Source organism: Chenopodium album, chromosome 6, assembly GCF_948465745.1.
Source record: "Chenopodium album chromosome 6, dcCheAlbu1.1, whole genome shotgun sequence".
Classification (NCBI taxonomy): Eukaryota; Viridiplantae; Streptophyta; class Magnoliopsida; order Caryophyllales; family Amaranthaceae; genus Chenopodium; species Chenopodium album.
The window spans coordinates 71,988,610-72,060,180 of record NC_137839.1 but is presented as its reverse complement, the minus strand read 5'-3'; the positions used below and the strand labels follow the sequence as shown (position 1 = coordinate 72,060,180).

Here is a 71,571-nt window from a genome sequence, read left to right as displayed (position 1 = left end):
AAAGAAGAACGACAATCCTTCTTCTTCCAAAACCGCCCACTCAAACAACGTTAGCACTTTTAATTTAGGAGAAGTCCTTGCTATGAACAATCAAGGACAGAAGAAACCATTTAGGAGGAACTTCACCCCTATTGGTATGAGTTATGACACCGCATTTGATCGATTAAATGTAAAAGGTCTTATAACTCCTATTGGACCATTTGGGGACCCACCAGTTGAGAAGAGGTCGGCTAATTGGAACCCCAATGCACACTGCAAGTATCACCAAGGTAGGGGCCATCTCACTAAAAACTGTTGGAAGCTTAAAGAAGCCATCCAAGACTTGATCGACAACAACAAGCTGTCGTTGCCCCCTGCCTGTAAGAAGCCAAGCATTGACAATGCACCTCTCGCTCATACCCTAGCTATCTCTGATGAGGAAAACGAGGTTGACCCCTCATCTCTCATTAGACCTGTCAAAGAAATCCGTGCCATAGAAAAGGAAGAGGAAATCTTTTTCGATGTCAAGGATGATCTTCCAGAACCGGCAAGTAAGGAAGATATACAATTTCTCACACTGTCTATGAGGGAGGTATCGCAACTACTACGTGAAGCTCTCAAAGCTATGAACAAACTCCATAAGAAATATGACGAGGTTCCATATCCGAAAGATAAACCTAAAAGAGAATTCACACCCATAGGAATGACCTATGATGCTATTTTTTATCGTCTCTATGATTAAGGACTAATCAAACCTATTGGTCCAACAGAGGATCCAATACCAGAAAAGCTATCTCCAAGGTGGGATCCCAAATCCTACTGCAAATACCATCGAGGAAACGGTCATACCACTGATGAATGCTACAGGTTTCAAAACCTCATTCAAGATCTTGTGAAAACTAATAATATCTCATTACCTCTAGTTAGCAAGGGAACGAATTATGAGGCAAAGCACTTTCCCTTAAAAGTCACTTAAAAACCCAAGAAGAGCAATAGAATTTACACTTCAATTGGGATCCCATACGCCCAAATGTTCGAAATGCTCTCTGAGAGTGGTGAGATCAAACCTCTCGGACCGAGACCATTCGAATCATTGAAAAGGACAGATAAATATTACTGTCAGTATCATCAATCAGGGGGTCACACTGTAGAAAACTGTTTCAAATTCAAGGATTTGGTTCAGAAAATGATTGATGAAAAGAAACTAGTCCAAGTTCAACAAGAAGAGGATGCAACCATTAACGGAGTTTGGGACAGTGATGAAGATGTCTATCTAAAGGACATAGTAGGACCTTCACCTTCTGTGTCATACACCACAGATGACATTTGGGCTGAAGAAGACTCATCGATAGACGTCCTCACAAGATCCGGGAGAATGCAACCTCCCGTTTCAACACAACCTATGCCAACCACACAACAAGTTCCCATACCTATCATTGAAGACAATGATATTGTTAAGCACTTTAAGAAGACAAAAGTTAAGATGAATGTATGGAAACTTTTGGCAACATCTCGAGAACATAGATTGGCTGTAATGAATGCCTTGGACAAAATTGGGATAGATTCTGACACTACTCCTGAGGGATTAGCCAACTTCCTCACAAGTGACCTTCCCAGTCCGATTAATTTGATCACTTTTTCTGACAAAGATTTACCCCCAGAAGGTGACAAACATTACAAGGCATTAAACCTCACAGTAGTTTGCAAGAGGATGAATGTTCCTATGACTCTTGTAGACAATGGATCGACGATCAACGTCTGTCCACTTAGAACTGCGAGGATGCTCGGCATAAAGGACAAAGATTTAACTCCGTCTACACAAGGAATAAGGGCCTACGACAACACTCGTCGTCAAGCTCTTGGCAAGATTACCCTAAATGTAACGGCAGGAGCAATAGAACATGCTACTACTTTCCAAGTAGTAGACATTAAAGCTTCGTTCAACTTGTTGTTGGGACGCCCTTGGCTTCATGATCTAAAGGTCCTCCCTTCATCTCTCCACTAACAAGTAAAAGCTATAGTTGGGGGAATTCCAATCACCATCGATGCTTAGCCCATGAGGATCAAATCTATAGAGAATCCAATTATTAATGTGGAGCACGATGAGGACGATGAAGATTTATGGGGCTGTAGGCGTCGCTCGAAGTGCGCCTACGTTAAAAGCATGTGGTGAATATGCTTGGCACTCTTAGGAAGTAGGAATTGACATATACGATTAGGGACAACGATCAGGGACAAATAAAGTAAGGAGCCGCCAACAAGTTTTTAAGGAACTTGTAAACCGTTCACGGATCATAAAAGGCAACCACGATAAAGCGACAACGATAGGCAACAACGATTGACCCGTGAAGGTTACACTCCATTCATAATACATGAGATTACTAACTCCGTATGGTTCGGAACCACGAAAGGAGGATCGGGGATGATGGTACGAAGTGAGTCATGGAGTCACATTCGCCCGTATTGGCCTCTACTCGATTCTTATAGTGAAAAGTGATTCCTGCGATCTCAAAGGTATACAAATAAAATATTCAATTCGCTCCAAACTATTATTAGGCTAAATTGGTTGAATATTAATGCAACATATAATTCTAAAATATAGTGATCACTTGAATTAATAACAAGATTAAAAAGGAACCTAAACCGGTTGTCCAAATTATCTTATTAGGCGTGATTTTCAATTACATATTCCCTTTAAACATGCAATATAGTGATCATAAAATAATAATAGAATAAACATTAATATTGGAAGCAATTTAACAATAATAGCGTTAGTCAAATCAAATAATAAATAAACCTAATCATGATACTAACAATATAAAATAAAATAAGAGTAATTAAATTAATTAATTACTCACATTCTGCGCATTCCTTTAAATTGCTACATCATGAATAAACTGTTAGTAACTTCAATAAAAAAAATATAAAGTAAATGGAAATTAAATTAAATAAAAAGTAGAGTTGATTTGGTCCAAACCCTCAGTTATTTGTACCTTTCACGCCTTGGTTTAAGGACGGAACCTCGGGTTAAGTATAGACTCCTTGGAGTGCTTAGGGGAATTATTATGGAATAAGGAGGCTAGAAAAGAGGGAGAAGAAAATGATTTTTGGTGTAAGGTGAGAGAGAATGATTATTGGTGCCCCGAACTACAGAAACGGGGGTCCTATTTATAGGGAAAATGAGTAGAGGGAACACGAGGAACCCTAAAAAGATAAAAACCCTAAAAAATAATACCGTGTCACGGCAAAGAGCACCGTGACACGGTGAAAAGCACCGTCAGACGGGGGAAGATTCCGTGACACGGGGAAAATTTGAGTGACGCGGGAAATAATTAGGTTACGGGAAGTGAAAACGCGTTTAGGGATTACGCGGAGAAAACACGGAGCAACCCCGTGGCACGGGATGTGTACCGTGACACGGGAAGAAATGCCGTGACACAGCATTGTCCACCGTGGCACAGTGCAGTATGCCGTGTCACGGTGTAAAAAGTACGCGGAAATTACATGGAATATCCCCGTGTCACGGAATGGGCACCGTGACACGGGAAATTGCACCATGACACGGTGCAAAATCCCGTGACACGGGAGAAAATTGTGCAAAATTACAAAAATGGGCACCGTGTCACGGGAATAAGCCCCGTGACACATCAGCTTTTGCCGCGTCGCGACATTTTTGCTGTTGCGCGGTAATTTCAGTTTTTTACCCATTTTTAAAATAATCATAACTTTTGATCCGTAATTCGGAATAAGGCATATAATATATCATTGGAAAGCTTATCAAGTCTTCTTTCCAAACCAATTAGAATCAAGTAAAAATAATAAGTAAATTTTAAGATATGGCCGTTTTAGTGGAAGGGTGTCGGTTTTAGGCCGAGTTTAGTGTTTTGCTCATATCTTTTTTGTTATAGCTCGGAATTGGGCTTATGATATATAGTTGGAAAGATTATTTAAAGGCCTATCCAAAAAAATAATAATTGGATCAAAGTTGTATAGCCATAAAATCAGTTTCTCTCAGTTTTGCGATGTGGACACAAAAAGTGGAAAATAGGTTATGGTTTAGGGAAATGAGCTAGAAATTGGATTGGTGCATGAAATATATTGGGTAGAACATGTATTTAAGCACTCCAAAGATTAAATACTCAAATTGACCAATAATGGCGGTGAAAGGTGTTCATCAACGGGTTTGGTTTTGGGGAGACATTTTTAGGTGTCTACAGGGGCTTTAACGAAGAAGTCTCCTTAATCCAGGAGGATGAAAGGACCCCTCTTTTCCATGACCCCCATTCCAACATGATTGTCAATTCCATGCTGAAGAAACAAGAACATTTTCCTGGGATGACCCTAGGAAAGAAGAAAAGAATGGCAAAACCGCTGGAGTCACCTGGCCTCCCTAAGTTAGACACTTTCGGACTTGGTTTCGAACCGACTCGGAAAGATCTCAAGCGAGCCCAGGAAAAGTCAAAAGCACGTAGGGAAGCTCGCATTCAAAAGAAAGCAATCCCAATGGATCAGTAACCTCTTACGCTTAATGGTCAATTTATAAAAGAAGGAGAGGACTATCCATGCCATGAATTTCCCGAGCCATTTGTTGTAAACGGCATAAGACAACCGGGATTCGAGATTTTCTTGGATTGCTATTTCACTGATGAAATCCCAACTCCTGTCTACAAGGAGAAAGCACCCCCATGTTTTGACTTTAACGTCATGGGATTACTGTTTGGGCGAGAAAAGAATGAGCCAACTTGTAAAGAGGATAACTCCTCGCTCATTCAAACAGTCCTACAAAGTGAAAGCTTCGATCCCTCGAAGCTAATAACTCTAGCTGAAGGATCACTACAAGGGTGGCGCAAGACTATCAAAGTGACTACTCCAAGCGGAAGGAAGATATCCATCACGACAGGGCAAGGACCGATGTTTGAAGAGTCGTCTGAGTCTGAGTCTGAGTCTGAGTCTTTCCCCCTAGAGTCTTCTAAGTCTTTAATAGTAACACCTCCCCTTCCTATTACCCCTCCTAGGATAGTAAGTGATCCAGTCCCTGAGGACATATCACTCTTTGATGTAATGATCTCAGAGTATAATAATATTTCTCATTCTCCTTACTTCTCGTGTTCTTCTCTAACCCAAGATGACGAGCATTGCTTAACTAACAATGAAAAAGACAAAGAAATTATTAAAGCAATGGAAACACTCGAAAAGAAAACACCGGTAATTAAAGAAACTGAAACAGTTGATATCTCAAATGATTCAACTCATAAAAGAGAAGTTAAAATCGGATTAACACTGAATAAACAAGAAAGAACCGATTTAATTAACTTACTTAAAAAATTCATCGATGTAATTGCTTGGTCATATGAAGATATGCCAGGCATTAATAGAGAAATAGCTCAACACACTATACCACTAATTCCAGGAATGAAACCTGTAAAACAAAAGTTGCGTCGAATGAAACTTGACGTAGCTCTTAAAATAAAAGAAGAAGTTCAAAAACAAATAACTGCAGGTTTCATCAAGGTATCCAAATACCCCGAATGGGTCGCCAACGTTGTCCCAGTTTCGAAGAAAGACGGAAGGGTAAGAATGTGAGTCGACTATCGAGATCTAAATAAGGCAAGTCCAAAGGACGACTTCCCTTTTCCACACATCGATATTCTGGTAGATAACACGACAAATCACGCGCTTCTCTCGTTCATGGATGGGTACGCAGGTTACAACCAGATTCTCATGGCAGAAGAAGACATGGAGAAAACAACTTTTATAACACCATGGGGCACTTACTGCTACACGGTAATGCCATTCGGGTTGAAAAACGCGGGTGCTACTTACCAACGTGCAGCAACTGCCTTACTGTATGACATGATGCACAAAGAAGTCGAAGTATATGTCGACGACATGATTGTAAAGTCAAAAGACCGTCCAGGCCGTCAAGTAGCCTTAAGGAAATTTTTCGAAAGGCTAAGAAAATATAATATGAGGTTGAATCCATCAAGTGTGCTTTTGGAGTCACCTCAGGCAAGCTTTTGGGTTACGTCATAAGCTCTAGAGGAATAGAGGTAGACCCAACCAAGATCAAAGCAATCATGTCAATGCCACCGCCCAAGACCGAGAAACAGATTCGAGGATTTATTGGCCGGTTACAATACATAAGTAGGTTCATATCAAAACTGACGACAATATGTGAACCAATCTTCAAGAAGCTAAAGAAGAATGTACCAGTAATATGGGATGACGAGTGTCAAAAAGCCTTTGAAAAGATCCAAACCTATCTCGCAAATCCTCCCGTATTAGCACCATCACTCCCCGGAATACCTCTTAGGTTATATTTGACAGTTACCAAAGAAACAATGGGAGCTATGCTAGCACAAGAAGTAGAAGGCAAAGAGAACGCAATCTACTACCTAAGCAAGAAGATGCTCGAATACGAAGCACGCTATACACCGCTCGAGAAGTTGTGCCTCGCCTTGGTATGGGCCACAACTAAGTTAAGACATTACATGCTGGTGCATACCGTCTTCGTAGTCTCCCGATTAGATCCACTCAAGTATCTATTTGAGAAATCTACACTCAATGGACGCATATCAATATGGATAGTCAATCTAGCCCAATTTGATGTAAGGTTCATGCCACAAAAAGCTATCAAAGGATCCGTGGTGTCAGACTTTCTAGCAGATTTTCCAATAGAAGACTCGACGCCAATACAAGACAATGAATTTCCAGATGAAGACTTAATGGTCACTGAAGATGATACTTGGACCTTATACTTCGACGGAGCCTCAAACCAAAAGGGATGTGGCGTTGGAGTGTTACTAGTATCACCTAAGGAATAACATGTTCCAATCTCCATAAAGCTTGATTTCGACGTTACCAACAATGCTGCTGAATATAAAGCATGTGTGGTAGGCCTTGAAACAGCTTTGGCATTGGGAGTAAAAAAGTTAAGGATATTCGGAGACTCTTCTTTGATCATCAATCAGATATCTAAAAGGTGGAAAGTAAGGAGCGAAAGCCTAGCCCCTTACCAAACCTATCTGGAAACTCTTACCGATCAGTTAGAGAAGGTAGAATACACATATCTACCTAGGGAAGAAAACCAATTTGCTGATGCCTTGGCAAGACTAGCCTCAGTGGTTAGGATTCTCACGGAAATCGAGAAAATGCCTCTAACTATAGAAAAAAGGCACAAACCAGCATACATCCAGGCTATAGAAGATGAAGTAGTCCAAGGCGAAGAAGAAGAAGCAGAAGAAGAACCATGGTACACGGACATACTCAATTATGTCACCAAAGGAGAATACCCTCCTCATGCTGACAAAAGAGCAAAACGAGCGTTAAGGCTTTTGGCTTCCCAATATGTACTCAAAGACAACGAGCTACATAAAAGGGTACCAAAGGGTCGAGCTCTCCTATGTGTAGGAAAGAAAGATGCACAAAGAGCAATGAGAATAGTCCACGAAGGAATCTGTGGAACTCATATAAATGGCAAAATGTTAGTCCAGAAAAAAATGCGAGAAGGATATTATTGGACTACGATGAATAGGGATTGCCATCAATACGTAAAAAGATGCCTTAAGTGCCAAATTTATGCCAATTTACAACATGTTCCTCCATCTTTGCTCTACACCTACACATCTCCATGGCCATTCTCTACATGGGGAATTGACATCATTGGCAAAATCACTTCTCCAGGAACAGGAGGCCCCGAATATATCCTAGTAGCAATTGATTACTTCACTAAGTGGCTCGAAGCGCAATCATACGCTAAACTCACTGCAAAACATGTAGCACTCTTTGACGAGAAAAATATTATTTGTCGATACGGAGTCCCACATGAAATGATAAGTGACAATGGAACTCACTTTCAAGCCGAATGTGAAGAATTGCTACAAAAATACAACATTCAACATCATCATTCTTCCCCTTATAGACCTCAAACAAATGGAGCAGTCGAGACAGCTAATAAAAACCTAAAGACTATCATCGAGAAAATGACGGAAAATTATAAAGATTGGCCTGACAAACTTCACTTCGCATTGTGGGGTTACCGCACGTCAATCCGGACATCAACAGGAAATACGCCATTTTCCTTGGTATATGGAATGGATGACGTACAACCTGTCGAACTAGAAATACCATCACTGCGCATTGCATTAGAGAGTAAACTCGATGAAGTTGAATGGACTAGGGCAAGATATGAAGAATTAATTCTACTCGATGAGAAACGACTAGAAGCTCTACATCACACTCAGTGTTACCAGACTCGTATGGATAGGCATTTTAATAAGAAGGTCAAGACAAGAAATATCAAAGTAGGAGACTTGGTGTTAAAAGCACTAAGGAAAAATGTTTTAGATCCAAGGGGTAAATTTAGACCTAATTGGTCTGGACCCTACATTGTCAAAACAATCCTATCAGGAGGTGCAGCAAAACTAACTGATATGGATGGCAATGAATTCTCGAACATGACAAATCTTGACCAACTTAAGAAATACTGCCCATAATTACTTGAGTAGGATACTCAAGAGAGCTACGTTCGGCCTAATTCCTTAAGAAAGGATACGTAGGCAACCCTTTACGGGTGCGGCCACTTTATTTTTCGACATCTCTGTGTTCCAGAATTAATTAAAAATTCAACAGAAGATCGGCGTATTATCGGCGTCGCAGAGAAGAACCTGGCGCCAGCCAAAAACCATCAGCGCCAGCCGATGAAATTGGCGCCTGGTGCCAGACTTCAATGACAAGCGCCAATTGCACATAAGTGGCGCCAATTTCAAAATAAATTCTGGGCGAATTTCGGTGTTTTTCGGAAAATTTTCGACTTCCGTACTCGAAGAATTTTTGGAAAATTAATTTTTCGATTTTCATTGCTTTAATAAAATAAATTTAAAGTAAATAATTTAATTAAAAGCTGAAATTTCATTACTAGAATAAAATTACATTATTTATGGAATTTAAATAAAGCTGAAATAAATTAACTTTAAATGAAAAATAAACTAAGTCTAATAAATTGAAAGTTAAGCAATGCTCCTAATCTTTCTTTTCTTTTCTAGCCCTTTTCCAGTTTTTGTCTGCCTCCTCCTCCTCATCCATAACTTTAGCTAGTAGGCATCCTTTAGAGGATCTACATTCAATCTTAGAATAGATAGTCTCCCCTTCAGCTAGTACTCCATGTTTCTTTTCCACCCAAGTCTTTTTATCTGTGGTGTCAGCTTTCCTTTTCCCTTTATCTTTGGTAGCACTTTTCTTCCTAGGTATTGCAGGTGTTTTGAATTCGATTCTTGCACCTAGGCGTTCCTTGGCAGGAATCACCCTATCACCCAAACGACTCTTCACATCAGTTTTACCCTGATCTTTCTTCGAATCCTTCGAAGGTTTCTTCAACAACCACTTCTTTACATCATTGGGCAAAGAAGGAGGAACCTTTTGGGTAATCACTTCCCATAAAGGTCTAGCACTCCAGTAAGCATCAAATTTGTCTACTTCTTGAGAAATAGGGTACTCATAGGGAGGACGAAGATCCCCGGAAGGAATATTCTGAAGCAAGCCGTATTGTCTTTTTACCCTGCAGGGGTAATAATAAGTCACACGAGACAAGCTTGGAAGGCGGCAAAAAGGTTGCTTGTTGACACCAACCATCCTTTCTATTTTCCACCATGGGACGACCCACTTGATAGCAAAATTGCGAGATTTAAAGACCTTTCTCCACCCATGGCGCCCAATTTTAGGGAAACGTTTCTTCCTTCTCACGAAGCAATTGGGAGTATACTTCTCAATATCGTCCGGAGGGCTAATTAATTCTAGCTTTTCCATTAGCCACATCTGTAAAAAATTGCAATGCAATTAAATTATTATTACAATACAAAAATATATTTTTTGATTTCTGTAATTAAAAATATTATTTTTCTACCTGTAATAAAATTGGAGAACCGCAAAAAGGTGATTTTGGGTCTCTTTTCAATTCATCAAGACTAATCATAGTCTCTCCAACTATCAATGGCATTGGATTCCTCCCTGATTCAATTTGTTCTAGTACGGTGGTTATAATTGATTGGCCTTCATTATTTTTACCACTACTAAGAAAAAATTGATTAAGCATGCAAAATAAGAACGCCCTTCTTCTATATGTATGAAAAGATTCAGAAAGAGCTTTATTAAAATAATGGCGCGCAAATTCTTTTAAATTAACTATGTTGCCATCTACTATTTTTGATAAATCCCTTTCTTTTAAATTAAAGAAGCGCTCAAAATCCTTATAATAATATGCATCTACTCTAGGGATTACTATGAGGTCTATTGCAGGGAAGCCTAAAATAGCACCAAATTCTTCTGGCAAAGGGCTACTCTCATCATACCCTATTCTAAAACAATGAGTATCAACATTCCAAAATTCTAGAGCGGTATGTATGAAATCTAAGTCAAGATCTACCCCTTTGATGCCATAAATTCCCCCCAAGTGGAACAAATCTAATTCTTTTCTTTCTCTAGCATTAAGAGATCGACACCATTCATGAGTATATTGGGTGAAGGTTTTGGTGACTAAAGACATGGTTATTATTTTTTCTAAAGCAAAGAATTATTTTATTTGCTGGAATTATGAAAGAATCGGCTGGGCAGGGGGCTATTTATACACGAATCGCGAGAATTTTTAATCAGAATGAAATACGGAATCAGCGCCAATTGGCGTCAATCAGCCGTAATTGGCGCCAGTCGCCAGCTCTTGGCGCCACACGCCAAGTATAGCGCCTGGCGCTACGCGCCATTGCGTGGCGCCAGCTGGCGCCAAGTTGCCACGTCAGACGCGCCTGCTTAAATCGCGTTTTTATCTTAAACTCCAGTCGGCTAATGACTTTACGGCTCCGTTTATATTTTCTAAACATCTTTTTTATCTTTTTTTAAAAATAGCTATTATATTAATTATATTATTCTCTTTTTGGATTTTATTTAGATTAATTTTCCAAATTTTATACACACAAGCTTTTAGTTGATTTTTCCTTTTTTTATTTTTTCTTTTTGGGGGAGAGAGTCGGATACCCTCCATCAATAATAAAAATGACGGAATTTTTGCGCAAAATTGTTTGTCACATTTCTCTTGCACACACAAACATACACATAATAATAGCAAATAAAATAAACTCATAATAGCAGAAAAATACAAAATTTGTCTAAAAGTAGTGAGTTTAAGGCAAAGTTCTATAAAAAAGTCAAAATAAAATATACACAGGAACAAACTATGGCGCCGGAGGACGTATACCCATCATATCGTAAAATTGCGCCGTACGAGGAGTCACCTCTCCACCAGCTCCAGCTCCAGCTCCAGTTTCCGCAGGAGGAGGAAAGCTCAATGTAGGTCCACTCCACCCAGGATCAACCTGATGCCGAGGCTGCGGAGGGTGTTGCGATGACGAGCCTACCTCGTACATCCCACCACCTCTAAAAGCCGAGGTAGCCTCTCCTACCGGTGCAGCATGAGCACCCTCAGAAGAAGATCCCGATCCCTCTGCGACGTCAGCACGAGCAGCCTCAGAGCGACCGCCTCCACCCCCTGATGTAGTACGACGACGTCTCAAGCTAGACCTCGTTGGATCCCTCCGCACCTCAGGTCTCGTGCGGGTGTGAGAAGCAATAGGCTGGCCTTGTAAAAAGAATGAAATCAGAAATAAGGCAAAATCGAAGCGGTAATGCAAAAAGTATATAAAGAAAGACTACCTCTCGGATAACGTCGTCCCGACGGCAGGTGGCTGCATTCCTCATCCGAACGAGCTGGCTCCGGAAGGCATCTATACATCGTGCCATCGCCGAAACCACCTCGCGCGAAAACTGTCAAAGAAATAAGTCAGTAAATATGCATAATATATGGACGAAAAATTGCAAATAAAGCTTACTCGAGTCTGGTGGCGAGGAATCGACCGCTCTACGAAGCGCTCGCCCTCGGGAGCCGGAGGAATCATCTCCTCGATCGGCCCGTATGTCCCCTGGTAGTGGATAGACATACGGGGTGGCACGAACTCAGTAGCACCGTCCTGATAAAGCAAAAAGTCAGTAAAACATTACTTGGGGGCTACCTAATGGAAAGTAAAAGCTGAAAAATCTTACCCTCACATCCTCAGCCAGTACGGGGGCTGGAGCTAACAACGGCAGTAGCTCCTCAGCATAGCACTGCCCAGGAATCACATAGGACCGCCAAGGGGTGCCAGCTCCCTCAGACATGCTCAACAATCGCGCCTCGTCGAACATGTGACGTGGTGGAGCAGCAGGAACGACGAAGACATCAGAGGAATGTTGTCTAACAACCCTCTCTCCTAAGTACGCGATCGCTCCATAAGTCCCCAGGAAATAGCGACGCTCAGCAGAATATTGTGCGGCTAACCCAGGGACTGTCCAACCACCCAACGGCCGGTACACCACCTCAGGACCCTACAACGAACATCAATCAGGCGAGAGTATACCTAAAGCATCGCGGAAAAGCAAATAAATAATAAAAGTCGTACCGCAATGATCCAGTTCCGGACATGTGTAGTAGACATATCCACATGGAGACCGCCCCAAGAGGCGCTCACTGGAAATCCGCGCGGTGATGGTCTCGTCGGCGCAGCAGAGGGGAAGTGCTCGTAGAACCAGATCTACAAGAAGTTAAAATTGTAAGTAAATGCTAACTAAAATGTAGAGCTAAACTTTATAGGGAATAATGTTTACCTCTACGACTTTCCAAAAGGCAGACAAAGCAACATTCGTCCCAAAGGACCGGTGCCGACACGAGTCCCTAAGTGCACGAACGAAGTCAGCGTAGGCCAAGCTGGCCCAGTCATAAGTCCCGATCTGATGAAGATCACGGACCGCAGGAAGATAGTAAAGCAAACGCCCTACTACCTTTGTCAGGGGAGAATGTCCCTGTAGGGAATAATTTCAAGCCTTTAAAATCCCACTAGCTTGAACCCCACTGTGAACATACACTAAAGTACGGTGGCGTCCAAAAGGGAAGAAGATAGAGCAAAAGTGTCGCCAACAAGTTTTTTAGGAACTTGTAAACCATTCACGAGGTGAAGGTTACACCCCTTAACGATCCAAGAGATCGTCAACTCCATAAGGTCTAGAACCAAATAAGGGTTCGGGGATGAAGGTACAAATCAAACCTAAAAGAGATTGAACCTGCCCTAATAATAAGCCTCTACTTTATTCTGATCGTATTCATGTGCGCTTTTTAATTAACATGCAATCAATAGGATTAACCCTAAACCTGTTTATCTATGTTGGTTGAATATAATGCACAAATAAATCTATTATTGGCGATCACTTGAATTATAATCATATTAACCCTAAAAAGATTATTAAATATCTTATTAAGCGTGATTACAAGTACAAATTCCCTTTAAACATGCATAAAAGGTGTGATCAAGCAATAAAAATAAATATAATCAAGCAAAAATAATAAATATCACAATAATAATATTCATGATCATGTTCATATTAATATTAAAGCATAATAATAGCAAGATCCTAGGCATGATACTAACAAGATTAATAACAAATCCTAGCATGTCACTAAGCAATAAAAATCAAATCTTTAACCCTAACATGATACTAACAATCATAAATATTAGGAAGAACATAGGAAGCATCGCAGGAATCATATTTAATATTAAAATTACCCTAGACATGATACTAGGAATATCATAATAACAATGTAAACATGATTTCTACATCATAAATCAATTAAAACCATTAAAGCACTTACTTTGATGCCTCGTACCTCTTTCTAATAACAAAATACACACGTTAGTAACTTCAAGGAAAATAATAAACAAAACAATTAAATTAAATAATTGAAAGAGAGATTTGGGACCAATCCCTCAGAAATTAAAACCTTTCACGTCTAGGGCGAAGGCAACTTCGAATATGGCTAGGTGTTTCTAGATCTTGTGAATGCGGAATTTTGTATTTGAGCAAAGGTTTAGAAAGAATTGAATGTTTTAAGAGAGATGAATGATTTAGAGAATGCTAAAGAATTAATGATTGTTGATGAAAACTTGCGAATGAGGAGAATTGGTGAATGAAAACGGAGTTTTTAATACGATATTTATAGAGAAAATCAGCCAAAAAAGATAAATTAACACAACAGAGTCTGACGCTCAGAAAACAGGGCTGGCGCCAACCCTGGCTAGCTGGCGCCAGGCACCACCACTAGCGTCAGGCGCCAATGGCTAGCACCAGGCCTGGTTCCAGGCGCCAAGGCCTGGGGTTAGGCGCCAAGCCTGATTCCAACGCGTTTTCGAAAATCCGATAAGTTTACCGTACTGGAGGATAAAATAATATAATTTCCTCAAAAATGCTATTTGATTTTGATTAAAACTCTGGAAAGTCAACAAAAGTCAATTTATCAATGCTAATTGAATTAGGAATGAAAAGAACCTTCTAGAAGATCCTAGAAGACTAAAACCATTCCTAATTGCATTAGGAATGATAAATCATATTAGGCCCTCCCCTAGATCATTGGGCCGTACATAAAGCTCAAACCGGGCCCAGTTTGGTAAATTGGCCATAACTTCCTAAATATTCATCGGAATTGGACTTATAATATATCGTTGGAAAGGTCTTTGCAAGCCCCATCCAACTACACTACTATTGGACCCATATAATGGACCAACCAAACTAGATTGGCTGTTTTCTCAAAATAAGTTTTCAAAAACAGAGAGAAGAGAAAAGAAATAAAACTATCCGCAACACTAGACCTTTCCACACTTTCGCTTCATTCGATTATGGTTCGATGTGAAAGGTACTCATCATTGGGTTTGGTTTTGGGGAGACACAAATGGGTGTCTACAGAAGCCCCCACTTTGACTGAGTTTGGAGAAACGCAAGTTTCGAAAACAAAAGTCAAAGTAGCGATAAGGACGGAGAATGATTCAGAACGTTCTGCGATCCTAAATCAATCTTACAACGCCGATACCTGCAAAACTAGCGTTAGTTAAACAGATAAAAGAGTCAAGAAACGCGTATCTTGCACCGTCGAGCACACGTCTCTGAAAGTAACCGATTGTTTTGATGACCTCCTGCAAGCTAGAGAATGTCATCCCGCTTGAAAACCGCTACGCATGTAACTGCTTCCAATTTGGAAGATTGCTTTGCCTAAAACGATCCTCCTCCGCTATGATAATATTCCACATCCTAGGGAACACCATCGAAGATTATTTCTCTTGAAATAATCCTCATCCGCATTATGACCATCTTCCATGCCTAAGGGAATATGATCGAAGACAACTTCGCCCGAAATTACCTTCAGTTGTTTGTGGCAACTCTCCACAATCTAGGGAATGCCACCTTGCTGCTTTGACATTCTGAACAAAGAGCTTCTTTTTCCCGCTGTGATAGTCTTCGAAAAGATCACTGCTTTTTAATATTTGCTATGCCAGTACATCGGCGCTTTGCTGCTTGTGAACCAGTATGTCGGTGCTTTTGCTGTGATGACAATCCTCTTTTCTTTGGGAATAGTTGGCAACACAACTCTTGTATGATGTATGACAATCCAATTTAGGGAAAGTTGTCAATGCTTCGTAACAATCCATCCTTGGAAATGTTGCCACGATGAAGCGACAATCCGTATCTCAGAAAATTTGTCAAAATCCAATCTTTAGAAAAGTTGCCAATGCTTCGTAACAATCTTTCATAAGAATTTTGCTACGATCGACAATCCACATCTTGGAATATAACTCTTGAAAGCAATCCACCTTGGAAATTTGCCAACGCTATGCGACAATCCTTTTAGGAAAATATTGCCACAATTGACAATCTGTGTCTTGGAACATTTGCAAAAAAGAGTCGACCGACAACCCACTTCAGGAAAAATTTGCCACTTGCTGAAATGAATGACAATCCACGTTGAGGAACCTTTGCCGAAATTTATGATGAGTAGAGACCTACGACAATCCTTTGGGAAATTTTGTCATAGGGAACTGGGTGTATGACAATCCAATCTCGGAAAACTTGCCAGCGATCTATGAATGTATGACAATCCGAACTTGCCAAACAAAGAAGGAGCACGACAATCCATGCTTGGAAACCTTGCCAGAGATGACAATCCGATCTTGGAAAAATTGTTGTTGAAGAAGATGCACGAAAATCCATTTTTGGAAATATTGTCAGTTGGGGATGACAATCCAATTTTTGGAAAACTTTGTCGTTTAATAAGAATGCGCGACAATCCATATTTGGAAATATTGTCGTTTAAGTGCTTGCTTTTGAACCGATTGTAATGAGCCACTGTTTTAGGCGCTTAAGCTAAGTGAGACGATTTTTTTGTCAGGTCAATCACTTACTACGATTGTAATCGAGCCGACTACTAATCATGTCAAATTGCTTATAGGGGCTAACTGGCGTACCAAGGAACCCGAAATTGCTGTATGAGATTGAAATCACCTTTCTGAGAGGCTTCGAGCTCTGTCGTTGCTGAGATATCTCTGGCGCTAGGAATTGGAGTAGGGTCTTCCCTATTCTGCTGCACCTGTATTTATTTTTTACTATCAAGGTATAAACTTTACTATCAATTATCTTAGGGTTGACCTAAGGCTTAGCATTGCTTGACTCATTGACTTGACACGACTCAAGGTATAAACTTGACTCTCTGTGATTGACTGACTCGAGGTTAACTCGACTCAAAGTAAAATGACACATGTGACTCGTGACCCGTGTGTGCATAGTAATGTGATCGTGCAACTCAAAAATGCAAAAAAGAAAAAATTTTCCGTCATTTTTGTGGAGGGTACCGACTTTCTCCCGCAAAAGAAAGACGCGAAAAAAAATCGAAGTTTTTGAAGATGCATGTTGAATGAGCTTAGTCAAATGTTGTTTAATATTATCTCTCAAGGTGCAAGGATTAATCCATCCTAGGCTATCTCAACTGTTGACTCAATGATGAAAGCATTTGGGTAACTTAGGCACGGAGGTTAAGTACTTCATGCTTCGTGATGCAATGATGAGTGATGTTGATGTGACAAGGCATGCTTCAGCGTTGTATTAAGATTTCATGACAAAGGGTTCCTAAGGGAAGTATATTTGGTCATGTATCTGTGCAGTGTGTGAAAGTGACACTAAAGTTAGGCCGCAAGAGCTAAGTGCGGGGGAAAAATATATTGAAAAGAGTCAAATGGTGGTGACTCTTAGGCTAGGTAAGCTAACGATGTAGGGATCAAGCCTCCAAGTCTAGCTCTAAGTGAATAGGGATGAGCATTGGAGATCCCTTGATATGATCATGGTGTAAGTGTATGAATGTGAATATGAATGCATGTTTATTACGGCCGCACCTCGATGTGAGGTTGCCTACGTATCCGTTAGGAATCAGGTCGAACGTAGCTCTAGACAAACCTCGCACAAGTGTGTGTATACCTCAAAAGGTCTTTTCAAGGGTTGTAACGTGGTTAGGCTAAAGGTTTAAAGAAGAAGGGGATAAAGGCTCAAGACCCTAGATAAGCCCCCAAGGTGTGCAACTTCGCTTTTGAATCTTTGTATTTATGCTTGAGTTTCTACTCTTTTTTAGCTCTCTTTTATCTTTTGCTCTAGCATCTATTTTATTTTTATAAGTGTGAGCAATCTCGATCATGCGGTCTATCACTCACTTGGCATTCATGTTTCTCAGGCACGGTACCGAGCACTCGATAAGAGACGCAATCTGAGACGTGTTCTTATCGAAGATACTTTCATATCAAAGACATTGGAACACTTACCCTTTTGTACACTTATTTTCGTTTTTTATTATTGCTTATTTTTTGCTATTTATTTTGATCTTTTGAAATCACTCAAGCTTTTTAGAATTGCATAAGTTACACACCATCCCATCCCAAGGTTAGGTAGATGTAGGTTGATAAAATGAAAGGTCTATCGTTAGACAAAGCTCAAAGTGGCTTATGAAGAAAGGATTGTATATTTGAAAGGTGAAAGGAGATATGATGTGGCTACAAGGGGTGCCTCAAATCATTGGTATACCTTGTGTTTAACTCGACATGGATTTTTTTTTTTTAATGCAATGCAATGTGATGATCATATATAAAGAAATAAATGCTCATTTTATTAAAAAAAAGGGAAAAGGAAAAAACTATAAAATTAATCTAAAGGAAAAGAAAAAGGTGCTTATGCTAGACTTATAGGGGAAAGGAAAAAATGAAAATAGAAAAAGAGGTCATGAAGTCTTGTCGCTGAAGCTCGCCTCTGTCTTGTGTTGTTTGCTCCGACATCATCCAGTCTTCTCGCTGACTAGAGGCAATGGGACCTTGTTTTCTTCTATGAGATCTTGAATGAGATTTTGAAACCTGTAGCATTCATCAGTAGTATGACCGTTTCCTCGATGATACTTGCAATAGGAATTTGGATTCCATCTCGAAGATCGATTTTCTGGTGTTGGATCCTCGGTAGGGCCAATAGGTTTGATTAATCCTCGATCGTAGAGACAATCGAAAGCAGCATCGTAGGTCATTCCAATGGGTGTGAACTCTTGCCTGGGTTTCCTTTTAGATCCTTGATTGTCCATGGCTAAGACACCATTATGGTCAAAGGTACTAACATTATTGCTAGAGTGGGCGTTTTCGGAAGAAGAAGGATTGTCGCTCTTCTTTCCTTTCCAGCCACCGTGGTTACTATTGTTAGTAGCTTTTTGCTTTGCGAGGTCGTCTTCGATTTCAATTCCGATGTCATAAACGGCCTTGAAAGTATTCAAGTTGTGTTGATATTTTAAATACTTCGAGTACTTCTCTTGGAGATTCTTGATAAACATCCTAACGGACTCCTTTTCGATGGGGACCTCAATCATCTTGGCGGAAGTTTCCCTCCATTTATTAAAGAAAGAAGTAAAACCTTCATTCTCTTTTTGTCTTAACATCTCAAGTTGTCTATGGTCGGTTTCAACTTGGATATTGCACTTGTATCTATCAACGAAAGCGTTTACTATCAATTCCCAGGTAGAGGTTTTCTCCTTGTCAAGGGAGAAGTACCATTGTTGGCAAACGGTTTCAAGAGATAGTGAAAACAGAGAAGGGAAGACCTTCTTATCGATGCCCTTAATGTTTATTATAGTTTCGAAAGCTCTTAGATGAAAGTAAGGATTATCTGTTGCCTTGAATTTAGGGATGTCAATGGCATTGAACTTATGTGGAAGAAGTTCCTTGTCCAACGAGACCCCTTGTGAACTCATGCCCTGAAATTTATAGTCATTAGATAGCTTCCTCAAACTTTCTTGCATGAGGTTCATTTGTTGTTGCTTCACGGGATCATCAACCTTGAGTGCGAGAAGATTCAGTGTTTCAGTCACAGTAGCCAGCTGGTTCTTAAGATCATTGACTTCTTCTTGGGTTTCCATTATCTTCTTAGCCTTCCTCTTTTGACGAATCGGTTTATCAAAAAGCGAGACTTGAATAAAGAGGTTGTCCTTGATTAATCGCCCTTCTCTCCTTGACCAAGTAGTGTGGAAAAGGAATTTGGGGATACCTATTGTTAATTATTTGACTCAAACTCTATTCAACATGCAATGGATGGAAGTGAAGAAAGATGGGAATAGAATGTGAAGAAGAATAATGGAGGGATATGAAGAATTAGGAATAAAATGTACCCCCAACTTAAACGACGGAAAAGATCGACTCATGCATGAACCTAAGACATGGCCATGGTGATGTGCACTCAAAGTGTGTGCTAAGACTAGTGAGTGTAGGTGACATGTTAAGACTCGTGTCATGACCATGTGGCTAGACTATTTGACTAAGACTCGATTAATGACTCGAAAAGGTGTTATCGACAGCGAAAATTAACCGAATTAATTAGAAAACTGGTTAATTAGACACTAGGTGATGACTCGACCAATAATCCGAACTGTCGGCCAAGCGACAGGACTGGCGTCACAATGTGGAGCTTGGCGCCAGACAACATTGCTGTCGTCAGGCGCTACACTTCATAGTGTGGCGCTACAGCTCAGACCTTGGCGCCAATATTGGAGCTTCGGTCTGGGACTGTTTTCGGTATTATTAGTCAATCGGGGTATGCCTAAAGTCGTACTAGGTAAATTCCGATTAAAATATTAGACTTTAATGACTCAAATTAATTAATTATTTAAATAGATAGGAAAAGTTCTTTAAGTCATTAATTTTTTAGTCTCAACACAAGTCAACAAACGGTTAAGAGAAACATAGAATATATATGCACAACAAATAATGTACAATTAGTCAAGTAGGCACAATATGATGCAATGAGTTTGCAACCTAACCATGGCTCTAATTCTCTAAAGTTCGGGATATGGGTTAGTCAATAGAGGGTCCATGGTTAATTGTTCGGATGCATCGCGCGGAAGCCTAACCGTGAAGGGTTGGCGCGAGTGGATGGGACACCGCGAGTTTTAGAACAAACTCGCATCTATGGTTTGGTGAATTCAACATCTCGGATGTACCCTTTGTTGCACGGAGCGTTCAATCGGGTAGATGGAGCATGAATTCCCAGAGGGTTATGTCCATATGTAGAACACATATGGGTTTCAGAAAAGTGAGAAAAAATTCAATCAGGAAGTAGGATCGAGCAAACAATACGAAAAACTGGTCGAAATTAGAACGCATATTTCTGGCTCGGTATTGGGGGAAATTGGCGCCAGCAAACAGAGACTGGTGCCAGCTTTTAACTGTAGCGCCTGGCGCTAATACTGGCGTCTGGCGCTACGGCTAAAAGTCTGGCGCCAAGCTCTGGCCCCTGACGCTACTTCCCACATGCCACAACAGCTTTCTGTGCTCGATAAAATTTTCCAGTTTTGCGCGGTGTTATTTCAGTCCTAGTTGTGAAAGATATTCCTCAAATTTCCTACGTGTAAAATCCTATGTTTTTAACTCATTACGGATGGTCTTTCCAAATAAGATCTTTTTTATGCATATGAAAATAATGTTAATCAAAATTACGCACATGAAATACTTAGAACTTTTCGAGTCTCATCCACTCATTCTAAATCATTGCCGAATTAAATTCAGGAATTAAAATAGAAATCCTCCCCAGTGGAGTCGCCAAAAAACTGTAGGGAATAATTTCAAGCCTTTAAAATCCCACTAGCTTGAACCCCACTGTGATCATACACTAAAGTACGGTGGCGTCCAAAAGGGAAGAAGATAGAGCAAAAGAGTCGCCAACAAGTTTTTTAGGAACTTGTAAACCATTCACGAGGTGAAGGTTACACCCCTTAACGATCCAAGAGATCGTCAACTCCATAAGGTCTAGAACCAAATAAGGGTTCGGGGATGAAGGTACAAATCCAACCTAAAAGAGATTGAACCTGCCCTAATAATAGACCTCTACTTTATTCTGATCGTATTCATGTGCGCTTTTTAATTAACATGCAATCAATAGGATTAACCCTAAACCTGTTTATCTATGTTGGTTGAATATAATGCACAAATAAATCTATTATTGGCGATCACTTGAATTATAATCATATTAACCCTAAAAAGATTATTAAATATCTTATTAAGCGTGATTACAAGTACAAATTCCCTTTAAACATGCATAAAAGGTGTGATCAAGCAATAAAAATAAATATAATCAAGCAACAATAATAAATATCACAATAATAATATTCATGATCATGTTCATATTAATATTAAAGCATAATAATAGCAAGATCCTAGGCATGATACTAACAAGATTAATAACAAATCCTAGCATGTCACTAAGCAATAAAAATAAAATCTTTAACCCTAACATGATACTAACAATCATAAATATTAGGAAGAACATAGGAAGCATCGCAGGAATCATATTTAATATTAAAATTACCCTAGACATGATACTAGGAATATCATAATAACAATGTAAACATGATTTCTACATCATAAATCAATTAAAACCATTAAAGCACTTACTTTGATTCCTCGTACCTCTTTCTAATAACAAAATACACACGTTAGTAACTTCAAGGAAAATAATAAACAAAACAATTAAATTAAATAATTGAAAGAGAGATTTGGGACCAATCCCTCAGAAATTAAAACCTTTCACGTCTAGGGCGAAGGCAACTTCGAATATGGCTAGGTGTTTCTAGATCTTGTGAATGCGGAATTTTGTATTTGAGCAAAGGTTTAGAAAGAATTGAATGTTTTAAGAGAGATGAATGATTTAGAGAATGCTAAAGAATTAATGATTGTTGATGAAAACTTGCGAATGAGGAGAATTGGTGAATGAAAACGGAGTTTTTAATACGATATTTATAGAGAAAATCAGCCAAAAAAGATAAATTAACACAACAGAGTCTGACGCTCAGAAAACAGGGCTGGCGCCAACCCTGGCTAGCTGGCGCCAGGCACCACCACTAGCGCCAGGCCTGGTTCCAGGCGCCAAGGCCTGGGGTTAGGCGCCAAGCCTGATTCCAACGCGTTTTCGAAAATCCGATAAGTTTACCGTACTGGAGGATAAAATAATATAATTTCCTCAAAAATGCTATTTGATTTTGATTAAAACTCTGAAAAGTCAACAAAAGTCAATTTATCAATGCTAATTGAATTAGGAATGAAAAGAACCTTCTAGAAGATCCTAGAAGACTAAAACCATTCCTAATTGCATTAGGAATGATAAATCATATTAGGCCCTCCCCTAGATCATTGGGCCGTACATAAAGCTCAAACCGGGCCCAGTTTGGTAAATGGTTTTAGTCTTCTAGATTCTTCTAGAAGGTTCTTTTCATTCCTAATTCAATTAGCATTGATAAATTGACTTTTGTTGACTTTTCAGAGTTTTAATTAAAATCAAATAGCATTTTCGAGGAAATTATATGATTTTATCCTCCAGTACGGCAAACTTATCTGATTTTCGAAAACGCGTTAAAACCAGGCTTGGAGCCTGACCCTAGTCTTTGGCGCCTGGAACCAGGCCTGGCGCCTGGCGCTAGCCATTGGCGCCTAGCGTTAGTGTTGGTGCCTGGCGCCAGTTAGCCAGGGTTCTAGCCAGCTCTGTTTTTTGTGCGTTAGACTCTGTTTTGTTTATTTTATCTTTTTGGCTGATTTTCTCTATAAATAACGTATTAAAAACTCCGTTTTCATTCACCAATTCTCACGAATTATCATCAACAATTAGTTTTAATTAGCATTCGACTACAATCAATCATTCATTCAATCAATTCTCTCTTAATTCTTACTTTGCTTTTCATATACAAAATTCCGCATTCACAAGATCTAGAAACACCTAGCCATATTCGAAGTTGCCTTCGCCCTAGACGTGAAACGTTTAATTTCTGAGGGTTAGGTCCCAAATCTCTATTTCAATTATTTAATTTAATTTTTTGTTTTATTATTTTCCTTGAAGTTACTAACGTGTGTATTTTGTTATTAGAAAGAGGTACGAGGCATCAAAGTAAGTACTTTAATGGTTTTTAATTGATATTATGATGTGAAATCATGTTTATATTGTAATTATGATATTCCTAGTATCATGTCTAGGGTAATTTTAATATTAAATATGATTGTTACGATGCTTCCTATGTTCTTCCTAATATTTATGATTGTTAGTATCATGTTAAGGTTAAAGATTTGATTTTTATTGCTTAGTGACATGTTAGGGTTTGTTATTAATCTTGTTAGTATCATGCCTAGGATCTTGATATTTTTTATTATGCTTTAACATGATTTATGATTATTGTTTTGATTGTGATTATAATTTTATAATTATTGTTATTATGATTAACATGATTATTATTATGGTTAATATGATTGTTATTATGATGACTATAATTTTATGATCATGATTATATTTATTATTTTATTATAATGTTGCTTGATATTTATTATTTATTGCTTGATCACGCCTTTATTGCATGTTTAAAGGGAATTTGTACTTGTAATCACGCTTAATAAGATATTTAATAATCTTGTTAGGGTTAATCTGATTATAATTTAAAGTGATCGCCAATAATAGTTTATTTGTGCATTAATATTCAACCAACATAGATAAACAGGTTTAGGGTTAATCCTATTGATTGCATGTTAATTAAAAAGCGCACGTGAATACGATCAGAATAAAGTAGAGGCCTATTATTAGGGCAGGTTCAATCTCTTTTAGGTTGGATTTGTACCTTCATCCCCAAACCCTTATTTGGTTCTAGACCTTATGGAGTTGACGATCTCTTGGATCGTTAAGGGGTGTAACCTTCATCCTATGAACGGTTTACAAGTTCCTTAAAAAACTTGTTGGCGACTCTTTTGCTCTATCTTCTTCCCTTTTGGACGCCACCGTACTTTAGTGTATGATCACAGTGGGGTTCAAGCTAGTGGGATTAAAGCTTGAAATTATTCCCTACAACCATACATATGCAAAGGTGTAAAAAAATGTTTGAAGATGACCAAAGCACATTGCTAACACAATTTCACAAAGATCCAAACTTTATAGTAGTAACTAAAACCATATCAATGTAGTTAAAAAATCTTAAAAAATTCTCTCTGTAGAAAGAGAAAGGTCATAGTGAGAGTAATCTATCTAATTTCCTGTTTATTTTTTAGTCTTTTCCACCTTTCTACCTTAGTTTTCTCCTTATCTTCTTGTTTTCCCTGAAAGTGGTGACTATGCCTCAGTATATTCAACCTCATACCTTTGTCTATCCTCACATAATAGGTGAGGAGTTTATCAATATCCCTGTTATGGATGATGATGAATCCATTGATTGAGATTGTTGTGTTATAGGTAGGGTTTGGGATGATCGTGACTTCAATATTTCTATTTATCAACGGCTGGTATTACGGTTCTGGCATCTACGTGCACCTGTTCGGGTTTTTCCTTATGGTCGAGACTTGGTTTTCGGTTGTGGCTCTCAAGAGGATGCAGATGAACTAGATTCCAGAGGCTGGGTTCACTTCAAAGGAAGTCTAGTGGTTCTTCAAAGGGTTCGAGATCACTCAGTTCCAGATAATATGAACTTACATCTAGTGGATATGTGGGTTGGTGTTCAAGGTCTTCCTATTCTCTACTCTACTCCGACTGTTGCGTCAGTGGTTCTTTCTCATGTTGGTGAGGTCACTATGATTGACGAGGGCATCGGTCAGTTTCCTATTCCTTGTCCTCGTGTTAAAATTTTAGTCAATTTGTCTCTGTCGTTGATTGCTGGTTGTTATTTTCCTACACGTGAAAATCGAGTCACGTGGGTTCGTTTTAAATATAAGGGTATTTTTCGCTTTTGCAAAAAGTGTGGTTTTGTCGGACACGGACAAGGCTCTTGTGAAAAACTCCAAGCCGAAATTTCCTATCATTTGGAGGCTCGTTTTCGTAGAATTCACGAAAACGGCGCTCGTGTGTTATATGGTCCTACCGATACTAGTTTATATTCTAATGTTATTCGTGGAATTTTTCCATCTCCTTCGGTATGGAACACTGAGATTTGGTTTGGCATTCATAACGAAGAGGACCCTTCTGAATTTCCTGCCGACTCACACCCGTCGGACTATGATAGTCACGGCAACGGGTTTCCCCGTTCTCCAGCGGGTTCAGATTCAGGTTCTTCGCACCCTCCTAGGCGGCGCATCACTATTCCGGGCTTATTCCCTCCACTTTCGCCAACTACTTTTCGGAGTTCTGTCAATGAAGTATGGCGCCGTGATTTAGGCATTAATCGTGCCATTAACGAGCAATTAGAGGTTCCTAATCAACAGCAAAGGAACGAGGAACATGTAATTCATGCAGGAAGCAGGGATAATCAATGGCATTATATGGGTGGATGGCAAAATTCACCGTCACGTGGTAATGAGAGGCCACAGGACACTAATTTGTCTCGATTCTTAAATAGGAGGCAAACTTTGGCAGCTTCTGCCGCTGGAAATTCGACTCATCCTCATCCGGATTCGAATGGATCTCCAGCCCATTCTCATATGGATCATTTAAATTCGGGCTGGGCCTTGAATTCGAGTATCATTTCTTCAGAAATAAGCTCGCCCCATCCTTTTGCTTTTGATGAATATGGGTCAATGCTACGTCCTCGATTGGACCGGCCCAGTCTTTCAGCTCACGTGCCCATTAATGAAGGCCCTTCTCAAGAACAGTTGGTACCAGATGTTTCTCCAATTATACTAGAATTTTCCCCTCCTCCTCTTGGACCGTCTGGACCTATATTTTATGATCCTTTTGGGGCAGGCCCAAGTAATTGGCAGGGCTCGTTGTCAAGTCCAGCTCCAGTTGTAGAGCCTACTTCACCATCTCTTTCGGGTTCTTTCCCTACGGATCGAACCGAGTTCTCTGGGTATATTGCGGATTCTTCGTCAAACGCGTTCTCATTTTCCCCAGAGTCGTCTTCGATCTCTTCAGCTCCGGCTCCTTTCTTACCTGTTCCGGATGATTTCGCATCTGATTCGGCGCCAATTTCTCCTAATTCGAAAAATCAAGAGGTTAATTCACCCATTTCCCCTGTTCCGAATGCTTCTGAGATTGAAGGGTTGGTTCCTATGGAGTGCTCTCCACCAGTTTCGCCTCCTTCTTTGGATATAATGGTAGGTGATCAACAAGAGGATTCTGATGACTCCCAAATGACACAATCTGGTTTAGAGGCGGTCCCAAGGTCTGTTCTGATTTTTGATCGCGGTCGACGGATGTGGCGATGGGTTGCGAATAGGTATCCTGCTAAGCGACCTTGTTCGTCTGTGATTCCGTCAGCTCCTCCTATGCCGGAAGGTGGTGATCGATCTCAAGCTACATCCGGCTGTCTTCCTTGTCTTCTGCCTTTTAAAAAGCGCAAGAGTAACGCAACTTCGAGTTCTTCGGAGGCTTCAGCTGAGGGTTCGGTGGCTCCCCTTAACGGGCCACCAGGGTCACAATGAAGATCGGTGCTTGGAATTGTAGGGGTCTTGGTCAAGCGGACACCCCTAAAATTCCTTATATAGCTTCAATGGTCCGCTCTTTTGGTTTGGACATAGTGTTTCTCATGGAAACTCTTCTCCCTGTTAATAGTGTTGCAAATAAATTAGTTTCATTCCCCTTTTTGGGTTCTTGTGGGTCTGATGCTAGTGGGCTTAGTGGCGGTTTGTTTGTCTTTTGGTTTGCTCCTGTAGTTTTGGAGCCTATGTACATTTCCCCTAATATTATCCTTTGTAAGTTGGTGATGGGTAATGATATAAATACTTAATGTTTATGTACGATGCTCCTCATTTAGTTGATAGGATTTCAGTCTGGAATACTATTGCTTCTTTAGTTGATGTTTTTCCCAATATGATGTTATTAGGAGACTTTAATCAAGTTGAATATACTTCGGACAAAGTTGGAGGTAATGATATAATCCCTGGGCGACTGGATTATATTCAGTGGCGATCGGATCTGGGATTAATAGATGTTCCGTTTTCTGGTCCTCCCTTTACTTGGACTAATAACATAATTGACTCGGATCCCATTTTTGAACGCCTTGATAAGGCCTATATCACTTCATCTTGGTTAAATGATCGCCCTGACCCTTATGTTATTCATCAACCAATTTTATTCTCGGATCATGCGGCAATTATTGTTTTCGACTTCAAGGAGTCCACCTGTCATGTTCGCCCTTACCGGGTTGAAAATTGGTGTCTCTCAGCCTCTGAAGTTACCTCGATGATTTCCTCGATTTGTACCACCTTTTTGGAAGGTTCCCCTATGTATTCGTTGTCTCGAAATCTTGATTTAATTAAAAGACAACTCTTAACTTGGTGCATTTCCCATAGGAAAGCTTGGGGTATAAATTGGAAATCTTTAGTCACTTCGGTCGAACAAGCTTCTGCTTCTCTACACTCACGGGTTGATCAATGTCTCTTTGTTGATTCCTGTCGTCAGAAAATTGCGGAGGCTCAAGCTTCTTTTTTGTACTGGCGTCAGCGTGCAAAGGTGAAGTGGGATGCTCAAGGTGAGTCTCACTCTAAGCTTCTCTTTTCGATGGTTCAGTCTCGCCGTCGTCGGAATGTGGTTCACTATATTAAAGATAAGGATGGAGAATGGATCTCTGATTTATCGCAAATTCGCTCCACGATCATTTCGTTTTATCAAGAATTATATCAACCGGTGCCCTTACCTTCACAGCATTCTTCGACATGGTGGGATGATCTTCAGTTACCTTGTCTTTCAGCCAGTCAACAAAACCATTTGTTGGATCCGTTTTCCCCTGCTGATATTCAAGAAGCCATGTTCAGTATTAATGACAACAAAACTCCGGGTCCGGATGGTTTTTCAGCGGCTTTTTTCAAACATCATTGGGACTTGGTAGGTCCTTTAGTGGTGAGTGCGGTTCAATTCTTTTTTGCTCATGGTTATCTTTTAAAGGAATGGAATCGTACGTTTCTAGTTCTTCTCCCTAAGGTTGAAGGCCGGAATCAGTTTCTCAGTTCAGGCCTATTGGTCTTTGCAATGTTCTGTACAAATGTATTTCTAAATTTCTTACGAGTCGTCTTCAACAAGTGTTACCAAGTTTGGTCTCTGATTTTCAGAATGCCTTTGTTCCTGGCCGTCAGATGTCGGACAATAGTTTAATTACACACGAGATTCTTTCGTTTATGAATTCTTCTCGTGCTAAGAAGAAATTTTATGCGGCTTTGAAGTTGGATATGAACAAGGCTTATGATAGAGTTAACTAGGACTTTCTTTTCCAAGTGTTGAAGACGTTTGGTTTTCCCCCATATTGGTTACATTTGATTCATCAATGTGTATCCACTATTTCATATCAAGTTTTAATTAACGGAGACCCCTCTTCGGCTTTTCGCCCCAGTTGTGGCCTTCGTCAGGGGGACCCTCTTTCTTCTTATCTGTTTGTTTTGTGTATGGAGGTTTTGTCAGCAATGTTGCGGAGGGCTGAAGCAAGTTCGCTTTTTCGTGGGATTCGCATTTCTCGTGGGGCTCCCTCCGATTCCCACTTGTTTTTTGCAGATGATTCTCTTCTCTTCTTTGAGGTGAATCCTTCTGCTTGTGATAATTTGATGCAGTTGCTTAAAGATTTCTGTGACATATCCGGTCAGATGATTAATTTGCAGAAGTCATTTGTTAAGTTTAGTCCTAAACACGCCTTCAGATTATAAGGATTTCTTGGCCAATAGCTTGCGTCTTCATCATACAACCAATCTCGGTTCATACCTGGGAACCCCGGTAGATTTAGGTCGCAGCAAGATTTCTGACTTTGGTTTCCTGGTCGACAGGATTTCTAAGAGACTGTCAGAATTCTCCTCTTTGCGCCTTTCGGCGGCAGCAAAATTGGTTATCATCAATTCTGTTCTCATTGCCTCCTTCAATCATGTTTTGTCAGTCTTCCGGGTTCCTTCTTCTGTTACGAAGTGTATTGATAGGCTTCTGGCTCGCTTTTGGTGGAAGTCCTCTGCTTCATTGATGTGTCTATTTTATATAGTATTTTACCCCCGTCCCTTGGTCATAATTAGTAGTGTTTTTGGCTCTTTAGAGCCACTTTTATTACTAATTGGTGTTTTCTAGTGTTTTCGTAGATTTGGTTGACTTTTGCAGGGATTTATACTTTTGGAGTATTTTCCCGAGATATTTTGAAGTAATCACGAACATTGGAGAAGCACGACCAGATTTTATAGCCCAGGGCCGGTTAGAGCCATCGAACTGGTGATTAAGGGCTTGGTATGTGTGATACCGGGGCATTTGGACCGAGTATTCAAGATTGGCCCGAAGAATTGGAGCCCAATCGTAGTCCAAATAGTGGCCCAAGAGAGCCGCCCGGCCAAAAAGGCTGGCGCCTGGAGGCGCGCCCCGCCGGGCGGGAGAAGCAAAGGTCGGCGCCCGGCCAAAGAGGCTGGCGCCCGGAGGCGCGCCCAGCCGGGCGAGGGAAGCAAAGGCTGGAGCCCGAAGGCGCTCGCCTGATCGGGCGCGTGTTATTGTTAGGAGACGATTAGCGTCGTTTAAGTTTGTTTTAGTTTAGGATTCTTACGGAGTATAAATACTTCTCCGTAAAACGAATTTAGTACCTTCTTTTTACTATTTCTTAATTTTTCTGAGACTTTCTCTCTCTAACTCTTTTCTCTCTCCTCTTAAACTCTTACGGTGTGTTTGGATTGAAGGAAATGGAGGGAAAGGAAGGGAAGAGAAATGGAAGGATGGAGTATCTTTCATTTGGATAGTAAATGAGGAAGGGAGGGAATTAGAGGGGAGAGAAATGGAAGGATTAAATTGTAGGAAATTGATCCCTCCAACAATGGAGAGATTTGGAAGGAAAACTCATCCTTCTTCCCTCCCCTCCTCTTCTCCTCCCTCCCCTTCTTTTCCTTCCCTTTTCTTTATCCAAACAAACCATTAGTATTATTTTCTCTCTATATAACTCTTGGTTTAATTTTAGTAATTTATTCTATTTCTTTGATTATGTCTCCTCTAATTGTCTTGATTAGTTTAGTTTTAATTATGTGTGAGTAGTTTTATTTCTAGGGTTTATGGGGATCCATAAATAATATGAAGGGGTAATTTATTGATGTTAATTATCAATGCTAGATTAATTTCTTATTGATTGGTTTAATGCTCTGTGACTAGATTTGCGCAGATCTTTTATGCATGAGTTTAACAATATTGATTCGAGATTCGACAGATGAGAATTGATGTTTAGGTCTAGTTTCAATAGGCAGGTTAATTTATAAATGGTTAGGTCGAGATTCGAAAGATGAGATTTAATACCGGTAAATTAATTGTGTGATTATAATACGTAGCGAAAGCCCTTTATAATTTGATTAATTTATGCATTGATGATTGATTATTATGTTTTACCCTGGAGTATTATTTATTGGTGAACCTATCTAGATCCTTTTATATATTGTTTTCTCCTTATTCTTAATCTTCGTAGTTTAGTTCCTTTTGATTATAATATATTGGTTACTTCATAATCTAGATTATATTAGTTAATTAGGAATAGAAATACTTGTTTCTTTGTGGATTCGACCCTACTTCCCTATCTACATTAGTTAGAGGATTTAGGAATTACTTTTGATTAGGGGATACGACTTTACCCTGTCATTCATCTAGGGGGTTAGCCTTTCGCTCCGCTTCCTTGTTACATCTTCCGAAGAGTTTGGGTGGTCTAGGCCTTCGCAGCATTAAGCATTTTAATTTGGCTTTATTGGCTCGTCAAAGCTGGAGGCTTCGGCAGCATCCTCAGCTGTTGGCTTCTAGGGTTCTTTCGGCTAAATATCCTTCTCTCTTTTCACTGGGTACAGGTCCGCTTTCTCGTGCTTCTTGGGGTTGTCATAGTATCTCGAATGGGATGTCTACTTTGGTTTCTGGGTTTGCTTGGAAGGTGGGCAATGGTTCGCAGATTCGTCTTCTTGAGGACAATTGGGTCCCTGGGGGGATAGTGAGGTTCCGTCTAGGTTTAGTTGAGTCGGATCTCCCGACTCATGTTTCTTCTATCATTAATCCGCGTACTAACGCGTGGGATCCTTCTAGGATTCATCGGCTCTTTGATAGCTCTTCCGCGCTCCGGATTCTTTCTTTGGAGCGCCCCCAACGTCCAATGGACGATTTTGTTTACTGGAAATTCAGTAGGGATGGTCATTTCTCGACCAAATCGGCTTATGCAATGTTGGTTCGTGATTCTTTAGCTTCTATTCCTAGTACGCCGGCATCTGCATTATGGTGGAAACGTTTCTGGGGGTTGCCGATTCTCTCGAAGTTTAAGCTCTTTGTCTGGAAGTTGCTTCACGGTGCCCTTCCTTTGTTCGATTCTCTTGCAGTTAGAGGAATTCCCGTTTCTTCTCAGTGTATTTTCTGTCGCCAATCACCGGAAACTTCAGCACACTTATTTCGTGATTGCTCTTTTACTCGCCCGTTTATTTTGGATTTCCCTCGGGGCTTTAATCCTTTCGGTCCTGTTTATCTTCCGTTTGAACAGTGGTTCACGGGATCGGTTTCAACCTTGATTAGTTTTGGGAATCATGATGCTCTCCTCTTCTTTTTATCATGTCTTTGGGCAGTTTGGGTAACTCGCAACAATTTGGTCTTTCGGAAGGCAGTGTATTCTCCTACTACCCTTTCCTCTTTAATTGAGAATTGGTACCACCGCAGCAAACAGGCTATTACCTTTTCCTCTTGGTATTTATCTCGGCAGCATTCCTTTCCTCGGCTGCCTTCTTCTTTGGATTGGATTAGAGGATGTGCACAACCGTCCTTGGATGCTTGTTTAATTATTGATGGTGCCTGGGATAATCAAGATTACAGTGCCGGTACAGGTTGGATCCTTCGGGAATTAAACTCTGCAGTGGTTTTGGGTGGAGGTTCTCGTGCTTGTCGAACTTCCTCTGCTCTTCAAGCTGAATTGCAAGCGTGTCTCTGGGGCTTACGAGCGGCCTTGGCTAGTGGTCTGCTTTGTATTTCAGTCTACACGGATTGTTCTTCTTTGGTTACTTTGCTGGATGGTTCCGGATCTGATCCTGTTGACTGCTGCTGGTTACTTCAGGATATTAGGCAGGTTCTAACTGGTTTCCAAGTTTGTCATTTTCGGAAGGTTCCTCGGTCTTGGGTTGCTCCTGCTCATTGGCTAGCTGTTCGGACGCGACGTCGACATTTCCTTTTTTGGTCTTTTTAGTTTATTTCTTTTTCTGTTGTTTCTTTCTTAATTCTATTTGTCAAAAAAAAAAATAAAAAAACTAAAACCATATCATACCATTTATTATCCACATTACTATAATGTCACTCATCTCGGCGGTTACACTTGACCACACTAGCTGCCTGAATCTCCCATCTTCAATCTCTCTCCGCCTATCGCCGCCGCAACCTCCGCCAATCAACTCCTACTTTCTCTCTCCTCCCAATAACCTCTAAAACTTCAATCCCCAAAATTCAAATTCCCAGAAAAAAAACAATGATTCTCTCTCCTGCAAATCTCTCACAAACACCCCCATCTTCATCCACCCATTTTCTCTCTCCTTCAACCTTCAACAAACCCCCAAACTCCATCTTCTTCCCTTCAAAACAAACCCCACTTCAAATTCTCTCTCCTCCTCTTCAATGTCACAGTCCCCATTCTTCTCTCTCCTCCGACATCGATATGGTCCAAACCCGAGATGGGGTTTTCGCCCCGAACCAAACGAAGGTGGTTGTTTTGTGGGATTTGGATAACAAACCCCCTCGTGGGCCCCCCTACGACGCGGCCGTGTCGCTGAGAACGCTCGCCGCACGGTTCGGGGAGGTGGTCGACATCTCCGCTTACGCGAATCGGCACGCTTTCTCGCATCTTCCTGCACGGGTCATTGAGGAGCGCCGTGCAAGGCGGCAGATGGATTTTCTTGAGCGCAAAGGTATGATCACCCCATCTCAGCCTTATGTTTGTAGTGTATGTGGTAGAAAGTGTAAGACTAATTTAGATTTGAAGAAGCATTTTAGGCAATTACATGAGAGAGAAAGGCAGAAGAAGTTGAGTAGGATGAAACAATTGAAGGGTAAGAAGAGGCAGAAGTTTAAGGAGAGGTATTTAGAGAAGAATTATAAGTTTGAGGAGGCTGCTAGGACTTTGATTACGCCTAAAGTTGGGTATGGTTTAGCTAAGGAGTTGCGGCGAGCTGGGGTGTTTGTCAAGACTGTGGAGGATAAACCGCAGGCGGCGGATTGGGCATTAAAGAGGCAGATGATGCATTCAATGAGTAGAGGGGTGGATTGGTTGTTCTTGGTTTCGGATGATTCGGATTTTCGGGATATGTTGAGGAAGGCAGGGGAGGCGAATTTGGGGACCGTGGTTGTGGGGGATAGGAATGGGGTGTTGGGAATGCAGGCTGATTTGTGGGTTCCGTGGGGCGGGGTGGAGAAGGGTGAGGTGAGTGAGAAGGATTTGGTGCCTAGGAGGAAGGAAGTGGGTGATTGGGGTGATGGGTTGTTCTCAATTTCGGAGTTTGATGAGGGTGTTGAAGGTGGGAGTGACTTGGATCAGATTGTGGATGAGCTTGGTATCCCGGGTGGGAAGTTGAGTTCTGGGAGTGGGAGGTTCTCGGCTTTTTCTGAGGGCGAAGAAGATGATGAGGAGTGGATGTATGATGATGATTATGATACTGATGATGATGATGATGATGAGGACGACTATAACTTTTAAGACAATTGTTGGAGGAAGGCAGATGATGAAATTCCACTGATTGCAGCTGCCACGGCAGCTTTGCTGTGTGTATAGGCACTTAGGCAGGACCAAAAATTATGAAGGCCTTGATTGTGGATTGTCTGATCTCATATGTACTTACTGAGATTGGATCATTTGTTCTTACTGAGATTGGATTATTTGTTTCGATTATGAAGAACTTCAATATTTATCTCCCTGAGATTGAGCACATAAGTTCCCAACTTCTACTACAAAGGAGGTGTGATCAAGGCTTCAAGTTTTGAATCATAGAAAATGGCTTCAGTTTGTTTGTTGGCATCAATTTTATGTCTTTTCCGGCAAAAGGCTTGTTTAGAAGGCAATTACTGTAGGATACTTGGTAAAATGTTCCCTTCATCTATGTGCATTATGTATATGACAAATTGTTTTGGGTCTTATTGTTTGGTCTGACCCATATTCATTTCAATTCCATATATATAACTTATGCAAATATTGCTTCGATGTCCTTTCTCTGGTGTGCATATTCCAATTGCCTACTGCAACTTGTGCTTTGATATCGGTTGCAAGGTAAAATTGAACTGAACATACTCTATATTCAGAATTTCATGATTGTTTCACCAATGTTGTTGACCTTGTTGTCATTGACGAGAAATTTAGAATGAAAGAGAAGAGGTGTTATGGACTATTCTTTTGGAGCTTTAATAATACACAGCAAACTCTACTACCTCCGATAGCTTGGTGTTTTGGTTTAGGATCTTTTTCACAGAGCAATTATCGGTGTAAGGTCTGCAAGGATAGCATAGGGTAAAAATGAGTTGTTTTTAATTGTAACACCCAACCAAAATATGTAGCCTTTTCTAGATTATCAGCCTCTTGCTTTTCACTGTGACCTTAAATTGTTTTTGTTAATAAAAAAAACTATTTTGTATACAACAAAATCAGTCAAAAGCTTTTCCCTATGTTCCTCGGTGCACTATCTTTTCTCAGTTACTGCTGAAAGCCTGAGATTGCCCAGGACATGAAGGAACTCACTGCTAGCTTCAGTTTTAGCAGTTTGTGTATTGTTGGTTTATTTTTCCTTGCTATCTTGACATTATTCTGATGCTCTGTTGCACATTGCATGTGAATTTTCTCAGTATCTGTTTGTGCTTTGAGAACCTAATACTTCGTATGTATATGTTTCTGTTTGCACTTTGCTATCGTAGATGATTTCGAAACAGGATATGCAAGTTTGGTTATGATAACCTTTAGTTGCTCATAAGAATGATAAAATGTGCCACAAAGATTTAACTAACAGAGAAACAGGACCTTGAAACCCTTGCAAGTTATAGCTGCAAAACAAGCATGGGCTTATCTTATATTGTGTTCCTTGTGTGATCATAGCTGGGCTTTATCCGTAAATCATACTGTAAGAAAAGGTATGCCCTCTGTAAAGTAATATAAACCTCCAAATAATTTGAAAGCCTTGTTAAAGTGCAATATCATTCTCCTTGTAAGATTTATGCTGCTTATGCAGATAATTGTTTACATGTGAAGACTCAAAGAACAAGTTTACTTGTGTGCAGTTCTTCCTGCAGATAATTGTTTATGGCAGTCTATTGTAAGACATTTGGACTTATCAAGATCTTGAAGAATTTTAACAGCAACTCAAGACTATAGTAAGTTAGTGACCACTAATAACTTCATACTGTGTTATACAAGGCGAAGGTGGATCAAATGGCCGGTTACTCTCCTTTTTGTATTGGGAGATTCCTGTAAGCCGTCTTCATTTCGGAAGGAGAGGGTAAATCATTGCAAGATTACTCACTTTGAAAGCAGAGCGTTTCATGTCTACAAGGATGTTTAACTCTTACGGTAATTTATTTTTTTTATTTTTATTTTTATATTGAATTAGTAGTCTAATTTTGTTTATAATCTGCATTCTTTGTTAGATCTCGAGAGAGGGAGAAAAGAGATTAAAGAATCTATCTGGCAACAGAGTTATGTTGAGAACAATTCAACTAAGCTGCTACTGCACAGTGCACATACTGCTAGACTTTTGTGAACAATTCAACCTCTCAATAATCTATTATCAAATTCCTATAGTCGACTCTATTTAAGAGTTTTACCAGATACTTGTTGATCGATCATCTCTGCGCAAAAGTATATTAGTTAGTCACTCTTTCTTTATGTCTTCTAAGATCAGTTACTGCAAGACAATACAAACAGGTTACTAACTCCTTAACAGTTCCAAACAGGACCTTGAAACTCGTTGCAAGTACTAGCTGCTAAACAAACAGGGGCTTATCTTATGTTGCGTTCCGTTCCGTTCCGTTCTGTTGTGTAATCACAGCTGGGCTTTATCCGTAATTCATACTGAAAGAAAAGGTATGTCTTCTGTAAAGTAGTATAAACCTCCAAATAATTTGAAAGCCTTGCTAAAGTGCTATACCATTTTCCTTGAGATTTATGACTTGTTCACAAGTGAAGACACAAAGAACAAGTTTACTTGTGTGCAGTTCTTCCTGCAGATAATTGTTTATGGCAGTCTATTGGCAGACATTTGGACTTATTAAGATCTTGAAGAATTTTAACAGCAGCTCAAGACTATAGAGATCACTAATAACTTCATACACTACTGTGTTATACAAGGCGAAGGTGGATCAAATGGCCAGTTACTCTTTTGTGTGTTGGGAGATTCCTGTAAGCTGTCTTTCACTTCGGAAGGAGACGGGTTTTTGAAAGTTGAGTGTTTTCATGTCTCAAGGATGTTTAACTCTTAAGGTGACCTTTATTTTTTATCTATTAGTAGTCTAATTTTGCTAATACTCTGTTTATAATCTGCATTTTTTGTTAGATCTTTTGGCGTAAATTACCCTTTTCATTAGTCAAGATTAAAAACAGCAATTTTACAGCAACAGTGGAACGTGCCTCATGCGCTTTCCTTCTTGAAAATCCCATACCGAGAAAACCATTAAACCAACCCCTATTTTTTAAATTAAAACCACCTTTCCCCTTCAAGGGGTAAACCATTGGGCCACCGACGTTTAGAGTGGGTTGGCTTGCTCCTCAATCGCCGGTGAACTCCCCTCTCAAGACTCCAACCTAGCTGGCGAACACTATTTTCGATAAAGTGTTCTAGCTATCCGATATTCGGCCCCTTGCCGTGATATGACGTATTCCTTGGCATGGGTGTCGTCTCTGGCCGCCCCTTTTTTTCTCGACAGTTCTCTCTCTGCTTTGGTGGCGGTGCTCTGTTCATCACTTAATTGACCGATTTCTGATCCTCCACACCTCTTGTGGATCTGTTTAGTGTTTGGTTCGGTGGCAGTGTTTTGGTTGCTGCTCCCCTGCTCCTTGTTGTAATGATATGCCCTTTGAGGGTTTGTGAGCCCTTTAAGGGTTTGTGTTTTGCTTTGGTAGTGTTTGTGCGTAATTCTTTGTGTTTTGTTGGTCAATTCCACTTTTGTTTTTAGAAGTTTCGTTATGGACTGCCGGAATTTAATTAGTGCCCTTATACATACTCACTTATGACGAAAGGATTGTCAAGTCACTCAAGTGTCAACTATGCTAAGAACAATTGCCCTCGAAATATCCTCAATCAAGCAAAATTTTGAAAGAGGAGGGCAATGTTCACTTCAAGAAAGGTGAAGTCGTTCTTGTTGGGGCTAAGTATAATAGAGAACTGAAACTCTTGTGTTTGTATTGCCAAGATTATCATCGTGTTTATCAAAGGAAACTTACCATATCCCTTGAGTTAAACCTTGCAGCTTGCGCTTTAAAAGTTTAGGACTATGAGTAAACTAAGGAGCTCTGCCAGCTAGTCATTATGTACAAACTTGAAGAGGTTTTTGAAGACCTTGGCAAAGCAGTTAAGGCTAATCCTAACAACCAAAACATCCGCAGTGAAATGGAGAAGGTGGAAGGTCTAAGAAGTAAAGCTAGTAGGCTCAAGGGGCAAGTGAGGCACTGAGGATTCCGAAATGCCACATGCCATTTTTAACAAAAAAGGGAAGATCAGCGAGTCAGATGTCATCCTAGAATCTAACAAGTTGTCTACTAATAATGTTCCGAGTGTTGTTACGTAGTTACCCAACGTGGTTGCTACTAGTGCATGGTGGTAGAGAACCTTATCTCAATGTGGTTGCTACTAGTGCAATGGTGGTAGAGAACCTTATCTCACAGTAACTATAACTCCTCCTTTGGAAAAAAAGGGACAACGAGGCTACCTCCATAAACAACTAGGATTTTAGGCATGCTAAGGACAAGAGATCAAGGAAAATCCGGATGTTCCTCAACATATTGAGATGTAACAAGTCCCTTAAGATTTCAGATGTATCTTACTCGAACCCGAGTCATGGGAAAACCTTGAGTTTCTTCAACATTATGATGCTTCATGGATGACTGTATGAGTGAAGGAAAAAAGCCACCCAAGATGGGCATCCATATTCTCACAAGGCTAGGACTCCAAAGTTTATGAAACCTTGTTCATGCCCACTATGATGGTGGGGCCGCTAAAGAGGGATCGCGTCAAGAAGAGCCAAAAGAAAAAGGCTAAGCGATCTCTAGGCACATTGCGGCCAACCATACTGTTGGATTCCCAATCCCAACACCTCCACTGTTGAGAAGTTAGATGATCATATATCTACTGACCTAGCTTCTGGCAGCAATGAGGGTCAAATATCGAGGAAGGGAATGAGGTTCCTACGAGAGATTTAACTACCACTGATTTTGCTGAAGTGGAATCCGTAGGTTCTAATGAGGAAGTATGGAATGCCAATCAGATCAAAGGCAAAATACAAGAAAGATAAACGACACTCCAAGTTTCATTTTAGCAGGATCAAGAAACGCAAGGGAATAAGTTTGGAACACCCTATGACCGGCGATAGATCCCTTCAATCCTCTTATTTGCGATGTCAAGAAGTTCACAACGTTTGTACCCCAATTTAGTTCTTATATTAGCTTGGCTATGAGAGTTAAATTTTCGGTTTGTATTCTTGAGTCAATTAAAACTCTTGGGAGCTATCCTCCATTTTGGTCCGTTATTAAAGGAAAAAAAAAAAAAAAAACTTGTCAAAAAAGAAAAAAAGATTACAATTCTTCCTAAAAAAGATAAAATAAAATAATACTAGTATAAGATAACAACTCAACTGATTAGATTTGTGTTTCAAAAAAAAAAAAAAAAAAAAAAAAAGAAGATTAAATTAGCATCTAAACCCTAGCGGGCCTAGCCTAGCAGTTTATGTACATTATATATGCCTGTTAGACGTGTGAAAATGTTGTTAGGTTTAGGAGTCTTCCTAGTTATGTATTGTGTTTTACAAATATATAATTACAAAATTTAAAAGGCTAAGCTGTTTACTCTGCATTTGAGCAAAGAGATGAGAATGTTGGACGGCCAAGAAATTCACATACCAATAAATCGCAAGAAGATGAGAATGTCGGACGACCAAGAAATTCACATTCCAATAGATTTACTGAGGGAGATACTGGCAAGGCTACCCGTGAAAACCCTACTAAGATTTAGGTGTGTTTGTAAACTCTGGTGTTCTCTAATCGATTCCAAAGATTTCAGCCTCAACACAGACAATCGTATAAGCACTGATGTATTAGTTATGAGAAGCGTTAAAAACCGAGATGAATATATTTTTACTGTTCGAAGCACTGACACATTTAAGATAACTGATGATATTTGCACGATTTACGAGTCATATAAACTTCTTGGAACCTGTAATGGGTTGATGTTGATGTCTAAGAAACTATCTGACAACACAGTTATGTTGAGATTGTGGAACCCTTCGATTCAAAAGTCCTTGATACTTCCGTCGTGTCCTTTGAGTTCTAAAGAGGATCCAGTGAACTATGTGTTGGGGTATCCTTCTTCTGGCGACAACAATTATAAGGTGGCTGCCATTAAAATTGATCATTATTGTGGTGGAGATACGAGGGATTTTTTTATTGCAGTTTATTCATTTCAAAATCATAGTTGGAGTTCTAAAATAAAAAGGAAGAATAATGTCCCCTCGATGGCGTGGATGCCACCTCTATTTGGTCGTTTATTCTTTCGAGGGGCTTGGTACTGGATTCGCGAGACTCATCTCGTCTCCTTTGATTTTGATTCTGAGGACTTTAGCTTTGTGAAGTTGCCGGATGTCACAACGCAAGGAAACGACTCTGTCTATAGGTTTATTTTCATTCTTGGCGAGTCGTTAGCTGTATTCAGTTTGTCTTCTGTACGCTTTTGCATATGGGTTATGGATAAGGATGATAATGAGGAGCCGTTGTGGAGGCCATGGCGTTCAAGAGATTCAAATCATAAGGAATTGTCTGAACTTAAGAATTGGACATATTGTTGTTCAAGAGTCTTTTATAATCAGGACACTGATATATTTATCATACACAATTGCCGCAAGTTGTTTTCTTACGAATTTTCTACTCATCAAATAATAACTTTGAGACGTTTAGCTCGTGATCGTATAACTATAGATACTTATGAAGAGAGCTTGGTGTTGCACAAAGGAACTGAAGGTCAGACTTTGACATCCTTCCCATGATCGATGAAACAGATTTGTAGGCCGTGGTCAATGTTGGAAGATCACAGGTAAAATTTATTAATGTCATCTTTTCCACTTTCATTTACATCTAAGTTATAATTTGTAGCATATGCTCTATATATGCCATCTAAGTTTGTTTGAACTCTTAACTTCCTTATTACACGCATTACTGATAACTATCGGAAAATATATTACAGTATACAATTGGTTTGATGGTTCTGAATCATGCAGCATAAAATTTTACTATCTCATTTGCAGGCTTGCAGGTTTACAGGGAGCGTCTAAGCATTTCATGAGGAATCAAGCCAGTTAAATTCGCAAACATTAATTTTGTAACAACTTTTTTTAAGTGCTGTAGTTTATCCTCTCCTCTCTGATACGGGTTTTACTAACCTGCTACTGCACATACTGCTAGTCTTTTGTGAACGATTCAACTTCTTGATACATCTATTATCAAATTCCTATAATAGACTTTTTTTTTTTTTTTTTAGTGTTGAATGTTTAGCAGAGTTATACCAGATACTTGTTGATCAATCATCTCTGCACAAAAGTATAACAGTTGGTCACTCTTTCTTTATATCTTCTGAGATCAGTTACTGCAAGACAATATAAAATGCATCATATTAGTAGCTCCTTTAGGGGGCGTTTGGTTCGCAGGGTGGTATATGTTTGGAATCAGGAATAGGGTTAAGGTGGTATTGAGTTGGAACTTAATACTTAATACCATGTGTTTGGTTTAATTTTGGAATAAAATATCATCTCCTTAATTTCATATATTTGATACCTAAGGGAATGGAATGAGCCAAACCCACCTCCCCCCTAAGGTTTCTAAACCCCATATCTCATGGGTTTGAGGTATGGGTTTAAAAATCATATTTTTGACAACCAAACATATGGTATGGGTTTTGGTCATTCTAAACCCATACCTAATACCTATAATCTGCGAACCAAACGCCCCCTTAGAAGTGCCTCTTCGAGGGTACGGTAGGTGTAACTTGCAATGAAGTTAAAGGGCGTCTCTAGCAATGAAGTTTCAAGTTTTTTTTTTACTGTAGAACAGGGGAAGACAGGAAAAAAAAAAAAACAAATCAAAAATAAGTTTAAAGATGATAAGTTGTTACAAGAACGATTTCCCTAGAAATTGTTACTCGTAATATATAATTTAATTTCCTATTTACGTTGGTTTAAAAACTTTTTCCCACCATACTGTCCACTTAGGATTTGGAAAAGGTTCGAGGAAACGGTTTTTTTTTTTTTAAATTCTTGTTCAGCTAAGAACTGCTAACGGTGAATCGGTGATAGCAGTTCTATACATTAAAACCGCAAATACCGTTAGCTTTTTAGGGGTGGTGGGATTAGGCGGGTTTAGGGTGGGCAGAGTGTTGGGGATGGTTTAGATTTGGGTTTGTTAGGGGTGGTAGTGGTGGTGACACGCCGTGCCCTGGTGGTGCGGCGTGGTTTTTTTTAATTCGATTGAAAATTTTTCCGACGGAATTTTCCGATACTTGAAAATATATTTCGATGACCGAATTCCGTTGTCGGAAAAGTGTTTCCGACGGAATTTCCGTCGGAAAAGGATGTTTTTCCTACCAGAGGGTTTCCGACAACTGCTTACGACGAAATTCCGTCGGAAACAGGTTTTCCGACGGATTTTCGGGTGATTACGACGGATATTTTCGTTGATATTTTCGTTCGAAAATAGCCTATTTTCTAGTAGTGTTTTTTGACGGATTTTTTAAACATTACTCCTTCTGTTCCTTTATTAAAAGCCTAAATTTAATATTTAATATTCACATAATAAAGAAAAATAGGCTTTTAATTTAAGGACGGAATAAGCATCAAATTTACATTTGTTTATTATTGATTTTACATAGGATGATAAAGTACATTGTTATGAATCTAAGAAGTTGTACATAAAAAAGTTTTGATATTTGTTTCAATTAACATTCTGTTAAGATAAGGAAGAATATCTTAGGGAATATATTTGATATATTTGTAGTTATATTGTGTTATCTTTAGGTAGGATAATATTTACTAAATATTTCCTAAGATAGATATGAATTAGATTCCTACATTGATATAAATATTTCATTGATGATGAATGAGAAGAACAAGACTTTGAGATTATCTTGACATGGTATCATGAGCCAAGGCAAGAAACAATTTTTTTGCTGTGAGAGAAATCTGAAAATTTAAACACAAACACAAAATAATTAAAACACATATTAAGAAGAAAGAAGATGGGTGAAAAAGCTGTAGATTTGACATATTATCTGGGATCGAGTGATGGTCCGGGTAATATCATTACGCCTATACAATTGCATGGTGAAAATTATGATGAATGGGCTCAAGCTATGCGAAGGTCTTTAATGGCTAAGCGTAAGTTTGGCTTTGTAGATGGCACTATTGCCATGCCGAAGACGGATGCAAAGAAGATGGAGGATTGGATTGCTGTACAATCCATGTTAGTTTCATGGATCACAAATACACTTGACCCCAAGGTTCGATCGACCATTGGTGATTATGATGATGCTAGTGTCTTATGGCTTAATTTTAAAAACAGATTTTGTGTGGTCAGTGGCACAAGAGTATGTCAATTGAAGACTGCTTTGGGAGCGTGCCGACAAGCTTCTACGGAGTCCGTGGTGGATTATTTTGGCAGATTATCGAAGATATGGAAGGAGCTCTTGAATTATGTTTGGGTTCCTAAGTGCGGTTGTGGGAAGTGTGAGTGTAATATTGTTACACAAGTAGAGAGTATTAGAGAAGAAGACTACCTGCATTATTTTTTAATTGGCTTGGATGCTCACTATGCAGCGATTCGAGCTCAACTTCTTGCGTAACTACCCTTGCCGAGTGTGGACATTGCTTACCAAAATATAGCAATGGCCGAGAGATTGCGGGAAGGTAGTATGAAGGTGGAGAATGCAGTAGCATTTAAGGTGGATTCAAGGCAAAACCGAAATATGAGGATAATAGTGACAAGTTTTGCAACCATTGTAATCGTGTAGGCCATGACGAGAGTGGGTGTTTCCAACTCATTGGTTACCCCGAGTGGTGGGGGGAACGTGGTTGTGGCGGAAGAGGCAGGGGCCGCGGTGGAGGAGGACGAGGGGCTGGCCGTGGAGGAGCTCGCACCCATGGCAGCAACTCGACAGCACCCTCGTCCCAGCAACAGCCCGTGCGAGCAAACAAAGTTGGCGGCTCCTCATAGCAACAATCACAAGCTTCCTCGACTGACGATGCAGCAGCTAATTTGGTTGGCGTGAGTGCCACTCAAGTCCAAAAATTTTTGGACAACTTGAAAAATAAGCAGTTGCATGGTAAGATAAATAATATACCTTGGATTGTGGATACAGGTTCCTCAAATCATGTTACATGTGATTTGACGTTACTTGAAAACGTGAAGAAAATACAAAATTGTCCCATAGGTTTGCCAGACGGAAAGTCGGCGAATGCGGATGTATTAGGGACAGTGATATTGTCGGGCGGTTTAAAACTCAAGAATGTGCTTTAATTTATGTTCCTCAATTAACTTGCAATTTAATTTCTGTGACTCAATTAAATGATGAATCCAAGTGTATGATGCAATTTACTAACAAAATATGTGTTATACAGGACCCGCGGACGAGGAAGGTGATTGGTGTGGGTGAACGCGAGGATGGACTGTATATATTCCGTGGTGTTCCTTAAGTGAAGGTTCTAGCAGTGGAAGGAGATTCTTCGTTTGAATTATGGCACCAACGGATGGGACATCCCTCAGAGTCAGTGTTGCGAATGATTCCGAATGTGAGTAGTTCTTTTAGGAAAAATAATAAAGTTTGTGATGTTTGTCCTCGTGCAAAACAATCTAGAAGTAGTTTTCCAATTAGTGAGAATAAAGCAAGTCGTATATTTGAACTTGTGCATATAGATCTATGGGATTCGTATAAAACCCCTTCTTCATGTGGTGCCCGTTATTTTTTAACAATAGTAGATGATTTTTCTAGAGGAGTGTGGATTTATTTATTGAAAAATAAAACAGAGGTTGAATTAATGTTTTTGAATTTTATTGCAATGGTAAAAAGACAATTTGATCATGTTATTAAAATTGTTAGGAGTGACAATGGCACAGAATTTAATAATTTGAAGGATTATTTTCATTATAATGGCATGATTTTTAAAACATCGTGTGTGGGAACCCCTCAACAAAATGGGAGAGTAGAGAGAAAACATCAACATATTTTAAATGTAGCCCGGGCTTTGAGATTTCAAGGGAATTTGCCATTAAAATTTTGGGGTGAGTGTGTTTTAGAAGCATGCCATTTAATTAATAGAATTCCAACTCCTTTACTTGACAACAAAACTCCTTTTGAAATATTATTCAATAAACCACCGTCCTATGAGTATATTAGAGTTTGTGGTTGTTTGTGCTATGCTCACAATCAAAGGAGCAACGGGGATAAATTTGCTAGTCGTAGTAGAAGGTGTGTTTTTTTAGGATATCAGTTTGGAAAAAAGGGTTGGAGAGTTCTTGATTTGGAGACCAGGGAGTTATTTGTGTCCCGTGATGTGTGATTTTTTGAGAGTACTTTCCCATTTATTGAAGAATCGGTGAAGGCAAATACAGGGGTACATGAGCAGCCTCGGTTGGGGGTGGTAGATGAAGCTTATAGTGATGATGAGGGGTGGGGTGTTGCATATGAGGAGCCCGGGGTGCAGCACCAACAACAATCCGTAGCCTTGCAGCAGCCAGGTGGTGGTGAAGACGCTGCACAGCCCCGAACATCCCCTGTCCAGCCCGCAACAAACCCAGCGGACGCTGGCAGGGGGTGTGCGCTTGCAGGGCAACAGACAGGGGGTGAGCAGCAGGGTGTCGAAGGGGATGCCGAGCCTCTACAGCAGCGTGTGGAGGGGAATGTTGAGGCCTTGGGGAAAGGTAAACGACCGAAGATACCAAACACTAAATATCGAGATTTTGTCACTCACACAATACGGAAATACAGTCCATCTTCAAGTACATCGACTCCTATATCATCTTCGTCAGGTACTCCTTATCCTCTCACATATTTTGTTGATTGCTCACGTTTTTCTGAGAAACATAAAAAGTATATTGCAGCTATAACGACAGGGAATGAGCCTAGATCTTTCAAAGAGGCAATGAAACATGCAGGTTGGCGAGATGCAATGGCTGCAGAGATAAGAGCTCTAGAAGAGCAAGGTACCTGGGTACTTCAGAAACTTCCACCAGGGAAGAAAGCCTTGGGAAGTAAGTGGGTGTATACAGAGAAACGTGATGAACATGGGAACTTGTTAAGATTGAAAGCACGATTGGTGATATTAGGCAATCATCAGGTGGAAGGTCTTGATTACAATGAGACATTTGCGCCAGTTGCAAAGATGACTACAGTTCGAACATTCCTAGCAGTAGCTGCAGTGAAGAATTGGGAAGTACATCAGATGGATGTGCACAATGCCTTTTTACATGGAGATTTGGAGGAGGAAATTTCACTACTAGAAAATAGCTAAATTCCGACGGATTGCTTCCGACAGACCCAATATTCCGTCGGAAAAAGGGAAATTTACGACGAATTTTTTTTCGTCGTAAATTTCCGACGAATTCATCGATTCCGTCGAAAATCCGACGGACTAAATATCCGTCGGAATTTTCCGTCGGATTTATAGTCCGTCGGAAGTTTCCGACGGAATATTCTGTCGGAACATAATTTCTTTATAAAAAAAACCATTTCCGCTACAAAACCCTAATGTTCCTTTATGTTCTCTTCTCCAACCCGCCTCTTTTCTCTTCTCCTCTTCACTCTCTCTCTTCTCCCTTTATGTTCCTCTCACTCTCTCTCCTCTCGTTCTCCTCTCTCTTCTCCCTCTTATCTTCTTCTCTCGATCTCCTCTCCTCCCCTCTCTGTCTTTCCTCTTCTCTCTGTTCTCTCTCCTCTCGTTCTCCTGTACTTTCCTCCTTTCGACCACCACACCACGGCATCAACAACAAAACACCACCGTCATCAACAACACACCAACGAAATCAACAACAATTAACCACCGACATCAACAACAACAAAAGTTAACTACTTGAAAGGTTTTTTAGGCCAAATTCGGCCATGAAAAGTTTAGATCTAGACTTTTCATGGCCGAATTTGGCCTTGTTAAACCGTTTCCGTGGTGAAATTCGAAGCATATTTCAATTTCAGGTATGTTTTATGTTTTAATTTTTTGATTTTTGTTTCCGATTATTATTTTTTATTTTTTTTTAAATATGGATTTCGGTGGTGGTGGTTTCTGGTGGCCGTGAGATCTGGGCTTAGTTGGGATCGGGTTCGGTCGAGTTTGGGTTAGGGTTTGGGTGTTTAGGTGGGTGGATCTGGGTATGGGTGAGGGTGGGGTTTTGGTTAGAGTTCGGTCGGGGTGAGGGTAAGGTGGTGGTGGTGTTGCGGATAGGTTAGGGTGGTTGTGGTGGTGGTGCTGTGGATCTGGGTATGGGTGGGGGTGGTGCTGTGGATAGGTTAGGGTTAGGAAGTGGGTGTGGTTGGGGTTGACAGGGGTGTTTTGGGTGGTTGGAGGTTGTCGGTGGGTGGTTGATCTGGTGGTTGTCGGTGGGTGGTAGATCTGGTGGTTGTGGGTGGGGTGGTAGATCTGGTGGTTGTGGGTGGTGGGGTGGTTCTGGACTGCTGATACGAGTTAGGGGTTGGTGGTTGTGGCGGTGTCTGATGTTGGGTTTTTTGGTGGTTGGAGGTGGTGATACGCTGTGCTGGTGGTGGCGCGGCGTATTTTTTAAAAATTTCAGAAGTCGGAAATTTTCGACGGAATTGAATCCGTCGGAATTTTCCGACGGATTGTTGCAGTACCTGAAATTATTTTTCCGTCGGAATAGTGTTTCCGACGGAATTTTCGTCGGAAAAGTTCATTTTTCCTACAACTTCTTTTCCGACAACCTCTTCCGACGGAATTCCGTCGGAAACCCTATTTCCGATGGATTTCAGGGTGTTTCCGACGGAATTTTTCCGTCAGAATTTAGCCTATTTCTAGTAGTGTTTACATGAAAATTCCTCCAGGTTTTAATAAAAATAACTCTGATTATGTGTGCAGGATGAAAATTCCGTCGGAATTTAGCCTATTTCTAGTAGTGTTTACGTGAAAATTCCTCCAGGTTTTAATAAAAATAACTCTGATTATGTGTGTAGGATGAAAAAATCATTGTATGGTTTGAAACAGGCTCCCAGATGTTGGTTTGCAAAATTAACTGCAGCTTTGAAGAAGTACGGATTTAAGCAATCCTACTCAGATAATTCTTTGTTCACATTCACCAAAGGAAAATTGCAGTTGAATGTGTTGATATATGTTGATGACTTGATTGTTGCAGGGAACAATAAAGAAGCTTTGTCAAAATTTAAGGCATACTTAGGAGTTTGTTTTAAGATGAAGGACTTGGGAGTATTAAAATACTTCCTAGGACTTGAGGTTGCGAGAAGTAAGAAGGGAATCTATATTTGTCAACGGAAATATGCTTTAGACATTATTTCTGAAACTGGTTTGTTAGGAGCTAAGCCTGCAGATTTCCTGATGGAACAAAATCATAAATTAGCTCTTGCGGAAGGTAGAGTTTTGGAGGATGTGGAGAAATATAGACGGCTTGTTGGTCGTCTGATTTATTTATGTGTAACTAGGCCGGATCTAGCATATTTTGTTCATATTTTATCTCAGTTTATGCAGAATCCGAAGGAAGCACATTGGGAGGCCGCACTTAGAGTGGTGCGTTATTTGAAGAAACATCCAGGGCAAGGAATATTTCTTCGCTCGGATAGTGAATTGCAACTTGAAGATTGGTGTGATTCTGATTGGGCTAGTTGTCCTTTGTCTAGGAGGTCTTTGACGGGTTGGTTTGTGTTGCTTGGTTTTTCCCCAATATCATGGCGGACCAAGAAACAACCCACAGTTGCTACATCATCTGCGGATGCGGAATACAGGTCAATGGCGGCTACAACATGTGAACTAAAGTGGTTGAAACAACTACTAAGAGCTTTGGGTGTACAACATCCGCAGGGTATGAAATTATTTTGTGATAGCCAGTCAGCTTTGTACATTGCTAAAAATCCAGTATTTCATGAAAGGACGAAACATATTAAAATTGATTTGCATTTTGTAAGAGATGCAATTCAGGAGGGACTGATTTCACCTTCGTATGTACCTACGAAGGAGCAGCTAGCACGCAGAAATTTTTACCAAAGCCTTAGGGAAGGCTCAGTTCGAGACACTACTTTCCAAGTTGGGCATTCGTGACCTTCATGCTCCAACTTGAGGGGGGATGTTAAGATAGGAAGAATATCTTAGGGAATATATTTGATATACTTGTAGTTATATTGTGTTATCTTTAGGTAGGATAATATTTACTAAATATTTCCTAAGATAGATATGAATTAGATTCCTACATTGATTAGGTTTCTAAGAGATGTGTATAAATATTTCATTGATGATGAATGAGAAGAACAAGACTTTGAGATTATCTTGACAGATTCATAATCAACTTAAAAAATACGTTCTTTAATTTACAACTATCAGTCAATTTTATACTATGTCTCTTCTTTCTTGATTAGAGAAAATATGAGTGATTGTTAGTTTAAGAGTGTTGGGTGAATATTTTCAAACTTTAGCGACACTTGTATTTTAAAACCATCGCATCATTAATAAATTATAACTCCGTATAGTTTATAACTGAAGTGACAGTCATCGCTTCTTTTTGATGTTTAAAAAAAGTTAGATGATTTAAAAGAAACTCAAAAAATAACAAAAATGAACAAAATGTCTTTAGAGAAAAATAATTTATTTAAGTACACAAGAACACTTAAATTTTAAGTCTAGTTACCAATTGGTTATTGATGTAGTGGTGATTGGGGCTGTACTTGGTAGGAAGTATCGCATGTTTGATCTCCTGCAAGGTTGCAACAATAATTGGAAGGGGATTGGAATGTAACTACTCAAAATTGATCCCGAATTACGTCATTCTTGAAAGACCTGAAAGACCTGAAATAAATCTTTAATAGGGCCAAATAGAGAGAAATGTTATACTCCGTATATTATCAAACTCCCAAATCTTGACAATAAAAGTGACCAAAAAAGCTAAAACCCTTTTAAATCATTTTGTAACACAAACAATATAATCTGGGGCTAAACTAAGCTCTTGTTTTAGACAACCTAATAGTTAGTAGTACAAAAACTGAGCACACGTTGAAAAACTTGTGGGAACAAAATGACTAAAATGAACACAGGCTGTGAAAGTGATGGACAGTATTCCAGCTAATAAGGGAGATACAGTAAAGTATCTTTGACAAATAAAATAATGATGAAATCATCTAAGAAAAACCCTAATACTAGTATATAAAACTCAGGCTTGCACGTCAAAGTAAAACTGATTACAAGCTTATCGTATAAGCTTCTTATTTGGTTGTGAGGCTTGCTTAAGAAGCTAAGACATAGGCCCCGATCATATCCACTAACTGTCGGCTAAAAGCCTCTAATTTAATGTTTTAATATTACTCATACTAGGAATTTTGAAGAATATATATACTACCTCCGTCATAGATTATGTGCAACGATTAGACATTTCGTTGTCAAATCGTTGCACAATCTGTGATGGAGGTAGTATATATATAGGAGTAGGAGATGCCAATATGTGATCCTTCACAACATCACTAATCACTATGTATATTTTTTCATCAACACGTGAAGTGTGGTGTTTTTATTTGATGAATCATTTAAGTGTGGTCCGATCTAGTATGATTTGATCGCATTTGATGAGGTCTTCTGGTTTGATTTTATGATTTGATTGAATTACTTTTTCTGTTGTAAAAATGTTTTAAATTAATCGGCACATTTGTCAATACAGAATTTTGACCATCAATATATATAGAAGAGATAATGAAATACTACGTATATACTTAGGTAACTTGTTTAACTATGCTTATTGATTGAACTAAATAAAAAATTAAACATGGAAAATAGGTACTCAGTAATTGAGTTTAAGGATTCAATTCGACTTCAAGCAGGCCAATTCTAATTAAACAAAATTTGAGTCGCCTTTTAATTAGGTACTAATCAATCAAGCCGACTTCAAGTAGCTTATCTCACGTACAATTTTATTATAAAAAAAAAAAAAAAAAACGCAACACATATATATGTATATTTCATGTATAAATTTAATTTCTTATTTTCTTAAATGCTTAATTGGAAATGTAGAGAATCTAAAGTTTGTCTCAATAAACAAAACCACAATTAATTTACATTATGAAAAACAACATGACACATGAGATCAAGATCGAGGGGAATGAAGAGGGTACTTAGAAGAGAGGATTCCTTGCTTGGCAATTTGCCTTGACAAGTATACTTGAAGAAAAAGAATAATTTCTAATTTAAAAGAGCTTATAATTTTTTTAAAAAAATATTAATAAACAATAAATTAAAATAAAAAATACTTGTTGATGGTAGAATCATACCTTTAATTCTTATTTTAAAAATTGGTAGGTTGGATTCGTATAATAAATATAATATATATAATTTGGTAGGGTGTAGATAGATGTACATATACTGCCTACTACAATATATATATGTATGGTATTACTACAAGTACGTAACTTAACAAAAGCTTTAAGATCACTCTTAACATTATATTGACACTGCATCTAATAAGGAGGCTGCCCCTTCCTTCGATATCCCAGCCTAAAGGACTTGGTATGGTAAAATGTCCTAACTTGAGAATCATCTTGCTCATTCTCTACTCTATCATAACGTTAACACAAACCCTTTTTTTTTTTTTTTTTGATTATCTTTATATAGGTCTTTATCTTACTACATTAATTAAACTAATAATAAGACAGTCGCCATTTTTTCAACTACTATGCATTCAAGTAGATATGCTATATATTATGAACTCTCCTAAATAAATTAGTAGTCAATTAGCTATACGGTATTTCTAGGTGTATAATATACGAAATACAAAAAATAACATGAATACATCTTAGGCATACAATAAATTTGCTCAACTAAAAGGAAAAATAAGGTAAATTCAAAAAATGGTTATTATATACTTCCTCTGTTCTTTTTTACTTGATCCGCTTTAACTTTTACACTATTCATCACCCTTCCTTTGACCGTCTCTTGTAAATAATATGCAATGAAAAATATATTCATGTAAGATATTTTGAAATCGTCTCAATAAGTACTATCATAATATGTTAATTTTAAAATTTTTACTTATAGAGAATTAAAGTTATTGATTGTTAAAGTTTTGCATTGGCAAGCGTGATAAAAGAAACAGGTCAAGTAAAAAAGAACAGAGGAAGTATTTTAATATTTGTGTTGTAATTCAAATATTATAATAACCTATAATGAGTGACTATTGTTTAATGTCGTTCAAAACAAGCCAAGAATTTGTAAATTCCAATCCAACTCATAATACACTCTTGTATCAAAAAGTCTTGGTCAAGTCAAGTCAAAACAAAAAAATTAAACTAATGATAATGATGGATCAGCCCATAAGTCGACCTAATCACTAAAATCAGTCTATGTATGAATGCATGTATAAATATTCCAAAATTACAACTAATATTTTGAAAAATTTGTAAATTGCAGCCATTTAAAGTCCGTATTTTGCAAATTGCAGTCATCTAATTTTTTATTTTTTTTTTATTTTTTTTTGCAAATTGCAGCCCAAAAGTTCGTATAAATTGTAAATTGCAGCCCGATTTAATTTTTTCATCGGTTTACATGTTGAAAAATCTTCGGTTAAGGTTTTAGGGATCATTTTCTCCCTTAGGGCCTCGAATTGAGCTCGGAATTAGCAAAAAAATAACGTAATAAGTGTCTCATATTTACATTTTCCCACAAATCGATACATTTTTGTTACACAAAACGAGAAACTTGCGTTATTTTTTTGCTAATTCCGAGCTCAATTCAGTCTCTTAATGACTAAAATGGCCCCTAAAACTTTAATGGAAGATTTTTCAACTTGTAAACCGATGAAAAAGTTAAATCGGGCTGCAATTTACAATTTTTATGAACTTTTGTGCTGCAATAATTTGCAATTTTATTTTTAAACGGCTGCAATTTGCAAAATACGAACTTTAAATGACTGTAATTTGCAAATTTTCCTAATATTGAACGTATGTAGTATATTTTTTGTATGTGTAATAGCTTATAGTAAACACTACTAACGCGTTAGTTTATGAAATAATATAATGTTTCTAGTTATTCCACTTTTTAATTATTGCTGCAGCAAGAAAGAAGGGAATCATATAAGGCTGATGATGATCTAGTGTACTGTAAAGTACAACACTATATAATTTTCACCTCAACACCAACATCATCGCCAATTCATGAGATGAATCTTACGAATTAAAGAAAAGGATTGGAGTTTTTGAAAATATGGATATGGGAAGCAACTTTTCTTTAACCTTAATCGACTCAATTGACTACATTATAGGGAGTAAATTAAACTAGTTAACTTACTCGGGCTTGAGCTAGGGTTGCTCGACTTAACTTGCATCAATTCAAATTTGAGCCAAGTTAATCTTAAAGTACAGTACATTTGAAGCATTAAAATCCTGACAAACTTTTCATTTCGACCATACTTTGATCGACTACTTATACAAAGTATCTTGATTTGAGCACACTTGAGTAGACCTTAGATAAAAAAATTCAATACCACATCCCTTGAGCTCATCATAACATCCAAATCGACAATTCTCTCTAGCGTAACACTATTGAAAGAGTCTTAGGACATCATCAGACATATTCAAGACCTTAAATCAAATCTATCAACACTATTAATTACACCAGTTAACGTCTTTAATGAGTAATTTCATTACTTATTTCTAAGAAATGTATCAAATGCTTAGACGTAAGTATGTAACCTTATACAAACTAAATCATTTTCCTTAATAAAAAATTAAAAAAAAAAAAAAAAAAAAAAAAAAAAAAAAAATCAAAGGAAAGGTGCACAATATGACGGTGTGTAACGATTATACCCTATCACTCTCTCTCACTTTCAACGACTTGACGTCCAAGCAACCTCTCTCTTATTTGTAGAAAATACTCTCTTTTTACGCTTTTCCCATCTCTCTTTCTCTCTCCTCAATCTCCTCCTTTCTCTCTCTACAATTTTACCTGCAAATCCCTCCATTAATACCCATTTCCCAATTACTTCAAACCCCACAAAATTATTATTATTATTATTTCTTCTTTTTTTTTTTTTTCTCTTAATTTTTCAAGAATTTTTTGGGGTTTAATAAACTTCATTTTTCTGGGTAGATTTTCTTTTGCTGTATTTTTTTGGGTGATTGAAAGGTATGAAATGACATGGTGCAACATTAATAACCCTTCTACTAGTAGTAATATCAATATTAACACTAATAATGATGATATTAACATCAATAACTTCAATATAATTACTGAAAAATCATCTTCTAATGATGATAATAATAAACATGGAATTTTAAATTCCAAAATTAACCCTCTTCATACTATCTCTTGCCCTTCTTGTGGTCATCACTTACCCCTTCAAGATAAGGTAATTTTTCTATTTTATATATTTTTTATTAAAAAAATATTATTACTTTTTTGTCGTAGAGAGAGATGCAGAGGTAATGATATAGACGTGATTCAATCTCAAGTCTCAGATTTTATTTTTAAAGTTCGGTTTAATTTTGTGTATGCAGGGAGCTGGGGGAATAAATGATTTACCAGGGTTACCAGCAGGGGTGAAGTTTGATCCAACTGATACAGAAATTTTGGAACATTTAGAAGCTAAAGTGAAGTCTGATTTGGGTAGGTTACATCCTCTCCTTGATGAATTCATACCTACTATCGACGGCGAAAACGGAATTTGTTACTCTCATCCTGAGAAATTACCAGGTTTGTAACTATTTTCAATTAATAAGTTTTGTTTTTACCAGTATTTCATTTGATTTGGGTGATTTTTGATGTGGTACATAGAGAGCCAGGAGGGTTTGTGTTATGTTCGGGATTTATTAATCCGAGACTTTACCAACTAATCTAGCTAGCGGCGCAGTTGAGGACTCAAGGGTTAGCAATCTTAGCATCATGCATGCCTTTTGGATCCAAATTATATTTTGGGTGTAGATTAGTACGGAGTAGTATTTAATTTTATTTTAAAAGGAATTAAATTAATTAGTAGTAGCGTGCTAAGAATAAAAATGAATGTTGAATTAAATTAATTACTTGTAATTAGTAATACTAGCGTGCTAAGAATATATTGATGTTGTTTTCAGTCGATTTATGACACATTTCCATTTAGGTTGCTTCCCTTGCAAGCATCTATTAGGACTTAAGAGTAGTTTTTTTAAATTAGTTTTTGTGGATTTTTGGTATTTTGTCAATTTTTGGAATTTTGTTGCAAATGGTACTAATTTTATGCATTTAATCTCCAACCAAAATCCTGAATCTCTGCTTCGTAATTTAGGGGAAATTGGGTCATTTTTGTTGATCATATTTATAATTAGGAAAAAAAATAAAAATTCTTCAATTCATTACCAAAAAAAATACTACTCGTATTATTTGTCCCAAAATTAAATACTTAATTCGTACGAAGTATATCACATTTTTTATTATGGATCGTTCAATGATAATAAGACTTTCTAAATCTAGTAATTTTTTTAGTAAGTTTTTGTAATTTAAGATATTTAAATGGATTTATTGTGGCCGATTATATAGGGACATAGGGAGAATTATCTGCCTTGTAGTTTGCTTGGAATGTTTGCAGGACAAATTTTGTATTGGCTATTAGAATTGCGTAATATTGTAGGTTATTAAATGATGAGTTATGATATTGATTCTTTACAATCTTAATGTGTTCTGAATGTGATGTTCTCTCCTCTAATGTGTCCATTTGTTGCTACAGAGTGAGAAAATTTAATTACAACCTTAATGCATTAATTGCAATATTAAACACTTAAATAGTAGAGTTTAGATTGATCTTTTGGATCAAACTATAACATGAAAGTATTAATCCCTTTAAATAACAAAAATGTTTTGTGTAATTATAGAGTAAATGGGGTGTAATTATTTGGATTGCTTGAATATGTAATGAGATATATGGCTAAACTCTTTGGACAATTCAAAGATATTACTTGTTTAAGTTGTTTTCACCTATTTTACCTTTTAATTTTGATGATTAGAGATCTTTTGAACACATGATTTGTACCAAGTACTACAATACTACTTTTGGTTATGTGGATCTATGGTGGGTTCAATTACTTATCCAAAGTAGAAATAAAGATCCATATATTTGATACTAGATCTAAAGAGAGAGCTTGATATAGTTTAACTTTTTATGTTTCATATTCTTGCTTTTTCATGTTAGTTGCCTTCACAAGACATACAAATATTATGCTTATCTAGCACCTTCACATACATATACTTTCAATTCGAGTTGGAAGTTAAAAAGATGACACGGAAAAGAAGTAGATAATTAAGCAAGCGAGTGAATGTGGAGCTAAAGTAGTATCCAGAATAAGTTGTCACATTGATAGCATATTTTGAATTTTTGAGCTAGGTTAGCGTAGTGAAAACTAATTTCGAATAGAACTAATATATGTCACGAGTAGCTAGCTTTCGAGTGGGATGTAGGTATTAAGGTCTAGCTTGTTGATCAACCAAGCTTAATGACAAAAAAGGTTTGAATGTTGTCATGGCCTTACTTTAACATGTGCATCAATTACTAAACTCCATGTTAAATAGTGTATCATAGGCATAGCTTTGCATCTTATGAAAGAAGATAATAAAGATTGAAAAAGTGAGATAAAATGGAAAGAGTTCACTGATTATTAGCAATGTTTAAGAAAAGAATCTTATTAATCTCCAGCTTGTAAAATCATGTATATTGCCTCTTTATGTACTTTTGTTTATGGTGATTATTGTAAGCTCTCCATATTCAACTTTCATAACTTCTAATAATTTTATCATATAGAACCGCGATTTTTTACAAGAATGTACGTCCAAGTTCTAGCTTTACCCAATCTTTATCATGAATTGCATTGGTAATCTATCATTAGTCATGTGTAATTAAGCTTCCAAACTAGTCTTTGATAAAATGTTTAATGGAAGCAACATAAATGTAGCCTTTGTAGTTTGTATGTAATACACTTCCTTTGTCTATCCTGAAGTAACTATTATTGTCACGTTTTCTATGATAGTAATGGTTTGCGACTGACTCCTAAATATCCTTATACTGTGAGGGGTTAGTTAAAACAATGAAACAACAGAAGGAGTTATTGATTTCATTTAAGTATACTTTAACTTATGATGCTTACTTCTTATTTACTTACTGATAATCCTAATATATCCCTTTCATTTTCGTATATAATAAATGTGCTCTCTTTTAGTAAACTAGCAAAAATTGAGAAGTCTTGTTGTTCACTCTAAATTAGGTGTGAGCAAAGATGGTGTGATGCGACACTTCTTTCACTGCCCTTCAAAGGCATACACAACAGGAACAAGAAAGCGAAGAAAGGTCCACACTGATGAAGACGGCGGAGAGACAAGATGGCATAAGACGGGCAAAACTCGACCCATACTCATCAATGGCGCGGTTAAAGGCTTCAAGAAGATTCTAGTATTGTACACAAACTACGGAAGACAAAGAAAGCCAGAGAAGACAAACTGGGTAATGCATCAATATCACATTGGCCAAAATGAAGAAGAAAGAGATGGTGAATTTGTCCTTTCAAAGGTGTTCTATCAAACACAACCTAGACAATGTGGTTCAACTATCAAAGAAGTACCCCAAGATGTTGAACATCCTGCATTGATCAAGCCTCCTCTCAATTATTACCACCCGAGTTACATTCCTTACGATCATCATCACCACCATCATCATCATCATCAACAACATAACGACGTTGGGGAACAAAGTAGAGATAGACCATCTCAGTTGATCCCTAACTTAATACTACAAGGTGACGGGTCATCTTTGTTTACAATAGCTACTACTCGGAAATCATGAGAAAAACTGGACTGAAAGGTACATACTAAAATACAATATACCGTTGATTTGAACTCGTGATGATAAGGACTTATTTGGTGGTTGTTGAAAGGTCAAATGATATAGTTTCAAGGTTAAGGGTAATGAAATTGACTTCATATGGTTGGATTTTGAAGGGTTTGGATGGCAATTTGGTAATTTTCCTTAGGAAATTTTGAGTTGCGGAAATGGCTATACATGCAGGTGAAGTGAAGATCAGCTATTCAGCAATTATAATATACATGTACACTTTTATTTTGTAGGTTAAATTAGGAGGGGTAAAATGGGAACTAATTTGTTGATACTGTACAAAGATATACTTTTCATTGTACGGTTTTCTAGGGCAAAATTTACATTAATTACATACACATAACGAGAAAAGTTCTTAGGTAACTATTGTATTTTAATTTTTCCACAAAAATTTAATAACATATGAAATTATGAGGGAATAATTGGATGATACTAATTCAAGTTATGATTTGGTATAACCACAATTGAAGGATACTACAAGAAAACAGCTATTTTACAATGGAAAAAAAATTCATCGGAAAGGTTGACAATTCCATCGGAAGTACTAATTTCCGATATAAATTAATTTCGTCGGAAACTTTGCAACGGATGTTCCATCGAAAATGGACATTTGTCGAAAAATTCGAAATTTTTGACAGAATTTGGAGTCTGTCGGAAAATTCTATCGGAAAAGAGATGTTTCTAGTAGTGGGACATTGATAGGAATAATAAGTTGGACAGTTAGACAACAAAACTACGTAGTATAAAACATTGTTATAGCTCCATTGTACGTACTTGTATAATCTAGGATAATTTTTCATTTCTTTTTTATCATTTATACATTATAATTCAAAACTTAAATTTATAGCTTAATTTAAGCTAAGAAGAATGCCTTTCAAAAAAAAAAAAAAAAACTAAGAAGAAAATAAATTATTTAAAAATATCAAATTATTGAAAAAATACTCTCTTTTTCTACACTTAGATCTTTCAAATGATATTTATCTTACTTTATTTTTATCTCTTTTTAAACTCTGAACAACTTCTTAATTCTCTTTCTTCGTGCTACAATTAATCACAATATCAAAGAGTAGAGTGCGTGCAAAATTATATGACTAATTGATACTCCGTAGTATTGTTTACCATTAATAAAACTATTAAAGTAAACCGTCATAAGTATGCAATTCGACTAACATGAGCTCAATAATTGGATATGATGTGTACGATATGAGCTAGAGGGTCAAGTAGGAGTTTAATGGTAGATCTTTCACCTTTTAATCATGATGTAGATAGTTCGAATCTACTCTCTACAACTCTACATTTTAAATTTAATTGTAACAGTTTGGCCTTCTCTACTATTTATTAAGTCAATTTAGTTTGACTTTATTTTAACTAATGTACAAACAAATTTTAATCTTTTTTTTAACCTTCATATGTTTTTGAATAAAATAAAATATACAAAAGTATTCTAACTTTTTTTTTTTTAGGTAATGAGAATTCTCTTACAACTAGGGAATGAAATTAAAAATCATACTAAGGATTTGTTCTCTTCAGCTTAATTTCAGTTCAATTTAATTCAGCTCAGCTCAGTTCAATTCAGTTCGATTCCTAATTTCCTTCTCTCATAATAAAGGAAATTTAGTTCAGTTTAGTACTTTAGTTCATCTCAACTCAATTCAGTAAAATAAGAACATGCCATATTTAAAGTAAGAATCAAACCCCTCTAACAAAATTCTCAATGGTAATCTTAAGGTTTTTATTTTTCTCAATGGTAAACACTAAAAAAACAAATTATCAATGGTAATCTTCAATTAGTAAAACTCAGTCAGTGGTAACATTAATGACATTAATTCATAATTATTAGCCTAACCGTAGTTAGCTTAAGGCAAAATGACTAATATAACCCTATTAATTAAATAAAAAAAAATTAAAAAAACCCTTGCCACCCCAACCACAATCCACTGCCAGCCCCCCTCCCCTGCCAGCGGCGGCCACGGGCGGCGACCCCCCTCCCTCCCATCTCCTAGCGCCGGCGCAGTGAGCCTCTCCTTCCCTGATTCCCTCTCCTCCCTTGATTCCCAGCCCAATCACCATCTCCTTCCCCGATTCCCGCTCCTCCTTCGATTCCCAGCCCAACCACCATCTCCTTTCCCGATTGACCTTTCCTCACTCGATTCCCAGCCAGCCACCATATCCTTCCCCCGATTCCCTCTACCCTCGATTTCCAACTCACCCAAATCAAACTACACCACCAACAAATCCCCAAAAACCTCGTCGATCTCGACTTAGGGTTAGACAACCTGCAATGAAAATCTTGAAGCAATTTGCATCAACCATGCACTGACGAAATTCCATCAGCTTTTGATTTGAATTTTAAGTCGTTTTTTGCTCGATTCAAGGTATTTTAGGGGATTTTCATCGATTTTTGTTCGAAAATGGGGTTGAATCGAATATGGGGGATTTTAACTTAGTATTTCTGGGGTTTTCAGTGAATGCAGGTGGGGTTGAGGAGGTGGAAGGACGGTTTTGAAAATGGCGGTGGTGAAGAAGGGGGATTGGGTGGTTTAGGGGTTGCAACGGAAAGGGGGGTTCAGCCCGGCGCCGGGGAGGGGATCTAGGTGGTCGCGACTGGCGCCGATCGGGATAAGGGGTGGGGCTGGGGCTGGGCAGGGGGTGGCGGGGAAGAAATGGGTGTTGTATTTTTTTCAATAAGGGTATTTTAGGCAATTTTCTTGTAAAGCATTAACCTTGGTTAAAATTTCCTTAAAATGTTTAACTAATGTTACCACTGAATAGTTTTATTAATTAAAGATTACCATTGATAATTTGTTTTTTTAGTGTTTACCATTGAGAAAAATAGAAACCTTAAGATTACCATTGAGAATTTCCCAAAATGAAAAGAAGACCTACAACCATTAAGGGTCTGTTTTCATACGTTTATTTTCAATTCAGTTCAGCTCCTAATTTCTCTCTCTTATAAAATACGGAGTATTAATTTCAGTTCAGTTCAGCTCTAATAAGTTCAGTTCAGTTCTGCTGAGTTCAGTCAATGAGAATAGGCTCTAAATCAACCTTAATTCTAAAAATCTCTTCAGCTCGTGCAGTCATACGTAGCATTTATTTAATATTTTGTCACTTCGTCGCTAACATATCGTTCTTATGGGCCCATTTTTTCTTTCGAGTATTTAACATTTAGCTTTGCCTGGGCCGTGCCCTGCAGTGTGTGGTTCCTACAGGCGTAGGTACCTAGCTTGCATCATACATCTATTTCGCGGAAAGAACATATTGTACAAATGTAAAGAACCAACTGCTGTAATGAAAAGAACATACTATTAAAATATAATGAACATGTATCTAAATTGAAAAGAACATATTTGCACCAAAAAAGAGTAAAAAGAACATATGTTCATGTTCTTTGACTGCCTATATAATATACTTTTATTTATGATATAATGTTCATTGCTTATTGTGTATTGTTCTTTGAATTTTGTTTTAAAATTATGGTGGGTATATATAAATAATGTTCATTACACAATATTTTCATGTTCTTTATTAATATTACAAGAAAAAAAAAAATTGGATGTTTTTTTGTAAAACAGCTATATGTTCTTTATAAAATAACTTTATGTTCTTTATAAAGTAGCTACATGTTTTTTCTGCTTTTCTTGTCTGTACCAAGCAAGGTACCTTAAAATTTTCACCTGCCCCGAGGAATATGTCTCTATGATATCTTAGAAGTAAGAACCAGGTGATCTCCCAAGGAATAACTAAAGTAATTCACTTAAGGGGTGTTTGGTTAACGGAATTTAGGTATGAAATATGTGTTTAGAATAATTAAAACTTTAAACTCCTATCTTGTGTTTGGCTTATGATTTTATGAATTTTAAACTCATATGATCATACATTCATACCTAATCTCTAGTGGCGAGATGGATTTAGCTCATATGTTTAGTATTAAGAATTTTAGATTCAAACCTCAAATTAAACATATGTTTGGTTTCAAGTACATAAACCAATCCCGAGCCTCAAGTTCCTCAATCATAAGCTTATCATTTTATAGTTGAGACCAAAAATTGATTTATACACTCTATCATGTACACCTACAGTTCTACATGCAATCAGGTAAAACGACAACGTATAATGACTTTTTTTTATTAAGTTAAAGGTGTAAATTTATAGGTTAAATACAATTTATAATGCAATAAAATAATAAATAACATCAAAGTAGCTTTGTCATAGTGCTAATGCATTGAATTTGTGTTAAAAGTCTTGAGTTCGACATCCACCACATATAATAATATGCCCTTTTTAAAAATATCCTACATCCACCACTGATAATAATATGTCTTTTAAAAAATGTTATGTGTTTCCAATGATGTTTATGCTCTGTATGCTATCATTCAATTTCAATAAACGTTTATGTGCGTTTTTTTTTTTTTTAATACGAAACCAAATAGTAGCTCTTAAAAAAGCATGCAAAAACGTGTCTTATATTTAAAAGAAAGTAGTGAAAGTATAAAGAAAAAAAATGAAAATTTTATGTCTTCTTTTTCATAATATACAACCTTCATTTTACTGAGACTTACATGGTTATTCTAGCTACACAAACTAAGTAAAAAAAATAAAAATAGAAACCATACATGCAAGTACTTGTACTCCGTATTAAGCAAAAGATTTATTAAATAAAATAGGGCTCTACAAAGTGGAATTGTGGATGATAAACATGAATAGAAACCTATCATAAAAGGAGTAAAATAAAAGTGAATAGAACTTTGAAAACGGATAAAACGAAAAGCGAATAAGACTTAGAAAAACAAAGGTAGCACCTCGTATTATACAATAATTAATAAGTCATACTTATATCCTTTAATTTTAAAATTAGCATATTCCATTCTTGTGCACCATTGTGCAGAGTTCTTTCTAGAAGAACCAATAAAACGAAAAGTAAACAAGACTTAGATTAACGAAGGTAATATTATACGAAATATAATAATTAATAAGGCGTACTTATATTCTTTCATTTTTAAATTAGTGCATACCATTCTTGTGCACCATTATGCAAAGATCTTCCTAATTTTGGCCCTTGTCTATTCCTCAGTAATCTATATTCAATTTTGGTAGAATTTTGAGATTTTTTGACCCTCTTCTTCCCGCCTTCACCCTAGCACATAGGCCCACTTAGGCCCCGTTTGGTTTAATGTAAAACATTTTCAATGAAAAATTAGTTTTCATGGAAAACATATTTTCAAGGAAAAACACAATTACAAATTATTTTTCCTTTGTTTGGTTGCATATAAGAAAAATTCAAGAAAAATAAAAAATAAGAGTGGAAATGTAAGGATGAATGAGAAGGAAGTAAAAAAAGAGGTAAGGAGGAAAGAGGAAAATGTGGCTTCCCTTGTTTTGGAAAGTAAAATGTTTTCCCATTATTAAGGATGGAATTTTCCACCCTTGGAAAAATTGTTTTCCACTCCTTAACAAACCAAACAAAGAAAAATGAAAAAAAATAGAAAATTCATTTTCCATGAAAACCTTTTACATCAAACCAAACAGGACCTTAATTTATGGTTGCCAACTCCAAGCATCAATCAAGCATTTTGAATATTAATTTGCGCTAAGGAGCCCTTGGAAGCCACAAGCAATAGATCCTTATAACGTGCAGTTGGCCACTTGCACAAAAGTGAAGCAAGCAAACATCTCGTGGATTTACCAAAGAGAGTAAACCACTAAACCTGTTGCCATTCTACACTCGATTAAGCAAGACATAATTCGTAAACGGTAAATATATCATCACTCGTACTTTACCAGATTGAAGAATTTTCACTGAATCAGCAAGGAATACAGTTTTAATCTTTAACATAAATCAACACGCATAATACATCAAATCCACTATCAGTTTTGGACTGAAACTACCATAATCCTCTGAAAGAGCAACTCTGACCGTTAGACCTACACATCATAGAAAAGCAATGAAAATTAAAACTTCGCGACACTCTGTTTCTCGCAGAAACTAACTGAACCTAAAAAGAATATACATTATCATGCTCCTTAATGTTAGACCTACAGTAGTTACAGCAAAACCAGGCAATTTCGCCACTGATGTTCCTGTCTCACTCTCCCAGAAAGACCAAAATGATACGGTAGAATGATTTCAGGTCAGAGGCAATGTATCAACACAAAACCCTTTTATCCAGAGAATTAATAGCCCTCCCCAACTAATCTCATCTAATAAAAGAAACTTGAACTAGAGCTGAATCTTCTGTCCAAATCTAGCAACGTTAACCGGTTGATCAGGACTTGTTCAGGATGTATTTTTCATACAAAGCAATATAATCTTTCTTCTTAGCAGGGGCCCGAAGCTTAAACACCTCATCACCGAAATTGTGTTCAGTGAGCTCTTGCTTGAGCTTCTGAATGGTGAACTTTCTATAGTCTTGCGTGTCATTTTGCTGACTGCTTTCATCATCATCACCCGTAAAAACAGAATCACAATCACCTGCTGAGGCTGCTTGCTGTAGTGGACTGATCGTACTTTTTCTTCTTTTGCTTACCCTTGCTTTATCAACATCCATATCCTCCGCAGAGTCCACTGCCACATCATGCTCATCCACCCTGGCACGTTTCCCATGTGAGGCAGACTTCAGCTTGGCATCAAGGGCAGACTCATTCAAACGAACAGATGTCAGCTCTTGCTGGACCATGTCAAGTTTCGCTTGGGTAGCCTGCAGCTGATGAGAGAGTGCCTCTGCACGGCGATTTGCTTCTCCCCTTGCAACACGTTCAGTCTCAAGGAGACTCTCCAGTACTTGAACAGTGCTAGCTCTTTGCTCACTGTTAGATTTCATCAGCAATTCAATTTCTTTCTGCCTTTCTTCAACCTGAGCCTCCAGCAGACTTACTTTAGCATTGGCATCCGTTTCGGATGTACGGAGTGTTTCCAGTTCATTTGCCAGGTCACTTTTCTCTCTCTCCAAGTGATCAATTTGCCTCTCAGCACGCTCGATATGGGCCAATCTTTCCATAGCTGTTCGCTGAATTTCATTTTTTTCCTTCTGAGCAGCAGCTGCATCTAATCGTGCTTTATCAGCCACCTCAGTAGCTCTTTTTGCTTCTTTTTCAGCAATTCTACATCTTTCTTGCACCTCATCAAACCTCTTGAACTCAGACTGGTATTTCTGCTCCAGATGTACTTTTTCCTGCTCAAGTGTGCTAGCTTCTCTCTCATATGATTGCGCAGTAGCATTTGCAGCATCCAGCTTCTCATTCAACTCCTTTATGTCACTTCTCATGCCAGCTATTTGCAGCTCATAGCTAGCTACCTTGGATTCAGCAGCCTGAGGGAAAGAATGTAGATCTAATAATTACACTTGTATACTAAAGAAAGCATAAAATGCTTACAAAAAATCTATTTAGTAGACTTCATTTCAAAAAGACAGAAGATTCAAGTCTTTTTGAAATCATCAACTAGCCAATGAATTATTCTTTCGCAAGGTCGTTAGTGCCAAAGAACACTTAAAAGAACATACTGGATATTATTATTCTGTATATACCTGAAAAATATTAAGGACATACCATCTGCAACAACTACAAGTACTAATGACTTTTTTATTTGTCTTTTTTTTTAGGAAAAAAAAAAAAAAAAAAAAAAAAAGATGCATTCAATGCTTATTCATCAAAAAATATAAAAAAAAATACCTTCAACTCAAAACTCAAAGCTGCTAATCTCTGCTCCGCATGCTCAATATTTGCTGCTTGCTTCTTAATTTCCTCTTCCTGTAACATTAAAATCAGAACAAAGATTAGCATGTGAGTATTTGAGCTCACTATAAATCTGTTGTGAAACTATTAATTGCAAGATTTGCAACAACACGTTATTGAGAAATATGTTAATATAACAGGACAGTAAAGGCAAAAAAACCATTAATTTTACAAAAATCAATAAAGACCTTCTTTGCCAGACTACTAGAAAATTCACTTCTAATAGTATCTTCCCGGGATTGCCTAGTCTTATCCGCACGCTCCTGCACAACAGCTGCCTTTTCGAGGGCTGCTTTAGCTTCTCGAACAGCAATATCATATTTTCTTTTCCACTCATCCGCTTCCTCTTGAGAAGATTGAACTTGTTCACGAGCAGCAGCCAGTCTTGCTTCTGCAGCACTAGTTCTGGACTTGAGAGCATCTCTATCAGCACTCGCTTGTTCTTCTTCATCTTTCTTTTTTGATAGGACATACTCATATTTCCTTTTCCAATCAGAAGATTCCTGCCTAACAGACTCTAGAGATTTCAACAAGCCAGAAGATTTTTCTTCCAAGGAGCTGCATTTACTCTGCAAAGAAGTAATATGGCTCATATACTCATCAGCAACCTTCTTCTTTTCATTTATAGCATCCTCATAACGCTTCATATACTCAGATTTTGACTTCTCATTTGCTTCCAACTGTTTGTTGAGCATATTCATCTTATCTTCGATAGATCGACACTTCAAACTTAAGGAACTTTTCTCAGACGTGACCTGATCTATTTTCTTCCTGACAAGGTCTGCGATTGGACCTTCCAAGCTGGAAAACTTCAAGGTTCAGTTAAGCCCAATCGACAATAAGAAATTTCAAAGAAAAAGAGGTATGCGAACCTTTGAAGAAGAAAATTTGCAAGTCTATGCCATTTTTCAGGACCGTAAGTTGACTTTTCAAATTCTGAACAAAGGTCATCGAGGATCTGCATATCAAATTGTTCTCCAAATAAGAGTTACCAAATGCAAGATAGCAAGAATGTATAGATGTAGTGAAATGTGCACCCACTTGCAAATATCATCATGTCATGACATCAAGTGCCACCACAAAGTTTAATATATCAACACACATAAGCAGCAAACAGGAAAATGCAGCTCAACATCTTTCCTTTAGTCTTCTTTGAACAGTAGGGCACAAACAGAATAAACAAGTAGCAGATTTTGAAATTCAGTACACTACAAAAACGAATATACTCCGTTACATATTATGAGAAACAAAGAGGCTTGCACACAGTCCAAGGTAAAATTTGTCAAGGGTTGTTTAAGAAAGTAAATGACATGTAATCAAGGGTAGGAGAAAAAGTGGGGATGATTAATAAATCTAGGAGCTCCACCCAACCACAACCAACACCCAACAGTCACCCATTATTTATATTGCACCATGGAGGGAGAACACAATATATTTTTGTTGTGGGGAAAAGGAAGAGGAAAGAAAAATTACAAAATTAGCTATGAGATTGTAAGAATAAACTAAAGAAACATGTATTAACAAGGGTATATTAGGCATTTACAATGGGAAGTGTGAGAGATTTGTTTTCCTAAAATGGTTATAGTGCAATATTTCTGAAGCCTCCTTAAAAAGCAAGTGGTGCAATAATAGCAAAACAAAGGAAGTAAAAAAAAACACTTATAACAGTGGCTCGCAAGGTAAAATTTGATGTCTATAGAAAATTCACTGTGACATTTGGAATCCATGAGAGTTTCATCAAGGCCATGCTTGGGAATGGTAGATGTTTTTTTCTTTATAGGGCCCAGAAACTAAAAAATTGTAAAGAAAATTCACGGTAATATTTATGTGAGTGATGAGTGATGTCAACCTGACTTCCAAGTGTAGGCATGTAGAGCACAATAGAATTTTTTGCGATTTAAGATCTGGTGTTATCATGTATTTTGTGCTTTTTGCCATTTATCAATGTTACTGACTTTTACTCCCTCCGCCCGTTCCTAAAGACCTCTAAAAGACTTTACAAGCAAATTGCAGAAACTACCACTCTCTACCATCACTCAATCCCCGTCACTACCCTTTAAAACAATACATAGTTGGACCAAGCCCAGCCCTTGAAGGAACTACTTTATGTTTCTACCTTTGCAAACCAGAAACTATACTTGCCCAATGAGACATGGCTCTGAACTTGACAGCATTAAACTGACAATTGCAAATGAAGCTTTGAATATTGAGGGAAAATTAAAGATATAATACCCCAAGAATACCTATCCAGGATTGAACTTATTAGTGATATTACAAGGTTACAGGAACAGAAAGTTAAAAACCAATACTATGAATAGCAAGAGAATTTATGTACCTCTTCTGAAACAGACCTAATAATCCTACAAAACTAGTCTCAGACTCTCAGGAGTGTTGTCTATGATACACAAAGAGGAAATGGTCAATTGAACAAATAGCAAAGTAGCTTCCAGAAGTTTGCTTGATCGGCAATGAAGAAGAAATTAAACAAGGTAAGCATACATAACAAAATAAGAAAAAAGAAAAATCTATAAATACGTGTATATAATAGAGTAAAAGGATTGTGCAAGAAATCAAAATCGAAATCTGAAGAAAAGAGTAAGAGCTACAAAAACAAATCACCTTAAAGACTTGCTCCAACTTTGCATCGGCAGAATGACAAGCTGCTCGCAATCTCTTTTCCATATTCTGAATAGCATTCAAGCATTTCATCTCTGCCTCCATATAAGCATTTCTTTTGTAATCCTGGATAATCAGTAAAATAATCAGGGATTCACAAAAATCCAGACAATGAGTATTCTACCCGAAAATCAGCACACCTGTCAGAAAATGATCCAACCAATCTTCAGATCTCAAAAGACCACAAAATTACAGTTCAAAATGTACTTCACACTCGAATATTTAGATTGTGCAGCCCATCCAATTAAAATTAATGTGAATATTGTAAAATTAGACCCAACAAGACAACCCAACCTTACTCATCTGAGAGAAAACTGATTTAACCAGGGTAAATATTTTAAGATCATAATTAACGTTGGTACCAAAAAGGCAAAGCAACCCCAAAAAACTAGAACCGACCAACATGTTTGACAGTCTACAATACAGTCTTGCCACTGATCAATCATTAAGCACCATCTGGTACACAACTGACTTAAAAGCTCCAACAATAATACTTCCTCCGTTCTTTTTTTTATTGCACCATTAGGGATTTCATGCTTGCCAATGCATTACTTTAGTTATTAATATCTTCAATTATACTTTTGTAAAAAAAAAATGATATTTGAAAAATAGTCGAGACGAATCTAATTAAATCCCACATGACTATGTTTTTCCTAATGGATAAAACAAAAATGATGGTCAAAGAAGATTAAGTGAGTAGTGTAAAAGTCCTTATGGTGCAATAAAAGGAAAACGGAGGAAGTACACAAGTAGTATTTTACAGTAAATGTGCTCAATTTCATCCCAGTAGATAGTTGTGTAAAGCTGGAATAATAATTAAACACACCGTTTCTTAAATTATCAGAAATAGCACATTGAGACCAAAAAATAAAACTGAAGCACCATATAAGCCAAAAAGGTTAGTTGTCAACTGCTAACTATAGTTATCCTCAAGTAACAAGGCATTGTAGCAAAGTCTTCAAGAGAAAAACTCGCCACCACACTCCAACATCTGTTCAGGAACATTTTATACTACTGAACATTTACCAAGTAATTTAATCACCATATCTGAGACTGCAGTAGACCGCCTCCAATGGATGCAATCAGTACTCCAGGCATTAAAAAAAATGCACATGAAGGAATAAGGATAGTTAACAGAAATTGTTAGTAGTATATTTAGTACCTCAAAAGCCTTCTTAAAAAATGTCTGGAGTAGCTTCTCAAATTTCTGCCTGACTGGACCAGCCCCCACAGCACAAGCATTGAAGATACCCAAAGCCTTCTGGACAGCCACTTCATGCGCTTCTCTTAGTGCTGCCTAAAATCAAAACAGTTAAAAATATGTAACAGAGACACAATATAATTTTTTATTGGGACCCAAACTTACTTCCTCGGCTGGCTTAGAACGATCAAAAGAGGACATATATTCCTCAGTAGCTGAATCATATGCCCTTCTGCACTCAGATTCTTCAACACTCTACAGATCAAAGAATTGATGCATTAGATTTGGGTCACCATTTTTCTAATTAGTCAACAAGTCTGCTGGTAGAGTTGATCACATTACACTGAGAATTGGGTCACCATTTTTCTAATTAGTCAACAACAACAAGGTAAAGGGGGGGAGGGGGGGGGGGGGGGGGGGGGGAGGCAAAGACAAGGTAAACTTGCAAACGAGAAAATTCCTTTACCACATACCCACTCCGTCCCTTAAAGTTTGCCCCACTATCCTTTTACGCTGTCCCTAATATATTGCCCCATACCATCAATGTACATTGGGGACAATTAAACTGTAACAACAATTATTTTCAGCCTTACCACTTTTCTCTCTTATTAACTTTGAGTAAAATATATTTATTGATACTCATTAACCCTTAGGTGGAAACTTTTTATGGTGAGAACCCCATCATGGGCCGTTAGATATTGTCACGATATAAAGAGTTTCATTAATGGCAGTTTTCGTAATATTGTAAAACTTTGAACCTAAATTACAACAATACCCTTAATGAAGATTTATTTAATAGACGTCGGATCTAACAACCCACGTTGGAGTTCTCACCATAAGAGGGGGTCTCACCACAAGGGATCTACTCATTTACTATAAAAACACATACCAAGGAAAAGTGAAAATGGAGATCACGCATGTATGGAATAAAGTAAAAGCGTATAGAAGTTAGAATACGGAGGAAAACGGAAAGTGAGTAACACTAAGGAAAACGGAGGAAGTATATCTTTATTTTCTTTGGTCATAAAGTCAACTAGGTGTAAGGTATTTTAAGAAACTAATTACTTTATTATATGTATTAAATTTTGTCACGCATACACATTATGAAAAAATAAATGTTAAATATTAAGTAAAAACTAGATGGAAAAAAAAAAAGGTAATTTAGAGGGAAACTAAACTTTTTTTACTATCTTTTACTATCGCAAGCCTTCATTAGTTGCTTTTTTTTTAATTGGATGTTGCAACATCTAATTTATATTTGAGTCATTTGACAATATTGTACTCCATAGTATTTTTTTATTGCCTAATTATTTTTCCTATCAACATTTATCATCAATCATTGACTTTTTTCAATGCATAGACCATTTCAAGATTATTTTATAAAAAAAAATTTAAAAAAATGAAGGAGGGTATTTATTTTAACTAAGTCAATCAATTAATATTTTAATGAAAAATAAGGGATGTGAGAGGAAAAGATACAATAAAAAAAATATAGTATTGGGTTTAAGTAGGGACCATGAGAAGAAAGAGATGCTATATTTTTTTTAGGGGATAAAGAGATGCTATATCAAAATGAAGTTGTTTGCAAAAATGGAAATGTAACGCTTAAAAAAACAGCAACATTTGGTAAGTGAAATACTTATAAAAAATATTAAAAAAAAATTAAAAAAAAAAAAAAAGGAGTATATGCCTTTGATTGTTACTTTTGACTATATCGATCCCACTATTTTATGAAGATTATACTTCTGAAATAAAAGGGAAAGGGAAAGCCTAAAAACGTATCAGAAAAAGGAATAGATACTACACATATGATAGGGATGCACAAGTAATTCAAATTGAATGTGAAGTTGTAATGGACTACCAAATCTGACTTGTATACTATACTGATTAAGAGGAAATTTGAAGGGGAAAGCTTGGAAATTTGATTAAACAGATTAATGGTTTCTTACAAAAGCTAGTAGGTTTAGCCTACAAAACTCATATTAGTGACTTGAGGTCACAACTCTCCAAATAGTGACTTAAGGTCACAACACTCCCAGGGATTCACTCCAAAATTCTGCCTGCTTTCTACTTTCTCCCCTCTCTCTATTTATACAAGGTTACAAACTACTAACCTAATAATACTAGACTTCCCAAATTGCCCAAACTACATTTGATAACTACTAAGATACTAAACTACCCATAATACCCTTCCCTAAGTCAGTTCATTACAGAAGTACACCATCATGAGAACATATCGCAAATTTTACTGGATCTAAATCTACAATCTAAAAAGGATACCATCAAGTGATAATCGGGAACTATAAAAGGATTGGGTCATTTGGGTGTTTAAGTCAATAGAAGAACATGATCAGGAGCTTGTCAACTTCAATGTCTCTTACTCTCAAAATATAAATTA

At 37.8% G+C, this 71,571-nt stretch overlaps 6 protein-coding genes across 7 annotated transcripts in view; 5 read left to right on the top strand and 1 right to left on the bottom strand.

Annotated features, from left to right (window-relative positions):
* Nucleotides 1-28,721: 28,721 nt before the first annotated feature.
* Nucleotides 28,722-32,479, top strand: LOC145637200 (uncharacterized). The gene is made up of 3 exons (XM_081688677.1): nt 28,722-28,911; nt 28,970-29,282; nt 30,922-32,479. The coding sequence occupies exons 1-3, from the start codon at nt 28,722-28,724 to the stop codon at nt 32,477-32,479; spliced, it is 2,061 nt and encodes a 686-aa protein (XP_081544803.1).
* Nucleotides 32,480-32,676: 197 nt separating this feature from the next.
* Nucleotides 32,677-34,141, top strand: LOC145636240 (uncharacterized). Of its 2 annotated transcripts, XM_081687743.1 has the most exons (2): nt 33,062-33,191; nt 33,277-34,141. In XM_081687743.1, the coding sequence occupies exon 2, from the start codon at nt 33,317-33,319 to the stop codon at nt 33,974-33,976; it is 660 nt and encodes a 219-aa protein (XP_081543869.1). In that variant the 5' UTR covers nt 33,062-33,191; nt 33,277-33,316; the 3' UTR covers nt 33,977-34,141. The 2 variants fall into 2 exon arrangements, with proteins under 2 accessions (XP_081543868.1, XP_081543869.1); XM_081687742.1 differs by having other exon boundaries at nt 32,677-34,141.
* Nucleotides 34,142-39,393: 5,252 nt separating this feature from the next.
* On the top strand, nt 39,394-40,805 carry LOC145637199 (F-box/kelch-repeat protein At3g23880-like). Its single transcript, XM_081688676.1, has 2 exons — nt 39,394-40,483; nt 40,768-40,805. Exons 1-2 carry the CDS (start codon nt 39,394-39,396, stop codon nt 40,803-40,805), a joined length of 1,128 nt encoding a protein of 375 aa, XP_081544802.1.
* A 1,944-nt stretch (nt 40,806-42,749) lies between these two features.
* On the top strand, nt 42,750-43,352 carry LOC145637198 (uncharacterized). The gene has a single exon (XM_081688675.1). It carries the CDS (start codon nt 42,750-42,752, stop codon nt 43,350-43,352), a length of 603 nt encoding a protein of 200 aa, XP_081544801.1.
* A 10,274-nt stretch (nt 43,353-53,626) lies between these two features.
* Nucleotides 53,627-57,973, top strand: LOC145635183 (NAC domain-containing protein 73-like). Its single transcript, XM_081686470.1, has 3 exons — nt 53,627-54,061; nt 54,210-54,405; nt 56,940-57,973. The coding sequence occupies exons 1-3, from the start codon at nt 53,846-53,848 to the stop codon at nt 57,512-57,514; spliced, it is 987 nt and encodes a 328-aa protein (XP_081542596.1). The 5' UTR covers nt 53,627-53,845; the 3' UTR covers nt 57,515-57,973.
* Nucleotides 57,974-63,338: 5,365 nt separating this feature from the next.
* The window catches only part of LOC145636239 (uncharacterized), a 13,823-nt gene continuing 5,590 nt past the window's right edge, over nt 63,339-71,571 (bottom strand). The window contains exons 8-14 of the mRNA XM_081687741.1: nt 69,339-69,428; nt 69,135-69,269; nt 67,916-68,038; nt 66,169-66,254; nt 65,485-66,097; nt 65,234-65,311; nt 63,339-64,872 (exon numbers count right to left, since the gene is read on the bottom strand). Of these exons, the coding sequence (XP_081543867.1) occupies nt 63,829-64,872; nt 65,234-65,311; nt 65,485-66,097; nt 66,169-66,254; nt 67,916-68,038; nt 69,135-69,269; nt 69,339-69,428 (2,169 nt within the window). The 3' untranslated portion in view covers nt 63,339-63,828. The remainder of the gene's footprint in view (nt 64,873-65,233; nt 65,312-65,484; nt 66,098-66,168; nt 66,255-67,915; nt 68,039-69,134; nt 69,270-69,338; nt 69,429-71,571) is intronic.

Bases quoted from the DNA above. Each gene is read 5' to 3' on its own strand.
- LOC145637200 (XM_081688677.1), top strand. From the start codon at position 28,722: ATGGAGGTTTTGTCAGCAATGTTGCGGAGGGCTGAAGCAAGTTCGCTT. The intron at 28,912-28,969 runs GTCAGATGATTA...ACACGCCTTCAG, and splicing joins AGATTTCTGTGACATATCCG to ATTATAAGGATTTCTTGGCC. The intron at 29,283-30,921 runs GTGTCTATTTTA...TCATTCATCTAG, and splicing joins AAGTCCTCTGCTTCATTGAT to GGGGTTAGCCTTTCGCTCCG.
- LOC145635183 (XM_081686470.1), top strand. From the start codon at position 53,846: ATGACATGGTGCAACATTAATAACCCTTCTACTAGTAGTAATATCAAT. The intron at 54,062-54,209 runs GTAATTTTTCTA...TTGTGTATGCAG, and splicing joins ACTTACCCCTTCAAGATAAG to GGAGCTGGGGGAATAAATGA. The intron at 54,406-56,939 runs GTTTGTAACTAT...ACTCTAAATTAG, and splicing joins TCATCCTGAGAAATTACCAG to GTGTGAGCAAAGATGGTGTG.
- LOC145637199 (XM_081688676.1), top strand. From the start codon at position 39,394: ATGTCGGACGACCAAGAAATTCACATTCCAATAGATTTACTGAGGGAG. The intron at 40,484-40,767 runs GTCAGACTTTGA...TCTCATTTGCAG, and splicing joins GTTGCACAAAGGAACTGAAG to GCTTGCAGGTTTACAGGGAG.
- LOC145637198 (XM_081688675.1), top strand. From the start codon at position 42,750: ATGGGTGAAAAAGCTGTAGATTTGACATATTATCTGGGATCGAGTGAT.
- LOC145636240 (XM_081687742.1), top strand. From the start codon at position 32,756: ATGATTCTCTCTCCTGCAAATCTCTCACAAACACCCCCATCTTCATCC.